A 62,041-nucleotide genomic window follows, 5' to 3' on the forward strand; every position below is an offset into this window, starting at 1 on the left:
ATGTGGTTGAAATTAATACTGATCCCTTCACAAGTGCCTTTCTCGTTGCCCCCCACGTTATTCGGTGATATCAAAATCAGCAAATAAACGAAATCGATCCGGTCTCGTTACACGAAGAGGCTACAACGAAGAACGCACTTCCAATGCATTTTAGGCTTGGTGCACATCGCTCGGCGCTGCAGATGATCCCACTGCTATGCTGAAATATTTTCTGCGTGCTTGCTGACTGAAGCGGGAAGCCCCACGGCTCTCACTTGTACTGTAATAATATCGTGGTGGCCGCACAGCATGATGTGCAAGAGCCGATGCCAGGAAGCACCACACCGAAAATTGACTGATTTGCACTTGGGTTTGCAAAAGTTTGCACTTTGGCCTAACACGAAAAAAGAAGAAAGAGGAAAAGAGAAAGGGAACAAGGCGGGGAGGATGTCTTGGAAGGGAAGGCGCGCCTCGACGAGTAAGAGTTGGAACCGGTATAAGAGTGCGGGTTCCCAGCCACGTGTCCAGGAAGACTCCATGGCCGCGCGATCGTCATAAGCCATCTACCAGTCGCATACACCACTCCTCGTAGCTCGACACCTTTACATGGATAATTTAGTGTTTTATTCGCACTGATTCATGTGCTTGACTATCCCACATAATATCTCTGGCTCTGTGGTTTTTTTGTTTCTTGGTAGTTGAAACTGCCCTCACGCTAACTACTGCTTCTCTGTACGGGGGCAGCCGATATTTTAGATGATGTACTAGAGAAAGCAGTCAACTCAAGCAGGCCATGAAATGCGTAGGGCACATAACCGCCAGTGTGTCGGTTATACGGCAGGGTAAACGGCAGTGTGAGTTATAGAATCTGTGCCAACAGAAGGGAAGCGCAGTCAAGGATGCCAAACAATTCGGGGGGTGTGATAAACGTACGGTATTCGCAATGCATGTCCTATGTCCTACATAGGACATGCATGCATAGGTCCTAGAGACCTATGTCCTGCAGTGGGCGTGAAATAAGCTGCATGATAACGACGATGAAACTTGTGCAGGCCTCAGTGATCTCTGCGAATATTCCAGCATCATTTGTAGATTGCGTCGGGAAATCCTTGCTGTTATTTTACACTGCTCTTGATTCATGCGTACAAACAGCTTGCTTAGATTGGTTAAAGTGCTTTCTAGCTCCAAGACGAAACAAGGCTGTCCTAAACTGAGGCCCCAACAAAACATAGGGGACCGTATACTCGAGAAGGTGAACCGAGAACGAGTACTCTCCTCCTCCGCTTTCATCCTCGCGCTCTCTTCTCAATCGCCGTCTTTCATCTGCCCGCTGCGCTCCGGGTTCGCTTTCACCCTTCGCTGTGTTCGTTCGTTCGGTTACAGGGGCCATCGCCGACGCTCGCAGCAGGAACGGGCGCCTAAGAGCTGTGCTCTAAAGCGCTTGCGCATGCGCATTCATGTTTGTCCGAGTCGCTGCCTGAAAATTTCCTGCCATTTATGCAGGCGAATCATAGAAGGCACATCAGTGAAAAATTTAGTTTGCCTTTCCTGAGATAGATTTGTAATAATACGAGTATATTGTCGGTTCTGCCTGATTGCCACTTTTGCGAACGAACTTTGCTATCGCATTTCTCAGTGCAATCTCAAGAGTTGTTTGGTGGTCGCCCATTTCAGTGCCAGATTTGAGTCACCGGTATCCTTCTATCTACCTACTCCCATTACCTTTTGCTTTGTTCAGAGAAAAAGTCGCTGCTAAATTTTTACAGCATTGGTATAACCTCCAGATTTTTCGTAAACTGAGCGGCCTGCGGTCTCGTCATGCTATAATTCGCTCACAGTGTAGCCAGGGACCTGTAATGGGAAGTGCCTGCTAATCCAGTTTTTCGTCTTTGTATATTTGTCTCCCCCCCCCCCCCCCCCACACACACACATAGACGCACTTTTTGCGAGCGCTGGCACGCGCTCTCCGGGGTATAGTTCAGATGGACCATTGCAGCTCTTTTTGGCGCGTACCTGCAACCGGCCATTATATGAGAGTTACTGTGATTGCGAATTTTCTGGGAAAGAGCGAACTCGATGTGGTATCTCTAAGCGGACGTTTGGTGCGCCTGTCCTTTCCGTATTCATGTGCACTAACTTCTGTAACACGTCGTCGTCATCATCAGTCTTTAATTTTACTTTTGCTTCCACGACCCTCAATCCGTGCTCTCCTCCCGCATGATACGGACCCCATTTTTACCAGCAGCTTTCTAATGCAATCTGTGCAAGACAGAGCCTTCTCGCTGCAGGACCACTCGCGCTTCCTCGAGTTGAGGATCGAGTGAGCACGTACCACCGAAGGTCTCTCCCGGCAAGACAAGACAACCTCTTCCGAGTTCTTTCACTGCCCGGCTGATGAGACCCTGGCCATCATTATTCTGGAATGCCTAGCTCACAGTGCCAAAAGGAGCCACGGGGTGTTTGCCTCTTTTCAGCTTCTGCTTATGTCGGGCCCACAGACACAACGCAGCGGAGTATTGCAGACCCTCCTGACTTCGCGGAAGGCAGCAGTCTTCCCGCCAGAGTCCAATACACATTCACCCTAGACCCACACTTAAAGTCAGGTGCGTACGAGTGTTCACTCTTCCTACCGATGCTTTGACCCAGCCATCGAACTAGGAAGCCTTGCTCGACTATTTCGCACACTTTATACTTCCTTTCGTTTCCTCCAGTCCCGTCCGGACACCGTGGCTGAGCTGTCCACTGTGTGGGACGATTGGTTCGTTGGCTATTTGTTCAGCGCAACGCACTCTGAGGGATCTGAGTCCGGAAATAGGGTTCCATAAAAATATAAGTAAGGGAAAAAGGTGATAGAAAATAACTAAACATTGGGAAATTAATACCTAACTGGGTGCGAAATGAAGGGCAGGAGCCACGTCTTCTTCTTTCTCCTACTCCTCCTTTCTTGCCCCAGCTCCGGCTAGCAGACATTTTTTGAGGCCACTGGTCTCTACTATGGGGCGCAGTGGTTCAGGCAGTACCTCTCAAGGAGCCCCTGACGACAATTACATGTATCCCCCAAAACTGAAAACGCTTGAAGCTAGTCATAAAGTCCTCTTGTTGAGGCAGGAATTTGTTTCAGGCTACCATAACTCAATAATTTTCCGAAACTTCCTAAAGACTAGCATGCATAAGGAGCCCGGTGAACTTCGCTGACTGCTAATTTTAGTCGCGTCTTGGCTCTAGAAAGTTACCTCGCGTATTCACCTTCTAGCTAGGTTTGGTGCCTAATGGTACGGCTCAACATGCTCCACAAAACCTTTACGTCGTCGTTCTCATTGTTGTTATAAGTGATGACGATGCTACTGCGGCTGATGATGATGATCATACGCAATGGCTTGTACCCACTAAGGGCGATAAGCCAAGAATCGGGTGGCAAGAACTAGCTCAAGATAATAACTGTTCACGGCACATACCCATATGTCTCTGCGTCTTATTTTTCTACTCGATGGCTTCTTCTTCGTCGATCTCTAAGAGGCGCACACTTACAAGTACGCTGTCGTCACTGCATTTCGAGGCGACCGCCCAACGGTTGCTCAGCAGGTTACAAAAAGAAAAAAAAACCTGTTGTCTCTTCGAAAACTCGTTACAGGTGACTCCACCACTGGGGGTGCAGGTTTAAATGCCCAGGTAGTCCGGCCGTTTTCGAAACCTGACCATCGCCGGCGCGAAACTAGACTGGGGCGACACTGCACGGCCAATCTGCGTTCCACCGACTTCCGGGAGGGAGCGGGGCCTTGCCGGTTGGCCCCGCTACCAGCAGCCAGGGTACGGCGACCTCGACTCGCGCCCCCTGAGCGGCTCGGACGAGCGGGCAGCAAGTACGGCCGACGGCGCACGTCTCCGGGCCGCGCCTCGCCGGGTAAGGTCCACGCCCGCCGCCTTTGGCTCTGCCCTCGCCGCCTCAGCGATGTGCCGCTACTACTGGTGAGCCAAAGGGCTGAGCCGCCGCAAGGCAACGTGCTCGCCGTGCTTCTCTTGGACTGACCGACACGCTAATCGCGCACCCCCGGGCAAGCACTGCCATCTGTAGGAAAATGTCGAGAATATGGTAACGGTGCATGAGTATAAATGAAACGTAGAGCGACACACAACAAAGAGACGAGTTGAAAGGAGGAAAAAAGGGCGCTTGGTTTTTGGTCTGTTTACGTTGTTAAGTGAATGATAACAACATTTTGGTGTTGCTATCATTCATGGTCGTGCTTCCCGACTTTTCTGCATCGCGAACACGAATCGAAGCTATTGGCAGGTAGTATATCTGTCGTGTGCAGAAGAAAGTTTTCATTTGTCGGTGCCAGTAAATAGTGAAGCGTAAAGCAACAATGTGTACGGATACACTACCAGAGAAGAAAAGCTATTTGTATTCCTTATATCTTCGTCCTTTTTGTGCTTGGCCACCAATGCACGCCATCGCTCTCTACGACGAGAGGCGTGGCTTTGAGGAGGAGGTTATCGAAAAATGACAACATTTCCTTAGAAGAGCCCTGTTAAGCAAGTCAATACCGCACAAATAAAGGGTGAAGTTCAGAACTGCCCAAGACGAGGGCAGGACTAGACAAGTGTCGATGTTATCCATTTACTTGCGATGATTAATAATAATATTTGGGGTTTTACGTGCCAAAACCACTTTCTGATTATGAGGCACGCCGTAGTGGAGGACTCCGGAAATTTTGACCACCTGGGGTTCTTTAACGTGCACCTAAATCTAAGCACACGGGTGTTTTCGCATTTCGCCCCCATCGAAATGCGGCCGCCGTGGCCGGGATTCGATCCCGCGACCTCGTGCTCAGCAGCCCAACACCATAGCCACTGAGCAACCACGGCGGGTGTGCGATGATTACAGAGCGGTCTGAAAGTATCCAGTGTCTTCCTGCAAGAGTAACATTTATTTCACTGAACCAGTGAAATAGATGTTACTCTTGCAGAAAGTTGGTGCTACCGGTTTCGTTTCTAGTGGCAACTCCCGAGAGCGCCTGAGAAGACTGTGAAACGTTGAAAAAGAATCAGTGGTATGCATCGGTATTTATTGCATGTGCCTAGAGGAACATGACGCTCACGTACGCTTACATTTGAAGCTGTTAATATTGCGGGCTGCGTGGTCGGTCCATGTTGTCGGCTCCTTTAGTCCAGTGCTTCTAAGCGGTGGCGTCTTCATCGCAGAACTCCGTGGTGCGCTTACTTTCCTCGAAGCTGGGGAAGAAAAGATCGCAGTAGAGAAGAGGTAGTCCCTTTAAAAAGTTTGTCCCTGTTATTTCTAGTTCCTCGCGCTTCTTCCTCTTGGAGGCCTTGGGTCATCCTACCGAACAAACTAATGTAAAAAAAAAAGAAAAGTTGAATTTGCAGCTTCAAGGCAGAGTATACTATAGTTTGGTTTCCCCTTACTCAAGCTTGTACTGCGCGTTTATTGCACTCACACGTGTATGAATGGCGAAGGATCGCCAATCCCTCACTGTGACGTGGTGGCAACAACAGTGCACCTGCTCTCATTTCTAAATGGCGAAACTTCGCCTGTTCTTCACAGAGAGTGACGCACGGTTTTTACGTTAGGCTTGCGCCGCACGTGTCTTTACGCCAACTGCCAAGCCGCAGTCGTGCTGCAGCGAACAAGGCCGCAGCATGCGCGCGCGTACGGAGACGGTGTGCAACGGCGGTTCCCTGCGCAGGCCCTGCTGGAGACGCAGCTCAAGGTCGTTGAGTCCAGTGCTGGCCAGGCGGAAGTGAAGCAAGCGCCGTCGAGTGCTGGGCCCTCCCGTAGCGCAGGCCCGGGCAGTCGGCGAATGACGGTAGCGTTCGCCGGCACTACTGGTGAGGCCTCTCGCGCTTGGCGAACTCTTTTCTTGGAAGACAGATTTGGTCCGAAACGAAGTCCTGCTTTGAGGAATGTTGACAGCATGCAGCCACAGCATACAGCATACAGCCTCTGTATTACAAATACATACTAAGACGATGAGAAAAACGAGAACAAGTTAAAAGCGAGGACCAATGTTTCGACAAGTGTACTCCAAAAGGACATCTTCTTGGGCAAGTTGCTTTATCCAAAGTATGTTATCATGACCATGTTGTTCTGTCGCACCTTGGCTCCCTGCGCATGAGCGGAAGTTGTCTTTTTTTTTTTCTATACGCTTGTTCAGGCTGTCATTAAACAGTATATAGTTTGGCGCTTCACTGTCTTTCTTTCTTCTGTCTCTCTTCAAGAAATGTATTTTGCGCCACGAAGTATACCTAGGAAATTCGACATGTGGAGTTGTCTTTTTCAAAGGCGACATATGCTTTCCCCGGCACAGTATACATATTGTTGGCTGTCATCAATGAAAAACATGTCAGGACGCTTAGGACGCTGGATAGTGCGTTTGCAGGAATATGAATTTACAATAACGTACAAGTCTGGAAGAAGTCATCACGATGCAGAGGCATTGTCTCGCTGCCCACTCTCGCTCTCTCCCGGTAACGCGCCGTCGTCTTCCGCACCACATCGTTCCGATGCTACGCCTGCCTCACACCAGCTCTCGATAACGCCCCTGGACCAGGTTACCACTTTATAATACCGGGACCGATCGAGTTGTCCAGCGCTGCTTATTCCCAAAAAGGCAACGCCCCACCTCATCCGCGAAGAAGTCGAAGAACAGGGAAGATGATGATGGCTATGTACAAATGAAAACGACGAAGTACACTCTCAGGCAAAGTTACACCCTTTGGCTTGCCCCTTCTGCCACACAACAATACTCGTTATCTGCCTTGATACGTTTCATTTCTTTAACGCTGTGAGCCCTGAACTTTCCAGTAATGAACGGCACGCGCGTTATCAGAAGGGGCACTCCAAAGGGTGTACACTTTTCTATGCTGATAACGCGCGTGCCGTTCGTTACTGGAAAGTACCGGGCTCGCAGCCTTAAAGAAAGGAAACACATCAAGGCAAATAACGATTGTTGTTGTGTGGCAGAAGGGGCAAGCCAAAGGGTGTAACTTTGCCTAAGAGTGTACGTTAATAGTGCTTACAATATATATAGGTAGGCAGGATTCTTCTAAAGGGGAGAAGCGGTAAGGTGGGTGGGCGAGGCAATGAACGAGGGTGTTTCAGTGGCGAGTGTTTGGAATAGAAAAGAAAGGTGTGCTATTCAACGTCGGTGGAGGAATGTGAGGAAGCGCCGTGTGTCAGCCGGCCGTGTGTTTTTTCGTGGAAGAGGCCTGGAAGACCCGGGACGTATCGGCTCTGCTCTAGGTCAGTGAACTATCGTCTCTGTGAAAGAAATAAAAGATGCGGTAGAAAATGGCGCCCGTGGAAAGAAAATTACTAAAATGGATTAAATATATAAATCAAAGAAAAAAAGAAGAAAGGGAGGAAAGAAAAAAGAAACACTAAGCAACCCAATGAAAGATAATTAAGTGCTGTTGCCTATAGCTTGAAACTTAGCATACTGAATAGATTCTAAGGCTCCCTTTGAAACGTTTATGCCTATTGGTTGCAATGTCTTGAACTCATGGATGAGGTATGATTCTCTGTATTTTCTGTCTCGCGCAGAACGGAAATTTGACTGTAGGATGTAGTGTTTAAGTTCATCAAAGTTATGGCCTGGTTGGTTGAAAGGCTCAGCGACGGCTCTGGGAAGCTTCTTAGCTGTGTCAGCGCGACGTCGGTTCAGCCTGGCGCTCATTGATTGTCCTATTTCACCGATACATTGTTTTCTACAGAAGGAACATTCAAGCATATAAATCGCATCGGAGCTAGTGCAAGTGGAGCTGCTTTTCACTTCGTGCGTACAACTACTTGCGGTGCTTTTAATTTCCATGTCACTTTCAAGGTGCAGGTTTTGCACCTGGGGCGACAACATGCTTTTATTATGGGGGAATCATGTTGGCTGACGTTTACATGCAGTAACATGTGTTTAAAGTTTCTGGTGCGGCGACAGGTCACCCTTGGTCCCCACCAGGAACGCTTTTCTCAGACGCTCGTTACTTGATAATATTGGGTGGTATTTTCGACGGATGCTGTTTATGTTTGGGAGGGCATTAGAATACTTTGTTATAAAGGCTGGTGGTCTCTCAGATTCTGGTGTAGGCTGTTTCTTAGCTAATTCCGACTGCCTCTCATTTCTTAACGCGACGTCATAAGCTCCGTCGAGAGGAATTTGTGGATAGTTTCTTTCGGCCAGCGCTGCTTTAAGGTCATTTAGGGGATGGTTATAATTGGTGTTCTCGCTGCAGATTCTTCTTATTCGTTTCGCTTGCCCGACAAGAATTCCTTGCTTGCATTGTCGCGGATGACGACTGTTGTGGTCTGAATGTTGCTGGGTATCCATAGGCTTCCGGTAAAGCGTCATCCTCAGCTTTCTATTTTCTATGTAGACCATCGTGTCGAGGAAGTTGATCTGACTAGCAGAGCGGTGAGCAGTAAAGTTAATCCAACTGCCCACTTATGTCGACTTGTCGAAACGTTGGCTACCGCTATTACCTTGTTCTCGTTTTGCTCATCGTCTTGAATTTCCGTCTCCCGCCTTCCCCGTGTTTTCCCCAATGCGTTCCAAGCAGTGGCGTAGCTAGGTCGTATGGCACCCGGGGCCCTTAGCTCTTCTGTCAACCCCCCCCCCCCCCCCCGGGTGTAGTCGAGGGAGGCGCGGATATCGACAATTTTCGGGTGTCTTCAGACGTATATGACACCCCCCCCCCCCCCCCCCCTGCTAGCCTCGTGCACCCGGGGCCCACGGCCCCCCGGCCCCCCCTGTTGCTACGCCAGTGGTTCCAAGTCTCACAATAATTTGGCACTGCATGGTGCCCAAGCTGCGAGACGCCCTGTGGCCCTTGCGAGGTCGCGTGCATTTGTATTCAGGCAGTTTGCTAAGGTCAATGGTAGCCCCAACTCTGGTGTCACGTTAGTGCGAAACAACATGTCCGTTCGAGTCATTCTGCACTTCGTGAACTAGTTCCCGCGCGTTCAGTGGCAGTTCTTGCTCGTGTGGAACCGGCACGGCGCCTGCTGCACGAACGCTGCACTACGGTTCTAGCGAGTGCAGGAAATGCTGTAAACTGCCGGCTGAGGTATTTAGGTTCGAGACAACTTCGAGTAAATGGTACCGTTTTAAAGTGAATGTACTTATGGAATACCCTTACTTACATGACGATCCCGTACCTGTTAAAACTGACGCCGTGAGGTAGCTAAAGGCACTGCTTGGTCATCCGTTGCATTTGCTGTAACAGTGCATATCACACTTCCTTTTGAGGTTGTATAATAACCACGGCTATTGGTGTTATTTGTTCGGCTTTTGAGAAGTTTGTGTGCCAAAGAAGGCGTAGTCTATGCGCGAATTTCGTTTAGATTAAACGGAGGAGGGAAGGGGAAGGTAGAGCTTAAGCGTTTATTTATTGCTGCGACTTGCATGCTCTATCATGTCCAGGAATTTTGGCCATTGTCCTTTCGGCATTCTGTGGAGCTTCACGGCAAAGCACCAGCGTAAACGAATAGACAAACTTTCAGGAAATTATATTTAAAAGAATATTGGCTCGCTGTCCCGGTCCTGAGAAAGTGAAGTCCACTACGCCACCGCTGGTCTTATTGCCGTTCCTTCTTCCCTTTGCCACTCCTCAGGAGCCCTAACTATGGCTTGCCCCAATAGCGATGCTGCAACAAGAATGTAATCAGTTGCTATTATGGTTATTTTATATATGAAAGGCTAGTGACGTCACTCTCCACGTCGCAAGCTGCCGTCGCCGTGGCAGCTTGCGCAACAGTAAGCTTTGCCGGGAACCGTATGCGGGGAGCGCTTTGCACTGTTATCAAGAAGTATCGTCAATGATGTGCTTTGGATGCTTGTTTCGCGCTTGTGCCTTATTGAAACGAATGCTGTGCTGTATCTTGTACGCACGACAGGCAAGGAATGTATGCAATTTTCGCTTCAATCGCTGAAGGCCTTTCTTTTTTCCGCGAGGACGCGCCTCGAAAAATCCCGACCAGCTAGAGGCTAACAGCTTCGCTGTTGAATTGAATTCAGCACGACTTGATTATGATTTCAACAAGGATTCAGTGCACTCGTGAGGGATTGAATCGACCTAGGAGTCGCACGATCGGGTGAAGGAGAGTCTTATGTTGGAAAAAGTGGATGAAATGGGGTAAAGTGCAGCGCAGTAACTGTCTCTCAGTAGAGGACAGTAGAGGTTAGTAGAGTAAGGTAGGTTTAGTAGTAGTAGTAGTAGTAGTAGTAGTAGTAGTAGTAGTAGTAGTAGTAGTGGTAGCAGTAGTAGTAGTAGTAGTAGTAGTAGTAGTAGTAGTAGTAGTAGTAGTAGTAGTAGTAGTAGTAGTAGTAGTAGTAGTAGTAGTAGGGTTGGTAGAGGACAGTATACAGGTTCGATGAGTATTCGTGCTTGTGGTCGAAGAGCGCTAGGGTTCGCTCGCTGACCCCGCGTGCCTGTGGCGCGCGCAGGTGCTTCTTCGGTAGTGGCTGCCGGTGCTTCGGCTCCCAGCTCTGCGCGCAGGGGATGTCCGGGGGGGCACCGCCGCCTGGCGGCTCTTCGTCGGGGCAGCCGGGGCCGTCGTCGAGCAAGCCCGCTGACAAAGCCAACGACAAGGCGCTCGAAAAGTCGACGGACAGGTCGACGGTCTCGCACCACAGCAGGAGGCTCAGCCGCGAAAAGTCGGTGACATCCCCCGACAAGTCATCGTCGTACAAGTCGCCGACCAGGGCCTCGCCGTCGACTAGCAAGGGGCGTCGCGACAACGTGCCCCTTGGAGCATCGGCGTCCACCGACCCCTACGATGGTCAGGCGCTGCTACTTCTTGCAACGAGCGTCGTCTTTGCTTAGCCCGTCTAGAGCGCAATGAAAGGTGGCGCTTCTTCCGCGCTTCACACCCACTCACTCGCTTCACCCATAAATTTAAGAAATTCTCCCAGCCAGGACCGTAGGGAACGTCCGCTTTCCACAAGCGCTGGGGTTCAAAGTTGTTAGCGCCAACCGGCCAGCTGTCGACATAAGCAAGATACGTTTACAGTGCTGGTGGAAAAACAGCAGGGACGAGATGTAGCCGGAGTTGTTACAGGCATAGGCAATTTTACAATACCGAGATGTAGTTTTTAATGAGAAGAAAGAGTATCGAATAGAGTTAGGCAAAATGCCATACTTCAAATAGATCTTGTAAAACCCGTTGAGCTCCAACAGGCTAGGTCACTATTTATAGCCACCACGTTTCAAAAGAGATGCCATTAGAAATAGTAATAATCGTTATTTCTTAGCAGACCTAAGCGGCTACGCAATATCGTTGGTCTAGGAACCTGCATTTTATTTGGGGCTTGAAGAGGTCCGCAACCTCACATGGCAGCAGACCACAGGCATAGAATCCCACAATAATTACGTAGTAACATGTGTGCACAGCGCAAAAGACGAGGACAGAAGGAAGAACACAACACAGGCGCTGCTTCAGTCCTCGTCTTTTGCGCTGTGCACGCATGTCGATCATCAACTCGCCCAAGCTTCCACCTTATCAAGTTACGTAGCAACACTTGAAGTGCAAAGATTAGCCCTAATTCATCGGTCAGAAAGAAAAAAAGAAAAAAAAAGAGAAAAGTTTGGATATATACATATTTTTTTGTAAATTATCGGCATGATTGAATGCGCGCGTTCGCACGGGAGTATATCTTAATCTAACAAGAAAGCACACCTACGACTATAGGTACACATTCGACAGCAGGGAAACCGTCGAAATTTCCCGTCAAAGAGGATGATGCCATCGTGTAAAGAGCCCTCGTGCAGGTTGATGATGATGGTGATTTACTGGCGTCCCCTTTTGAAGCGGGGCGGTGTGACAAGTAGTCATCCAGGCTGCTCGATTTAATCGGACATGTTACACATGCTACATTGCGCGCGCCCCACTGCGCTCTCTGGACGACATTATCGCGATATACAGTTATGCGGAAGCTCCAGGCGCCGTCACGGCCGTTGTCGTGCTGATCCCGCTGACTGCGCATGCGCCGATCCCGCGCGTAGAGTTAGAGCGTCTCCTGAGATGCGGAGTGCGCACCGTCAACGCTACACGCGCTCAATCGCCCCTGCGGTGGGGGTGACAGGGCAGCATTCTGCCTTCGGCTCCAGTGCAGGGTAGCAACCTGGGTATCTATGGTCCGGTTAACCTCCCAGCCTTTCTTATCTTTTTCATCTCTTTCTGCCTTCGGCTGCAGGGATGGGCGTTGTGCGCACTGTAAGCCCACTGTAACATTCTTGCTGAGCTGTATGCTCTGCATAGTCCGGGCAGGAAACGTCATCGAATATTTCACTGTGCGCCAGTACCGATAATTTGCCATCAATCTAATCTCGCGCACAATCGAGGTGCGACGTCCGAAACGCCAGTGGCACCGCTCGTCGAGCTAGTGTTGTGAGACGCCTGGCAGCTGCCAGGGCGCTGTTCCTCCTGCACAGGTAGTTTCTGTCCTGGACGTTGTCAAATTCCGCCATGTTGTGGAGTTTCGTAATGGCGGAGTTCTGACTGTCCGGGATAAGTAACCCAGCTGCCTTGCGCGGTGCGTCGCGCCATTGCGTCACACCCTCGTAGAGTTAAAAACACTGTCCGAGAAATTCGAGCGCGACGACAGGCATGAATAGCGCTGTCAATGCTTCGACTTTCTGGGCGAAGCATTCCAATTTTTGTTTTTCAGCGATTCGACGCTTTAGCACTCCCCTTTCATTCCAGCGCTGGTCCAGATGCTTCCACTTTTTTTGAACTCTGGTGTTTTTGGGGGTGCTGTGTGCGAGCTCGGTAGACTCACAACTCATAATGCCAGCACACAATGACTGATACATGTGTGGGTAGAGCAGTGACAGCGTGAGGTTTATTATTGGCATTGACGTTGACATTATTGACACCTTGCTTGTATAAACACAGGCTGGTAGGTAGGTAGGTAGGCAGGCTCTTGTCTCGACTTGTCTCGAGCTTATTTAATAACGACAAAATCACGTGTTCGGCGGGTAGATCGAACCGAGGTCCCCCAACAGGTTCTACATACCCATGCTTGCTTCTCGCGTGAAGACGCCAACGTTCCTGTAAACGTTTGAGGCGTATTCTGCAGCAGGACTTGTTGTTGGGTTGGTTAGTTTACATACCGTAGTACGATGGCACAATCGCAGAGAAGACACACAGACTAACGTCACAGGCGCTACTAGCAACACTAGTAGCTGTTAGTAGTTGTTAGTAGAGTCTGTGACGTTAGTATGCCTGTCGTCTTTGTGATTTTGCCTTCGTGCTACAATTTGTCATCAACTAAACTATCTTGAGGCGATTGGAGCGTGCGTCACATTAATAATAATAATATTTGAGGTTTTACGTGCCAAAACAACTTTCTGATTATGAGGCACGCCGTAGTGGAGGACTCCGGAAATTTTGACCACCTGGGGTTCTTTAACGTGCACCTAAATCTAAGCACACGGGTGTTTTCGCATTTCGCCCCCATCGAAATGCGGCCGCCGTGGCCGGGGTTCGATCCCGCGACCTCGTGCTCAGCAGCCCAACACCATAGCCACTGAGCAACCACGGCGGGTAAGTGCGTCACATTGCATATGAACAATGCGTTCGCGCCACAAGTGCAGGAATTGAACGCGTATCATTACTGTCCTTCGCGTCTGTCGCGCCGCATAGCAAAAAGTTGATTATAAAATCTAGAGCACGTTAGTTTCACCACATGTTGCATCAACTTATGGATCAGCTCAGGTCGTAATGCAACAGCTTGTTACGCTTCCACTCTCAACGGTGTACAATAAATCAGTTGTCACGTGAACATAGTCGCCGTCATATACTATCGTCGTCACCTTGATGCTGCTGTCGCACACGTAATTGGATGTACAGAACCCCAAACAATGCCGAATAGCCAGCTACATTTGCGAGGTGCTTCTCATAACAGCGAAGCCCACAGTGACAACAATCTGCATTGTTAATTTTTATTTTTTTCCAGTTGCTTATGAAGAGAACAATGAGGAGGATAGTAAGTACCATTTTTAAAAATGACGGCTGTCTTAATCGCTTCTGAAAGAGCGATATTCAGGAAATGTCGTGAGAGAACGGTTTCTTCGAGAATTTTTCACCTCAAGTGCCGCCTTTTATGAATAATTGATAACGCGCAGTTTGAAAACGAAATGACAGCGTTGGCTGCGAAAGGCTGGCTGTACAGAATAACTAGAAATGCAATGCATACAGAGGATAATTTATATCGTATAAAAGCATAATATATAGGCACGTAATTTGTACTCCGTATACAGATAGCTATAATTATAGTATAGATCGATACACGTTCGTAAATATTTTCCCAGCGACATCGTAAACACTGGGACGGTTTGCTTGCAAATTCGTCGAAAGGTGTTCATGACGCAACGTTCTCCTAGAATATGTTCTACAGGTAGTTTGGGGAAGGTAATAAGGTGAAGTTTACAGGTAATATGGTGAAGTTTTATTCTAGATCCAAAGTATCTCGTACTGAGAAACTTGGCAGTGCGGGTTGGCACTTCGATAACGCTTGCACTAAAACAGCCTTGAGATGCTTAGGCTATAGTTATAGTTTGCTGTCTAGCTTCATTATGTACTGTAGCGAGCAAAAGTAACGCACCTTTGTGAGCGCGTGCCGAAATAACACATGCGTAATTAAATACCCTTTTCCAAATCTTGTCATCGCGCCCCCTGTAGCACCTCGGCGCATGAGAAAGTGGTATATGATTGAAAAGCTGTGGCTCGAACCGAACGATCACGAAGTCCCCCACTCGTGCCTGTCGCAGTTGACTCAATGGAGGGCCAGAAGAGCGTGTTTTCGCACCTGTTGTCACAAGTCTACATTGGCATGGACCTTACCAAGGTCACCTTGCCCACTTTCATTCTGGAGAAGCGCTCCCTGCTCGAGATGTACGCCGACTTCTTCGCGCATCCAGAGCTGTTTGTCAGGTGAGGCATGAAAGATTAAACCCGCGGCAGAGAGAGAGAGAGAGAGAGAGAGATAAAACTTCATTATGTCCATGATGGGGTTCAGGGGTGGCGCTGGTCGGAAGACTAACCCCCAGTCCCCCCCTTGCTCAGACGGCGGCCAGTCTTTGCTTTCTGGCGGCGTCTTCGGCCATCCGGACGGCCCAGAGCTGCTCCTCTGGGTTCAAGCTGAGCAGCAATGTCTCCCACTGCTCGGCCGTAGTTATGATGCGTGTGTTAGTGCGGGAGATGTTGGTGGGTGAGGCTTTGGGGCATTGCCAGAGAGCCCCTTAGGGACAATGCCACTTCGGAAGTTTTTATTTCGTTTTGTTGTTGAGAAAGGCTTGTTTAATATTGCCACCTGTTTCTGCGTTAAATAGGCTCTGAAGAGGCACATGCGTTTGATAAGATATAGCTTGATGCTGCAATCGGGGGGATGTTTGCATGTGTATGCGTGTATTGGGGGTGGGGGTCGATCTCAAAATGACAGACCTGATGACATTACCGTGACGTATAGGTAATTTTGATGACGTAATGAAGCTATAATTCTATGCATATGATGTCCTTGCTAATAAGAAAAAAGAAAGTGCGGCGCGTGTTTATTCTGACTGCGTTCAAGTGTGGCCAGCCGCAGCGAACCATATATGTTGTTATAAAAATTGCTTGAGGTGGCGTTGCTATCGTACAGCTACCATGGTAACAACAGTTGGTAGATGGATTTGTCTAAACTTTACGCATGTGGATTCAGGCTTTCTTCTAGCTTCATTTATCGCTACGCTGTACCTACCTTTATTGGCAAAAATTTTGAAGAAGCAATCCAGATTTTCTAATCGTAGGTATGGCAATAAGATTCTGCGCGCATGCACAATCACTGCGAATTATTGCCTTTGCCACGCGCCATTTTGTTGAAAATGAACAATTTTGCAAAGTCACAAAGTCTTTCGAAGCCAGAGGGACGAAGCTTAGGCAAATCCATGCACTAACTGTCATTCTCATGTTAGCTAGGCGGCCGTGCTTGCAGCTCTTGTAGACACTGTAGCGCCAAAGATCCCTCTATATTTTGTGGCAAACTGTATGGCCGGAACGAAGTGAGCCAGCGTAAAATGACGTCACGACGCATTCACTTTCTGGTCATCATAACGGAAACTGGGCCCGTATTCACAAAACATTCTTATCCTAAACTTGTTCGCAAAATACAATTCTAGCCAATAGTGATCTTGAACATGCGAGCTGTCACGTTCAAAAGCGTTCGGTTTGTTCCTTGTACGTATTGGTAATACTATGTTACTGTATATTAGCGCACTTCTTACCCTGTATCTTTGTACATGCATTCACATATGTGGACTAGTTATTGTGTGTTATAATCTTTGATTGCATGTGCTCTCCCCCATTACACAATGCCTATAGGGGCCAGTAAGGTATCTTTAACTAAAAAAAAATGAAATAAATATTATTAGCGAGTGAGACCGGTCAGTGGCAAACAGAACTTACGGACGAAAAGCTTTGTGAATTCGGGCCCTGGTTCTTAGAAACAAGCATTATTGTAAATTATTTAGGGCGCTCTCATGCTTGCCAACATGTTTTTTTCGTGGTTCTAGAAAGCTCGGATCCTATTCTAACACGATAAATGAGATGAAAAATATGATGTTGATACTCCCGTAACATGTCCATTATACCGCGACATATATTGTCATCCACAGACTTCCAAACGTGTTTCTCTTCAGAAAGTTGACAATAGTCGACAGAAGTAAAACGCTGTTTACGAGACGTTCTCTTTATTATGTAGAAAAACATCGGCAGTCTTTGTACAGACTGTCTGATGAAATTTTGGTGAAGGCAAGCCCAGATTAGGCTAGTACCGCATACTTTCAAAGCTTTCGTTCTTGTTTTTCTGTTTTTTTTTAAATAGAAAAGGGTTGGCTATTAGCAGAGAAAGTCAAGCTCAACTTAGACCTTTTTTTTCCCCAGGCTGCTGTGCCGAAGGTGTTAATATGACACGACTCATTTTAGTGTACCTTAGTCCGGTTATGTCTTTTTCGTGGTTTAATTGGTTCTACGGCGTAGTATTGAACGACTAACAGAGTGAGCTGACGAGGACAAGAATGTGACACACACACTCACCGCCATATGTGTGTCATCTACTCGTCTCGTCCTGGTCAGTTCGCGCTGTTATTCGTTTGTTGTGGTACACTCTGGTTAGCTATTACACTTTGGGCCGTAGAATTTCCCCATACTTGGCCAGTTCCAGTCTGCATGTGCTTTCGAACGTGGTGCAATCCTTTCTTTATTGCTACACAATTGACTAGAGGCGAGGGGGCATAGTAAACACCCTAGACGACACGGGCAAATGATTCGCGGGAATTTCAAGGCTGCAACGTCGCCACTCCTTTCTGCGTTTCTGCGCCCTTTCTGTCACGAAAAGGCTTCGCTCGTCTTAAGACTGAGCTATGATATGGTTTAAAGAACACGTGTCATCCGCCGATCAAGCTTGGCACTTACTTTTGATGTTCCTTTATGTATAGTCCTAGAGAATACCACGATAATCTCGATACCAGTGCAGCGCTGGCGTGTTTTGTGTCCCGATATACTATGGCATGACGTGAGGAATAAAGCCAGGACATCGAAAACGCGTGGCAGCTAGATTTCGATTTCGGTACGCGCTCAGAACTACAATCATGGGATGCGACGCGGACACGGTCCTAGTGTTGAACAAGCTAGTAGATTGAATAGTCACTGCAAACTTATTTATACCCTTAAGGGTGCTTTCTGTCTGTAACTCCCACTTTCACAGCCCTTAGTGCGTAAGATTGTAAAAGTGCGAAAGCACCCTTAAGATCCCTTAAGGACGTAAACTGGTTTACAGTGTACGAGGCCAAATTAATCGACAAATTGAATGAAGCCCGGAAACCCTATATAACAAAAATAATATTGCCGAAGTCCGCAATGTGGAGAAAGCTGCACGAATGGGTAAAGAGTCATCCACGCGATAGCACCACGAAGCTGTAAAGTAATTCTACGCACGCGTTTCTCAGAAAGATAGTAGGTGCGTCGTTGTTAACACGAAAGTCACACGTCGTCTCATGGCCTGCCCTGCGCGCAGCATCGTGGACCGGGGCGGCGCCAAGGAACGCATGGTGGAGGTAGTGCGCTGGTACCTGTCCGCCTTCCACGCCGGACGGAAGGGCGCCATAGCCAAGAAGCCGTACAACCCGATCCTTGGGGAGATCTTCCGCTGCTACTGGAGGATCGGCGACAAGCCGGGCGTCAGTGTGCACGCACTCTGGCTCTCAATCTCTTGTCGCGTGGCCGTGTATCGCGTGCATAGGTGGTTTGTCAGACTCGAGCAGATTGGTGTGGTAGCGTGGCGCACTGTTTGCGTAGTAGTGGATAAACCAAGGAGGGCTCGCTTGAGTTGAAAGGCTTAAGCAAGAACTTCAGGACTCGACGCTGCGTGCAAAGGTGGATTTCATCATGCCACAGCAAGGCTATGTCCGTTTCACTGTTGTCCGCGGGGAGTTAGGAAGAAAGAAAATTACGGCATACAATAATAGCGTTGTAACGGGTGGCAATGCAGGTCAACATGGGGCAGCTGATGAATTCTTGAACTTTTGCAGTCGGCTGTGCGCATATGTCGGTTTGCAGCTAAAGTAAGAAAGAGCCTTCAAATGATCTTGAACCTTACGAAATTATTGTTGCTGGTAAATTATATGGTTAGAAGAAGGATTTTTGAGAAGTAAATTCAGATAAGACAAAGTAATCACACAAGTTATGGAATCACGGCAAAACACAGTGATCGCACCACGCACCCTGCATTTGCCTGCCGGACTGTCCGCTTCAAAGATAGCACTGTTTCCAACGTTCTGGTGTGGCCGTATAACGTGCGCACGATCAGGAAGTGTCTGTTGAATGACATACAGAAGAACATAGGGCCAGCAAACTAGTCCTTTTTTGTAATCTATGGCACGACATTTAATTCTCGTGTACTTTTCGTTAAGCAGTCTAGCGACACCAGATCGTGCAGGACAAAGTGTTGAACCTTGCGATATTGCATAGGTTCAATGATCACAGAAACAATTTATCGCTCTACGACTTCAGTTCATAGCGGATAATATCTGAGTGCAGAGCGGGCAACCAACGTTCCAGTTCTCGTGAGAGTTACGTAAATGCATGGTGGGGATCTTGATCAGATGCCCTGCGTGGCAACCGCAGGCACCCGTACCCGATGGCCCGGTGCCGTGGGCTACCACCAACGACTTGTGCTTCATCGCAGAGCAGGTGTCCCACCACCCACCTGGTATGCTGACCAAATTTTCGCAGAGTGATTACTTGCAGACTGATTCATTTACGTATTGATTGATTGGGTACAAATTATAATTGTTGTTGGGACTTCTCGTTGAGCCTTGGAGGACAAAGATGGCCACTTTCAGCGATTTCGTGAATTGACTTGACACCCAGATTTACGACCGTGCGATATTCTCCAAAGTTTAGACAGGGGTAACGGTTGTCTGAAATGAGGACTGTTTCATTTGATTCTGAGTTTTTTTTTAGCTATCTCGACATAATGTGTCATAACGACGAGGTTACAGAGGTAGGCCTACGTGAGGCTTATCGTAAAAAGCACGATGACAAAGGCGCCTGCCATGCAACTCACTCAGCAGTACTGAAGATACCACACAACCACAAAAACATTAGAACCTCCTGATCTCGATACTTTAGGAAAGATCAGCGTGGTTCACTGGCAGCCGCACTTTGTCCCGCCGAAACTTCAACTCTATCCCGGAAACCGCAACATTGTGAATTCACGGACTAAAAACACGTATACTATAATACGATAGCTCCAGTCAATGCTACGCCAACATCTCTATTCCATCCACCGTATAGAAAATCACTACAGTGGAGCCAGTGTAATAACCATCAAGACGTGCCTGGCGAACTTGACACCCAAAGCTTTGTACGCGGCGGTGTGCTTCGAGTTGACCAGAACGCATTGCAAACAGCGGGAAAAATATTTCCCTTTTATTATTGCTCCTTCCGGCTATCACCTTACTGCCACTGCACACTCGTGTAGGAGAACTATATAAGTACTCCAGTCTTGAGAACTATTATCAACGCACACAAGAAATGTCACGAGTTACACCGGAAAGCGCGGATGCATGAAGGAGGTAGGAGATTGATTATTGTCCCACCTGACCCAGCGCATCCAAACCTACATCCTCTTCCTCGACTTATACCGTGACAACCTCGTTAAGATCACACTACTACTGCCAACGAAGTTCAGTACTCAAGAACATGATATGCAGCGCAAATCGAAGCCATTAGAAATGCACTGGTTACAGGCGCAGAATGTAACTGCTGTATTCGACTCGCAAAACTCGACGTGGTATCACTGTATGGCAATAGCAGTATGACCATGCACCGAACTAAGGCCTGCTGGAACTGTCCAAAGTGCTATACACGCGGTCGGGGAGGTGCACCAGCAGCCATTCCAGGAGCTACTAAAGGCTGGAGAACATCTCCCAATTTATACCAACAGCAGAGAAGCAATCAAATGGCTCGACAACGGTGCCGCCAGAATGTGCACAATCACCCTAACACAAACGTTTAAAAAATACTATGGCTTGACGGTGAAGGTGTTTATTACTTGCCAGGGCGCGCCAGCAGCATCGGCATCGAAGATGCACGTACCCCGGCGAACGAGAGTTCAGACGACCGCTTCGGTACGGCATTCCAAGTTCTGCCAGAATCGGCCGACCCTGATCCCGCAAAGCAAATCACTGCCTCCAAGCGAGAACGACGCCTCGCCCTCGAGACGCAAGTTCCCAACGCGATTCTGGAGACTTAGTACAGAAAGTCTGGACAGGAGGCGCACTGGCAGAATACCCTCGCTAGCTTATATATGGTACGACACGTAAAAAGCAAACCTAACGCAGCCGGTAGTGAGGGCGGAAGTGCACTTGAAGCGGAAGCAACCGCATCCGTCGCATGCTGCACTTGCACGACGGGATCGCGTCGTACTGCCGGGCATGTCAGATTACCAGGATATCGACTCACCGAGACCTCCGGCAGAAATACCTGCAACAGATCGCCCGAGAACTGAGTCACCACCAGCAACGACAATCAGAGGCCCCTCGGCACTTTGATCTATAGTACCACTATACTCCTCAATGTATATATAGGTATAAATCTATACCTCTCAAGGAAATAAATTTGAATTTGAATTTGAAAATTTACGCTTCTAAGGCGGGCACCGGTCGTCGCATGTGATTCCATTCCTTGGACCGGCCCCCAATTATATGATGAGCGATCCCTTTTCTTAACGGATTGCATTAATTTAATATTCCTGCTGCTGCTGGCTGAGCGGCCAGTGGGATGCGAGAAAGGAAGGACAGTGAATAGTTGCCGGCGGTGACTGCAACTAGTTTTGCGAAACGTTGGACTTGATCTCCGAAATTTAGGCGTCCGCAGCTCACTGTCGGTCTGTGCAATGCTTATAACTTGCATATTTCGGGACCGAAACACACGCAGAAACAAGTTCCAAGCATTCACAATGCGTCTGCGATGGAGACTCGATCCCCTTTTCCACAAACTGCAATCGTTGTAGACGTCAGGCTCGTAACGCGCATATAGGCTTTCCGGGGTTCCACACGCGAACCTTCGACTCGATCACTTTTACCAAAGCCCTCTGTCGCCTGGCTCTGCAGTGTCGGCGTTCTACGCGGAGCACGTAGCCAAGGGCATCTGCTGCTGCGCGCACATCTGGACCAAATCCAAGTTCCTGGGAATGTCTATCGGCGTGCACAACGTTGGCCAGGGCACCATCTGGTTTATGCGTCACGACGAGGAGTACGTGGTCAACTTCCCCAGCGGCTACGGACGCTCCATCTTCACCGTGCCCTGGGTAGAGCTGGGAGGCACCGTCGACATCAAGTGCGAAAAGACCGGCTACAGCTGCACCATCGAATTCCACACCAAGGTGCGTAACGGCTCTGCCTACCACGCAGAACCGATGAGCTGGTAAAGGGCAACTCCGGCGTTTCTTCAACCATATTAGGATATTGCCATTTTCAAATGGCACTGACAGTCTTGTCACCTGTAGGGTGGCTCAATTTGCTTAGAAATTCATCAAAAATTTTAAATAACCAATAAACGAGATGCCAAAACCGATACGCGTAGCTGCTTCGCATGACCTCAACATGAGTCAATGACGTCAGATCCTACACTACCATAATGTAAACCCGCAGAACGCGTGCTGAACACGCAGGATACGTGGCGCGAACGCCACAGAAGTGAAGCTGATGATGTCTCCTGACGACACAGGGAGCTTTTACAGAGTTTCCGAACTAGACAGCCGCAATTTAAGCGATTGTTTCAGCGACAGTAGCGGTGTAGTCTCTGACGTCACAAACACAAGGTGGCCAGTAGAAAGTCATGAGTGGGGAACGCAACCAATCTTTAAAATTCATTTTCAGGAAAACTAAATGACTTACAGCCATACAGGTTGGCACATATAATGAGAGTGCAAAAGAGAACGTTTATTCAAAATTCTGTTGAGATCAGTGGACATAAAAAATTGCCGGAGTTGCCCTTTAAGGACCCTCTGACTCGGGAGTTCTCGTATAGGGAAAGTGCTCCGATTACTGTGAGTGCGTGCATGAAGGTAAACCGCTGGCAGCTATGGGGGGCAACCAACGGTGGACAGGAAACGCTACGGCAGGTTTATGGAGTCACTGTCCGGTAATAGGAAGGCTACGAAAATGGCTCGACACTTCGAGCGATAACAGACGCGCAACCTGTATCGGCGTTCGCGTTAGTCCCATGCGTCGGTGGCCACGTGGGTTGTGAGGAGGGCATGCGCTCCTGCGCTGTATATAGCAGGCCGTCTGCCCAGTCAGGTCAAAGCTGGACACATGTGGCCTCAGGATGAGCGGACAATTTGGTGACGCGAAATAGCAGCGTAAGTACAGAAAACTGCTTTCCGCACTCGCGCTGTAGGCTCTATGCTACGGCGCCTGCTGGTTGCCCGCAAAATATGGGCTTTCGTTGCCACATTGGCCAGTGCATCTACATTTTACAGGCTGCACCTCGGCCAGGAAGGCATGCGTAGCAGTATAGTTAATTGAAGAGTTGATGGACACGGAACCAATTAAGCCGGGGCTAAGGGGGGCTAATAAGGAAGCATTCTAAGCACCAAGCTGAGGGGACCGTTGTTAGGCGCCCTTACAACGAGAGCGGGAAAGGCTATGCAGTACAAAAATCTGTTATTGGAAGGATATTGCCATTTCACGGCACGCACATTTGACCTGGTATTTCTCGAAACAGGCGCTAAGCACGAAACGCTTCGCCCAACGTTAGCTTCGAGAACTTTGCCGGCTTAATTTCTGTAGTTACACGCATCCGCTAAAGCCGATAGTTAGCAATTGCACTGACAATTATCGTGAAAATATTAAGCGCCCGCCGTTGATATGAAATAGCTTGATCAGTAAATCATATGTATTGCATCTTCTGTTCTTAATACTCCGAGGCAGTCGTCACTGAAATATGCGGTATACGGCTACTGTAGCTCGACTGTGGGAACGTCACACCGAAAGCGGACAAACTTTGTTTTGATGTTGTAACAATATATTCATTTCTAGAAGAGCCACGCGGCAGTGAGTATATATGTAAAGTCGCCCGTATCCGCCTGTAATTGCTCTCCTGTACACACACACACACACACACACACACACACACACACACACACACACACACACACACACACACACACACACACACACACACACACACACACACACACACACGCACACGCACACGCACACGCACACGCACACACACACACGCACACACGCACACACGCACACACACACACGCACGCACGCACGCACGCACACACACACACACACACACACACACATATATATCCTCCCCGCCCTTCTTCCCTTGCATGCTTCTCGAACAGTCATGCACGGGGCGCAGCGAATTACTCTGTGGCTGTCCTCGTCGCAACGTTGTGTCGCATCAAGCGATGGCAGATAGGTCTTACAGGAACGAAGAAGCTGGTTTTGCTCTCTCCCTTCCAGCTCGTCACTGCGGTTTCTCTCAAATGTTTCTGATACATATACCTATACACAACCCGCACCATCCAGCGAACAGTTCGATGACATGTTCCGCTCGTGATGTGCAGCCGATGATCGGAGGCAAGAAGCACCAGCTGACGGCCGAGATATTCCCGCCCAACGACAAGCGACCTTTCCTCACGGTTTCTGGCGAGTGGAACGGTGTCATGACTGCCAAGAACATTCACGGGGTAAGAGACCGAATGCGATTTGCGTTTCGAAACTTTGGGATTTCATTGCTTTTTGAGCGCACGTTAGCAGGCGTGAAGCGGCAGCCCGAGCTAACTTCGTGTGTTCGCTAGACCCGAAGTCTCGTGTATCTTTAAATGATTCGTGTGAGGAGCTGAAAGGCGCTGCCCGAGTCGGCGGCAAACTTCCGTTTCGTGCGACGCAAAGGCGGCGGTAGATCGCGAGTGCATAAAGAAAGCGTCGAGATCGACGTGAATATTTTGGCTTCCACGGCACGCGGCAGCTTGCCGTATATAGCCTCTCGTATTGGGCGGGAAGCATTTGTTTTACTGAATCCTTCCAGGCTGGCACAATTATTTTTAATAATATGCTAATATAATAATTCATGAAAAAATGAAAAGAAAGAAGAAAACCTTAAGCATTCTTGGTTTTTTTTGCCGCACAAGATAAGGCTCGCAGAAACAATTACCTCGGCCACCTGAGACTGATTTCCTGGCAGCACTTAATATAGGCAGTAATCACAGCTTTAAGGACACACACACACTATAGGAGTGAGATATTTACGCGGTAATTAATAGGTGCTGACGGAATTTTGTTTCACTGTGGCACCGTATGCCAGAACTGCCAACATATAATAAAGTAGGAAGAACAAGGAGAATTGAGGGGCTTTTTTTGTTTGTTAGTTATAACTTCATGTAGCTAACAGACAATGAAACCCGGGATAACGCATGGTAAATAACGGTTTTTTTATTTGCAACACAGAAAGAAAAATACTTTTGCCACTCTTGGGAGCCCATGTGTGTCGCCTCTCATCGACGTCGTCTTCTCGTACAGGGTTTTATTTCGTAGTTCTTTATTATTTATACAGTGCAATTTAAATGCTTTCCTGGGCGCCATTGTCTGTTAGCTTTATGGTGTTGTAGCTAACAACGTACGAGCTTGTCATGAAAAATTGTGATGAGTGCCACTTTTTCACAGACCGAGGTCGCCTTCGTCGACACGACAACCATGCCGATCACAAGGAAGATCGTCCAGCCGATAAAAGAACAAATGGCTCACGAGTCGCGCAGGTGAGGCGGTGGTGGCCGAGAAGGAACGACCTAACTGTATTTGAGATTATAATTCGGGCCTTTCAGAGTGAATGAATGGCATTTTGGCTAAAGGGAATACTGTTTCCTTGTCCACCCTCAACATCCCTGTCTCATACATGCCAGGGCAGGTTGTGTCTGGCAGAGCACCAACCCCTATAGACAACAGAAGGACTGATCCCTTGCAGTCGTTACGTTACACGTTGAACCCAGAGTTTTCAATGAACGATGCGTTACATATATACGAAGGTGGTTGCGTATAGTTACTGATACCTTAATAAATAGCGCGGAAGAGGAACCGCCGTCTTTACCAGTTGGTTTTCTTCCCAATGATGGATGAATTACTCGTGAAGTTTAGCTCCCGCGATCAGTAGAAACGCGTGTATTGACCTCTTCTACAGCGGTGATCGTTAACAGCTACTGATTGGCCTAGATACACCAAAGAGTCATTTTCGTATTCGACGTCTCTCGTGACACGTTGGACAGGGTTTTCTTAAAATAAGGCCACTGCCACTTCCCAAGATAATCGCGTCATCGCACATATGGGTTTTAGTGTGCAGTACATCTTCACTCAAGCCTTAACGCCTTTTTGGCGTTTTGTCTACGAAAGTCGTTAACAGCTGTGCCTATGGGTTTTGCGCAGCAGGGGCCCTCCACGCGAAACACGTGACGGCGTCGCGTGAATGCAGGATGTTCCCCCACCCTAACTGTCCCACCGCACCGCATAACACGCTTGCTACTGCCGAAGTGAGAGCACAAGCAGGCATACCAGTCTATCCTCAGTTCCGCTTTTCGCACCCTGCCCTCACTGCCGGAAACATAGCCTGATAAAGTTCGATCAGCCGCTGTTACTGCCGTTTGGGTTTTATAAAAAGAAAAGTACATCGTGCTTGAAATGTGTCGCTATATGATAAGGGAGCATGGCGAAACCATCAGCCCTATGCGCCAAAAACATGTCGCCTCTTCGTCGTCCGGATAGGTTGTGGAAGGACGTGACGCTCAACCTGAAGCGCAAGGACGTGGACAAGGCCACGGAGGCCAAATCAGCGCTGGAAGACCAGCAACGGAAAGAGGCGGCGGCGCGCAAGGAGTCCAACGGCAAGTGGGAGACCAGGGTGAGTGATCGAGTGACACCGCGTGGTTGCGATGACAATGTGATAACGTCATTATTATTCGTTTTTTAATTCGCCAGAAACGATCTGGATGGGTGTCTAAGGTAAAATCTGCAATTAAGCAGCTTCGCGGAGGCCCACCCAGCCGTTATCTGGCATGGACGGCATTGCGTTTAGGGTGCGCTATATGCAGTAATGTACTCACGATGAGGTTTTAGGAGAGATAGAGCAAATAGAGTTACAGCAGAGGCCCATAAACGGTAATTACGAAGCACACATACGGAGTGCAGGTACACAAAGAAAGAACTTCGCTGCTGTAGTAGAGTAAAAAAAAACAATATATAGTGCAACAGACAAATACATACAACGAAATAAAATATTGAAAACATAGATTTCAATTGTCAATGTATTAAACACAGAAGGTTATTTCCCTTTGCTAAAAAAAAAGCCTTCTGTGAGCTTGCGTTGTCCACCGAACCAGCGCAGGCCGATTTCTAACAAAGGGATCTGTGGATCAGCCCGAGTTAATGTAATTCTTTGGTCTCCCTTTAGCGAAACTGCGATGCACATAATACGTTATCTGGCAAACGGCTAGCAATACCAGTAGGCCCGGCGCACTTTCTTTAGAGAAGAATGAAATCTCACGACGTGCTCCCGAGGAAAGTAGAGGCTCTTTAACGTAAAGCTATTTCAATATGTTTCTATACTCAATTTCTGTCATTTGCCATCCATGATTGATCAAAAACTTTCGGGCCATGCCCACTTCGCCTGTCTGTCACTCGACGTTATGAAAACCGCGAAAAATTCCCATCTGATTTGACGCATACACACTCATTATACGCATTTAACCCGACCAAAAAATTATTTCCGATCCTACGCCTTTATCATTATTAGCCCTCCGGCATTGGTCAAACAGTTTCGAGATGTTTCCACTTCGCCTGTCGGTCACGCGACGTCACAAAACGCGAAAACACGTCACGTCAAGGTGACATGTACGCACTAAAGATGCACTATATAACCCGCCGAAAAAAAGCGAAAATTTTTTTTTCGTAATAGCAGGAGACTTCCCTTTTCCGAGAGAAACACAAGGAGGCTGCCCGCCTATCGCTTTATCGCTGGCTACTCGGAGAATTGATTTTTTTGCGCATAATAAAAACATTTGCATGGCCGTATATGGTTTTCGAGCCCTTTTGGCATCTAAATGACATTGACCTGCCAACTCTTCTTCACTGAAGATCAGTCTTAGCGGCATCTTTAATCTTCCATTGCATGCCGCCACGATTTTCGACCAGCCACCACAAGCTAAGTCAGGGGAAGCGGACCAATCACAGTCGCTGGCACCGCTGTCCTCATCCGGTTATCACTGCAATGGCTGGTTACCACTTCAACCCTCTCCACTTCTGCGTGCCCCCTCTCCTCACGTCAGCCAATTAGATGAGAAAGACCTGGCAAGCTAGGCAATGCCACTCCCTTTGAATGCACATAAAAGTGACCTTCCAGAAGCGAGCCAAGCGTTTGATTGTGCTACCCAAACAATGCTGCGGGTCACCGCCCTATGCTTGCGCCGGCGGTTACGCAAAGTCGTCGTCGGGATATTGGGATAGAATCGGAATGAAACAATTTTACGTTATAGGGCCACTTGATGCTACTTAATGCCAACGGAAAGCTTTTCGCTGCCCAAAAATGTGGCAGTCTTCAATCCCAAGAAGTTCTTGTGGACAGACTCGAGCGCTTGTGCAACTCCTAAAAAGAATGGGTTCATTTTTATGGATTATGTGGCACATTTGTATTGCAGGCAATTAACAAAGCAGTTGGACCCACACGCGAGGTACTGTCTGACAGTGAGGCCTCAAGAATCCTTCGAATTTCCAAAGGAGTTATTCCCTACCATTTTGGGTCATGTTGGCCATTTCGGCAAGAGCACTGTTAAATGAGAAGTCGCTTTTCAGTGTATGAAGAACCAAATCCACAACCCAGTACGCCAGCATAGTTTTCAAAACGGCACTTTTTGTTTCCCAGTTCTTCGTTTTGTTTTATCCCCGCTACGACGCCGAAGGATAATGTGCTTTTAAGCTTGACCACACATTTTTCTTTTTTTTTCAGCATGCAGTATTTCTTGAAGGGTCCAAATTCGTTAGCAGTCGTGGACTTATTGCTTTTGTCCTCCGCGACAATGCTTTAAAGAGCACGTTGTGGTTAGCCCTCGCTTTTGAGGTAGAGTTGAGCAGAGGGAGAAAAAGCTGTGCAGGTTTGCTAGGCAACTGTCTTTGATCACTTCTAGAGCAGAGTTTCCTGAAGAACCTGTATGCTGTGCCAGTAACGCGCTTTCAATGGCAGTGGGTCAAGCCGGTAATAGTGACGAGTTCCCCATTATGGAAACATTACGTTCATTACGTCATCCGAGGAAAGCACGGAGTGGGCAAATTTCACCTTCTTATCATGTTTGGTTGAGTTGTGTTGCTGTTTGCGAACGCCACTGAAGTAATAAGGATGTCAAGAAGCTACCAAGAGTTTTGCGGGCCCGAATGCAAGTCTGTAAACGTCATGCTGTGGTCCCGCATGCAGTTGAGCGTCGCCGATACTTCTTTTTTGCACAGCACCCACGGGCGTTTTTGCATTTCGCCCCCATAGAATTGCGGCCACCGCGGCCCCCGAGATTTGATCCTGTGACATGATCCTGTGATCCTGTGGTGTGAGCTGTAACGCCATAGCCGTTAAGCCACCACGGCAGGTCATGGTTACGCCTGCTATGTTGATTCAAATATTTAATGCATATTTGCGTAAAGTTTTCCGAAAGCAGGATCTGGACACTTGAGGACAAAATAACACTGCAAGAGCACCTTCACCAGATAGTGTAAACTATAGTCATGTTGGCTGTTTTTCGCCATCAAGGCATGAAAGAAATCACACGTCTGCGATTCACTGCTGTAATGAGAATGGCTGAATTCTTGGGCACGTCTCAGCTGAACGTAATATTGCGCTTTGACTTGGCCAAATGCGTTCTTGGGCCTCCCGCCAGACGGGACAACCAAGCAGTACTTGAAATACAGTGGGATCATGGGGGCCGCCTTTACTCAGGGGCTCCGCAGAGTTTGTGTATTCATGGTCGTAGTTTCCAATGCATATGCGTGGTGGCCAGTTTCCTCTTCAGCGCTACGCGCACGAGAGTGCGCATCTTTTCTAAATCAGAGCTTGATTTTCCTACCACTCCGGAGTTTGGCATGTGTATACTTGTCGGCGAGCAGACGACAAAGCGGTCGCGAAGCAGACGAATTGGCTTATATAGACATTTGTACTGACCCTACAGAGGTGCCGGTGACATGCTGTTTTCTCCGCGGAATTGCGCAATTAAGCAACCAACGGTGCCCAGGTATTGCCACTGCAACAAATATCTACTTTCAACTGCCTAATTGTTTCGTTAAAGGAAAGCTTTCCTTTACTTTCTCCCCCTGGTTGGGTGTGTCTTCTGGGTCAGTTTATGGCCTAGTAAATTGAGCCGATCCGTGAGACAGTGTAGTAGTAAGTTTGGACGATCCACGAAACCGTAATCCGCGTTGGTGCACCTAGGTCTCTCGAGTCGTGTAGTGAATGTCGCGTGGTCGCGCGGTCGCGTGAACATTTTCGGTGGGAGAGTGTTGGTAAGGGTTATCGCATAAAAACCCGCATTTTGGATATAACCGCCCCGGGCACGCGTTGGTCCCCGGTTAGAATCCCTGACCTGAACGAATTTTTCCTCAACTTTAGAACGTTGTTCTTTCCGAGAAACCCGCACTGGCTTCCTTTGTACATTCGGGAGGATGGCATTTTCACCCCTTTCGCGTAATGCTTCCCGAACTTGTGGAATACTGCAGAAGTGTTTTTTCACAGTGGGTTTCTGCAGAATTTGCACCTGTGTATTGGGACCGAAGCGCGTTCCCACACCCGAGAAGAAGCATCCTATCGGGAAGGCACGTACTCGCTATGTTGCCAAACTCGGTGCAGAACACGAACGGTTATGTACGCGTTAACTCGAATAAAATAAAATAAAATAAAATAAAATAAAATAAAACAGTAAATCTGTGATTGGAGAAAGACGTGAACAGCTCATTGCGCCTAAGTGGAAATAAAATTGCCCACCTATGTGTGTCTGCGCATAGCTTTTAACTGAAACGTTTCCACAAAGCTTTGATTAGGGCAGTTTCCAACAAGCGCAGTGCATCTCGCCGCCTTTTTTTCCCTCAATACGCACGTTCGTCTGCGCTTCCTCGTGAGGAGACAAAATTGGAATTATTCTATACGCAACCATATATAGTGATTTTGCAACGCAGGCAGCATAGACTCGAGAAAGAGTCACGTCTGCGTTAGGGTGGCAGTTGATCGAGGCACTACTCCTCCTCCCAGGCCTAGCCGTTATTTTCAGTAGTGCGATTTCGTGTCCTGTGTCCGTTTATGAAAATCTCGGGACAGAGCCCAGAAAACACATGTCTATGCTAGTGGGAATCGAATTTACGACCGAAGGACGTGCCGAGCTTTATGACCGCTATGACGCTATGGCGTATACGACCCCACGAAATTTGTTTTGGTCTTCTTATTTCTTTGAATTTCGGGGACGCAGCTGTTCGAGCCGCAAGGCGATGGCTGGACGTACAAGCATCCGCTGAACAAACGTCTAGCGGCAGCGAAGAAAGGCGGTAAATAGACGACCAGCAGGACAACGACGAAATAAGCTCAGGGGCAGCGGAGATCGCGCATAGACACATCGAGGCTTTCCCATGGGTTCCCATCAGCACGCCATCACCAGGTGTCCAGCGGGCTCTGTGCAAAGGATGTGTCGCCGCTAGCTTCCCCGATGTCACCCGGGACTTTCTTTAGTGCCACTTACAAACTGGTGCGCCGATTTTGGTTGGCGATGTGCCCTTTTGGTTCAGACGGCGAGGTCTGGAGCAAGTTTACTTGCGACAACAAAGAAAGCTTTAGCGTCAAAACATGCTCAACGGCTTAAGGACTGTGATAATAAATTAGGCTCCTCGGGAGCCTTCGTTGTTCTCTTTTTGCATACTGCACTCGTCGCTCGTTCCTGAAAGCCAGCTCTGCGATTGGCGAAGCGATTGGGAGTTTGGTGATTGGCAGCACGTAAGTACCGGCTATACCATAAAACTCATAAAATAATAGACAGCACTGCGGCTGGCGCAGCAATCGCTAGGATATCGAAACATCGGAGCAAGTGTCGAAACACCGTGGAAGGAATGGGCAGTGCCGAACAGCGGATTTCTGATTTTTCTTTGTTTACTTTACCATGGGCTTTTCTGAGAACACGCTTCGTTGCTTCTTCCTCCCATATGCCCAGTTCTCTCGTTTGTTTGTATCGCAACTTGTTTGTGTCCGGCACGCATGCTGCATCAATTTATCACTAATTAAAATTTTATTTCGTACCTAAACCAATAGGTTTATGGGGCGATGTTTAGTCACTATCCCTCACCATTAGCCAGCAGTTGTGGATGTCACAAACGATTTGTTGGACGGGAACAATGGGATAGTCGAACTAGATATTGACGCGTGTACTTGTTTCTCTTTTTCGGATGGCCGCTTTTCGCCGTCTAACAAATGTTATCGCTCATCGCGCGACGGGTCGGTACGCATCGGAAGTTTCTCGAATGTTATCAATGTTTCCACCCGTTGTCTGTTGTCACCGAAGCTTGCGCAATCTGACTGCATATGCGACGCGAATCGTGTAGAATTTTCTGGAAGATGCACGGGAACCAGCGATTACTCTGGAACCTTCGATGGCCCATTTATAAAAGCCGACGCGCTTGGCCGGCGGATCAGATTTCGGCGATCGCCGACTATGTTCGCCGCTATCGTAGCGCTTTGAGTGTAGCCTGTTCTTGTGGGCACAGGCTTGCCCGATAAAACGTTAGTTTCGTCATTCACAGTATTGCTACTGTGTTCTGTACCATCACTACCACGTGACAGTATTGCTGTTGAAGCCACTTGTGCTGACAGTTAAGGTCCACGTGCAGTGGCGTCGGAAGTGCTTACGGGCTCGAAATGCGGCAAGTCCTAATACCTTCTCATGGCCCCCATAATTCACATTTAATGCGGTGGTGCTGACAGAAGCTATACCTAAGGGACAGTTGAACCGCGGAGCTACTGTGTCATGATGATCACCTGGACACTCGCTGCAGCTGCTAAACGGATAGCAATAGCAAAAATAAAAGGGTAGCAAATTGACACTGGCAACAGCAGCAGGAGGAAAATTAAAAAATAAAGTCACAGCATACCCAGTTGTGCCTGTTTTCACAGGTTTCAGTATTCTACAGTATCTTCAGGAGCCGATAAGCGTTGGCGTAGAAGACGCTAATTTTTACTTCCTCACTCAAGGCTACCACGTTACACCGAATTTGGACTCAGAGGATATACGTATACAGTTGAAGTAGCATATGTCGAACGGCCATATTGATCAAACTTCCTGACACTATTGCCAGATTTCAAGTGTGAGTGATATATTCGTAAAACTTTCAGACGTAGCAGCCTGCCACAATTGCACCAGAGTTACTGTAATGTTGACAAGCCTTCCGGAAAGCTTATTCGCAAGCCACACCCCGCGCTAGTACTTTCAGGCATCGAGGAACGTTGCCATTGCTTCGAACTAACCTGCTGCGGTTGTTGTCCAATAACTGTGCTTGTTGCGGAGCATGCAAAGGCAGGGAGATATGCAACGATTACTTGGAAAACTTGATAAGCTTGAGGGAAGTGCTGTGCAGTCTAGTTGGGCCACAACCTACCTGTAACAGACATCTCCCTTCCAAGAGGACTATCACGACGATCGCAAGTCCTTTTAAATAATGCAAGAGGAGGGCACGACATCACAGACGACATTATCGCCTTATGGTGGTGGCGATGGCAACGTAATGACCGTGACCGCTAGCTATCACTTCCTGAGAGGCTGAGCATGCGTAAGAAAGGTAACTGCAGACTTTCTCGCCTATTGCGCAATACGATGGACTGACGATGATTCCGAGAGAAGTACTGACCTAAGCAGGCGAATTCATTTGAGGACTCGGTCTGACTACGGGCTAACGTCAAAGAGACACCTTACTCACTATGTGGATCGTCATGTGCGCAGCTTCCATAGTGAGCCACCCTCAACTCCCTTCCCCCTTACCCACCGCCCTAAATAGGCCAAGAGTCATCATTTAAATATATTGTTCTCTCTTTCTTTATGTGCAACATATGTACGAGCCGGGTTTCATGCGTACATTGTAGCTACAAATGGCACTTGACTCTGGCTTTTCTTTAGCCTCATATAGCTGCAACTACAGCGGGATATTGCGAGAACATTGCTTGTACCGACAAAAGCCTATGCAGTGTTCTATTGGTGTGCAAACGGAAACTATTTAGAACGTATCTGTCAAGGCCTCGTGACATTTCACCTTGCATGGCGTGAACCATCTACAGCATTTCCTTTCTAGTAGGCAGAGGACATTTACTTACACTTTGGATGTCGGTTCGTGTAGCTCCCATATAAGGCAAGGTTACTGCGCAGTTTAATTTGTAATGTGAGGATTTTGATGTACCGCTGCCCTAATACATATACTCGCGTGCTTTGCCAAAGTCGGCGCAAAGTTCGAGTATCCGCAATTTCCATGCTTGCTCATTCGTATTTAGTCATGTTTCGTTGTTATACAGGATGATCTTATTCGAGCTGCACCAAATTAAAGAAAGAAGCTTGTCGCAGATAGCACAAAGCTCTTGAGCTAAATTACTCGATAGGGTGGCTACTTCTTATCGGAGAAATTAAAATGCTTAATTGAATGCCTAACGTGATTGTACTAATTATCTTTTTTTAATTAATTGATTTATAGCATATATATAAATTTACGAATTGTAGCCGGCGGGTTCATAATGCGTATCTTGGAACGATTTCTCATGACTACGCCTGTTTTGAGATATGAATTTTCAACGTGTTCTCAAAATGCATTTGCTTGCAATTATGTTTGTGCTTCAATGCACAAACCAGCGTTTCCTTAAAAGAAAGGTAAGTGAAAGAACAGTGCATTTTAAACACAAGTTTGACAAGCGCATATCCCGGAACCGGTGCCATTCAGTCGATGTGCATTGCATACTCACTAGCTACAATTCTAGACTGAAATATCTGCCGAAATGTAATGAATTAAATGTAAATAATATAATAGGCTAATTAGGCATTCTGAATTTCCGTAGAAACAGTGGGCCACCTCATCGGGTAAATTACACGAAGGATTATAATTATGCTACCTGCCACAATCAATTTTTGAAAGTTTGATCCGGCTAAGAAAGAACACACCGTATGTGTGCTAACGCGCGGTCGGGTCAGATCCAGCGAGGCTGTCTAAAAGTTCACTGCGGCACTTTGCATTCATCACAGTTCACTGCAGCTGTACCCGAGACGTCACGCGGAAGAAGTCCACAAGGGGTGAAACATTTAATTATGCTAGTTCAGAGGGTGCTGGTAACGTCATGGTGATAAAGGAGCTCCTCCTCGAGGCATTCTGCTCCAAGCCGTCATCGTCCGGGACATTCTGGAGAAGAGTGGATCCAGCCGTTCTGCAGAAGGACACAACAACAAACGCGCTTCATTTGCTTGTGCCCAATCAGAGTAAATGGACTGAAACACAGCACGGTACCGCGCACAATTACGGGTGATAAAGCATTTCCGGAAGGTCCTGCACCGGTACTTAAGGGAGGGGTGCTCCTTTGTAACGTGGCAGTGCATACGACACAGGTACAGAAAAAAACACGGAAGACACCACGATGCGCCACTTCCAACCCGATTTATTGCAGAAAATACGCGGCCTTCCACGCAGCCGAACGCCCTCATTAATACCCTATCTCACCCCCGCTTGCAAGAAGGCAATTTCATTAGGCGATAGGTTAACCGAAGCCCCACTGATGCATATATGTAACGAGTCCGTCCTTCTGATGAAGCTAGCGTAAATTAATTCATGCACCGTTTTGTCATTGTGGAAAGCGAGCTGAACGCAGTCGGCGTAACCCAATTCTTCGGTGCAGCTGAAATGCGCTATTTATGCCAAATTTATTATATTCGAGAGATGTGACGCGTTCTGTCGCTCATTTCCTGTACAGCCTGACTTAAGTCTCGACAGAGGCAGGCGTTCTTTAACGGGGTAAGTTCTACGAACCCATGCTCTCTCTTGCTCACATGAATTTGTTCTCGCTCACTTTGTTCGTCTGGCCCCCGAGGCATCTGTGCTCTGTAGGCACAAGCTGCTGGCGCATTCAATACTAGAGCCCCGACGGAGCGAACGAAGGCAAACCATGTTTAAGGCAATGTCCGCCTGCCCCCGACCACCGCCTCGCTTGACCTCATTGTTCCCTACTTTCTGTACGTGCACACTGGTTGACGAAGGCGTGGGATGTTGTAGGGATGGCACGAAAATTCTCAGACAAGGAATTAAATGTGGCACAGGCAGTCACCTTCGCTAATGGAATTGCAAGATGTCTCTCCGGTCTCCGAGTTTGCATACCGTACATTGTAATGCACGTGTGAGATAATAAAAGGCTTTCAATCCATGCGAGATCACTGAAAATGTTTTCGATGTATTCGACGGGAAATACTTGCTTTAATAGCACGCTCAGAACAACAACAGGCAAAGGACACCCATACCCTTTTTGAACGTTTTGGACCTTCTGTCATTCGGAAAAAAAAAAAAACGGCCAGGGTCACGACCGCATAGAGGTAGATGCCTCTGTCTCCACGACTACTAAATTGTTGCCATTTCTTGTTTTACTTCGTTGGAGTTATTGTTTCTTCTGTTATACGACAGTTGTTTATTCATTCCCTTTTCTCTAATCTCTCTCTCTCCTGATCTCCCCCGCTCTCCTTTTACGGTTTGTTTTTAACCCTGTTACGTTTTAGCGGTTCTCGTTGGCCCAACTCCCTATGTGATACGTGGCGTAAGTTTTCAAGGCTCTACTAACATTTGATAGGGCGTCAAAGTATTCACTTTAGGATATCCGCGTTGGGCAACTCGCGAAACACAGACCGGTCGCGTACCTGCGTATCCTGCGCGTCGCCAGCACAGCAAGCGCCGCTAGCAGGACGGCCGCTGCAGCAGCACTCGAGACCCAGGCCAAAATGCTCGCCAAGTGGGGCCCTGCAAAAAAAAAAAAAGATCCGAGGATTGGAACATGTGCTAGACTTCGTATTAAAGAAATTATTCAAGAGGGTCACTGAAAATGATAGCACCACCCCTCACGAGCAAGCATGAGAAAGGGGAAGTGGCCAACGGAAGAGGAAAACTGCGTTAACTGTCTCATTATTCGGTGCTGGACACCTTAAACGTGGTCTCGTGGAAAGGGAACGGAGAAAACGAAGACGAAAGAGTGAAGAAAACAAAGGCGCTCCACACGTTCGATAGGCAAACAACAGTAGCGACAAGATATCAGAGTGCAGCGCAGAGACAGTTCTGTCGTGGCGCGAGAGCGCCGTCGAGAGAGGAGTCTGTTTTGGGGGCTCACTAGACATTACCGTTTGGCGCTGAGCCGTGCCACAGCCTCACAGCTGTGCCCCCTCAAGGGTTGCAGAAAATAGCGCCTCTACTTTTCCCCAATCACTATTTCTCTTTCTCATACCCGCGAGGACCGGGGATTGGCCACACCGGACGGGATGAAAAGTGCACAGCAGTAAAATAAATGAAAAAAAATCACGAATCAAAAAGGAAACCTGTGAAGGACACAGTTTTGATAGAGAATGCTTGACAAGGAACAATAATTAACACGCACCATGAACGGTCAGCGCCTGTGGCAGCGTAAGCTTCCGGACGCTTCAATAAACTTGTGCAGACCTGCTATAATGGACCTCTGGCCGGTACCTCCAAGCACAGTCTTTCAGTGTGGGTCTATAGGCTTCACGTGGACCTAGACTGGGACTGAGAGATCGGCCTTCGTCCGCGAAGTCATAGAGGTCCTGGTATGCTTCGTGAGCAGTGACCATGGACCGGGGACAGGGGATGCTGGAAGAGCAGCTGGCTAAAGGACGAGGTTGAGGGCGATAACGGACTATTCAGTCCATCGCGTACTTTTTTTCGCATGTTAAAAAGTGAGAATCACACAGCAAGAAAAGACGAGGACAAAGACACGGGCCAGAGGTCACAGGTTCCGCTAAGCCATATTTTTCGCATATGTTTCAACAAGAATTTTCAAACAAACAAAAGTCAGAATCAAACGAGACCGGTCGGTGTAATAACAGCGCGAGCGGCTGCAGCTGGCTAGAATGAACGTTTATGGGAATTGGAATGAACCAGCTGCTCAGCACTGCAACACAATATGGCAGGCAACTCTGTTCCGGCGCTGCAGTGCTGTGCGAATGTTAGTGACCCGATTCGCAAAGCTTTTCGTTCGTAAAAGCTGTATTGGCACTGTAGCCGGCCGCATTCGCTAATAATATTCCCGGCATTATGATTGGTTATCATCTGCTTTTACAAACACATTTGACGCAGGAATTTGTTTTAGTGAAAACGCGTCTTGGTCTTTGTAATTTTAAGCCGCATACAGGGATGCATAACAGTCGGCATATACCTCTTGCATTTTAACGGGAATCTTCTTTTTTTTTAATTCCTGTATTTCAGTGAAGAACGCATTCTAGAAAAAAACATATCTACGTCGACTTCATTGTCAGATGTTTGAAACAATCAGTTTGAAACGATGACCATAACGAAGACAATAACTGTAGCAGTGCATGTTGAGACAACAGCAACAACAATAAACTAACACTAACACTAACTGACACTAACTTGGCTCCGGAACTTTCTTTCTAATCGCCGACAATTTACTATCGTTAACAACCTTTCTTCGCCCCTTTCCTATGTCACTTCCAGCGTGCCACAAGGTAGCGTTCTTGGGCCGCTACTATTCCTAATATACATTAACGATCTTCCTAATAACTTAACATCCCGAGTGCGAATATTCGCAGATGACTGCATTATTTACCACCCTATAACCAGCCCCGATGACCACCTCATTCTTCAAAACGACCTTCATCGCATATTCGATTGGTGTAACACTTGGTTAATGAATCTTAATTCGTCTAAATGCAAAGTAATGTCTTTCACCCGTAAACACTCAATCTCATCCTTCCAATATAACGTAAATAATAACCCAATTTCTGTAGCTACTTCCTACAAATACTTAGGCATTAATCTCGCACGAAACCTTTCCTGGGCCCATCACATTACTACTATATGTGCTAATGCTTCAAAATCACTGGGGTACTTACGCCGAAATCTACGTAATTCGCCCTCTGACATCCGTAAGCTAGCGTATCAGACGTTTGTTCGCCCCCAGCTCGAATTTGCCTCCCCAATCTGGTCACCCCATCATAACAACCTAATCAGCTTATTAGAATCAATTCAAAATAGGGCCGCCAGGTTTATCTCGCGTAACTACACTTACAATTCAAGCATCTCACAAATAAAACTTGATATTTCACTTCAACCACTAAGTACTCGACGCGATTTTGCACTCATATCATTATTTCACAAGTACGTTCATGCGGATAGGAAATCTTCTTTACGGCTTGAAGTCGCACCTTTCACATCTCACAGATTACATAATCACCTCAGCTTCACACGCATCTACGGGAACACGCATGCATTCAACTGGTCGTCGCTTCCTCGTGCCATTCGATTGTGGAACGCTCTTCCTGATTTCATCGTCTCCGAACCTAATCCCGATAAATTCCGCCAGCTCATCATTTCATATTCCACCGCGCAACTTCAATAAAGTGCACGATGCTTTTTTCCTTTTTTATTCCAGTTATGTTCTCTCTTGTTTATGAGCTCATTTCGCTTATTATTCTTGTATTTCTTTAGTATTGTTATTATTTGTACAAGAGTGGCAACATTATTTTTCATTGTTTATTAAAGAAACTGTATCGTTTGTTTTTTTCTAATATGTACACTCCAGACATTGTTATGTTGTACAATGATTTTAATACTTGTATAAGATAGGCACATAGTTTTTCACTGTCAATTAATAATGTATGTCTATTATGCTTTTATATGTTCTATATACTCTGTTAATCTTATTGTAACGCCCCCCTTACCCAATGCCTCATACGAGGCCTGTAAGGACATTGTTAAATAAATAAATAAATAAATAAATAAATAAATAAATAAATAAATAAATAAATAAATAAATAAACAATGTTGCAGTTTCTCTTCAAAATCAGTCGAGTTCCGAGTTAATTGGTGAAGCTTCTACGTTTTATTTTATCCATCGTATTTACTGTTCTGTTCCCTCGGCTTTGCTGCTCAATCACGCATTATCCTTTCTTTTGAGAAATCCAATTGCTGTTACCTTTTTTTTACAATTTCGTTTAACTATTTAGTTTATTGATTGTACTAGTGGGTACTCTCTAAGAACAGTTTACACCCTTTGGCGTGCCCCTTCTGCCACACAACGATAATCGTCATCTGCCTTGATGCGTTTCCTTTCTTTAACGCTGCGAGCCCGGAACTTTCCAGTAACGAACGGCACGCGCGTTATCAGAAGCGGCACTCCAAAGGGTGTAAACTGCTCTATGCTGATAACGCGCGTGCCGTTCGTTACTGGAAAGTTCCGGGCTCTCAGCGTTAAAGAAAGGAAACGCATCAAGGCAGATGACGATTATCGTTGTGTGGCAGAAGGGGCACGCCAAAGTGTGTAAACTGTTCTTAGATAGTACATGCCGGTAACTGAAGTAAAAGGATAGCAGCACGTATGAAAAAAATGTATATTTTGTAGTATCCTTGGGTTAGGCCGACGCGAGAGGTTTGAACACTCACCGCTCAGGGAACACGAACGAGCAGTGCGGTACACTGTTAAATGGAACTCTCTAATGTGCAATTCTCGCTTTGCTGACGCTCTATCTACACGTGTCGGCTGAAGCTATGTCATTGCACTGCACAGGTGTGTAGAAGGTACCACAGCCATCAATCACAGGTCACCTGCTGTACTGCTAGGTGGTTGTACACTTGCAAGAAGCAAACAGAGAAATCGTACGTGTTATTTGAGAGTAGATCCGCAGAGTGCGATCGACATGTCATACGTGATTTCGTCCATGTTGTCGAAACGAAAGAAATACCGGTTCGGTTCGGTTGGGTGTGGGTTCCGGTTCAGCGCGCACTGATTTCTTTGCGGTTCAGTTCTGGTTTGGAAAAATAAAAATTTATAACGAGATGGCACAGTAAACTTTATTCTGCCCTATGGCGACATGGCTACGCACTGCTAGCGACATGCTTCAATGGCTTATGCCAAGAGTTGTCAGGAAGTGGAAGAAATGAGTTCTGTTGGATTTCTGTTGGAGGCAGAAATCAGGTTTTTAGATTAAAATAATTATTCTGGGGTTTTACATGACAAAACACAACATAATTATGAGACACGCCGTAATCTTTGTGTGTGTGATACGGGGTGGGGGGGGAGGGGGTGTCCGTATTATTTTTGACCACGCTCACGATGCACCGGTGCTTCAGCATTTCGTCCTCATCGAAATACGACCACCACGGCCGGGATTTGACCCCACTCCCTCGGGCTTAGCTGCACTACACCAAAGCCACTAGGCCACTACGGCGGGTAACATTTTTACGTAAGTATGAAGGAACTTCAATGTTGTACAGCTACAGCAGCCACAAACATAAAAACGATTAAGCAGTGTCGTCGCTAGAGTATGCGACACGCGATACGGGAACTCGACTCGTCCATCTCTGCACTCCCTCTTTCCCGTGGTTTCCTCAATTTTCCTCCATACTTAGTGCGGGGAAAACCGCAGAAATTTGCTGGGGTGTCCGAGCAGTACAGTTTTCTAAGCGAATCGAATACGATTAAGGACAGGATGCTTCACAGATGCAGAAGGAGTACCATTCATCATACACATTACGAAAAGCGTAGGTCATCTACTGTAGCTGCTTAGTGGCTTTGACGTTGCGCTCCTAAGCATGAGGTCGTGGGATCGAATCCCGGCCGTGGCGGCCACATATCGATGGGAGCAAAATGCAAAAAATGCTCGTGCATTGGGTGCGCGTTAAAGAAACCCAGGTGATCGAAATTTATCTGGAGTCCCCCGCTGCGGCATGTCTCAGAATAAAAAGGTCGCCTTGGCGCGTAAACGCACAGAATCGAATTTTGATTTAGAAGCGTAGCTATACGCAGCATGGCTAAGGCACAGCCGTGACATTGAGACAAAAGCAAGAGAAGCGACGCTCTGTCAAGGCAGAACGAGTATTACTGAGAAGCAGCTTTTCTTAGGTTCAGGTTCAGCCCAGTTTCAATCACATTCTAAGAATATTGCTTCGGCTTCGGGTTAAGTTCCCGCTAGAATTTCGGTTCGGGCATGGTTTTAGGTTAATGTTCGGGTAGCGTTTGACACTCTAATTTAGACAGCAATACGGGACGTGATAATTGTCCATTTGCCTCGTTTTCTCTTTGACTCGTAACGCACTGAGTTTTAATCATGCATGAAAAACACCACACGACAAGGCAATAACAGCTGCTTAAAAAGCTGTAAAAAGGTGCCTCTTACAAAGACGAACCATAGCACCAAACTAGCACAACGCCACAATATAGGGTGTTTGCGAGTGACTTGTAAGCTTGCGCTCTCGTGGCGAGGCCTTATCACTTTTTTTTAATGCCTTTTTGCTTTGCTCTGTCAATTTTCACCATGCTCATACGAACCAGTAACCACGCCCAAGGTGTTTCACTCACCGCTGTAAAGTTCTGGGCACGACCCTTCTGTCGAGATTGAACCGTCGGGACAGCGGCAGGAATCTTTGCCGTCGCACACTTCGCCCTTGTTCGAGCATTGCGCCTCGGAGCCACACTGACTGTCTTTAGGGCCGGTTCCGTTAGATGCCTTGGCTGCACCAATAACATAAAGTACAGTAAACACAAATAATCAAGCATGCCAGATGTTGCGAACCTGTTCGCCAGCACATTTTCTTGCTTTCAGTGACGAGTGTAAAGCACACAAAAAAAAAGTGTACGCAGAAACGTGTTGGGTTAAATTAGGTTGCGCGCTTTAGCATTGCAAACGTGATTATTATTAAAAGAAAAAGACATGTCACAAAAGGGCAGAATGGTTTATTAGGGACGCCGCAGTGAATGGCCGATTAACTTTGACCACCCAAAAGTTTTTTAACGTCCACACAAAGCAGAACACACGAGCGTTCTTGCGCTCCACCTCCATGAGAATGCGGCCGCATCGGCCGGGAGACGAACACACGACCTCGTTTTCAGGAGCACAACGCCAAAGACATTGAGTCACATCGTTGTGCCGAGTGTTCATCTGTGCCCATGTCATTGCGCGTGACACGAATGAACTAAAAATGAGTCTTGCGGAAACACTCAATTTAGAGGTAGATCTACGAAAGCCTGCCCAATCGTAATTCATGCTAACAGGCTATAGGACAAACTCACATACGTTTTCGTCAAAAAAAGAGAGCTTGGCCACCTGAAGGAAAATCTTATCTTGTCTGGGGATCGAAACCGGCATGAACACTACTCCGGATCTGTCAGAACCAAATGAAGCCTCAGCTGGGCGAACACGAGGGCGAATGATTCAATAGAAAGCCCGGGAAGACGCAGGGACGCACGTTCGTTTTCGTTGGATATTCGCGATACAGAGAGATGGATGCCAGTTTTGTCACTAGTTTTACGCTACCACTAGCACAGCAGGCGGAACCAGCGTAGGTCTCACGCGGAGCTAATGCTGACCCTACATATATATATATATGTCGCACTTGTGCTACTAAGACAGTTTGTGGCAACTTTGTGACAGCGATAATCATTCGTGCTATGGCGTTATTTGCGACAGGAGCTCAAAAGTCCGATTGCGGACATTAAAAAAAACAATACACGTTTATTTAAGCTAGTGGAAACTATAATATCGCTGGGCTGGAATCAGCCTCGCTCGGTTTCATCAAATTCCCATTGACATGAAACCTAGTGAACTCGGGTGCATTCACATAAAGCTACTTGTCAGTCCTTCCCAGAGCGTGTCTCTTCTTTCGGTAGGCACACAATGAAAGGCAGTCCAAATGGTGCGCCACGGGTCACACGACACGCGACAGAGATGATCACCTTTTTCCTTTTGGTTGCGAGAGTAAGCGATATTTGGCAGCGGCATCACACGATGTCGCTGGACGAGACGCTGCGCTCGCTCGCTCGCTCGCTCACTCACTCACTCACTCACTCACTCACTCACTCACTCACTCACTCACTCACTCACTCACTCACTCACTCACTCACTCACTCACTCACTCACTCACTCACTCACACTCACTCACTCACTCACTCACTCACTCACTCACTCACTCACTCACTCACTCACTCACTCACTCACTCACTCACTCACTCACTCACTCACTCACTCACTCACTCACTCACTCACTCACTCACTCACTCACTCACTCACTCACTCACTCACTCACTCACTCACTCACTCACTCACTCACTCACTCACTCACTCACTCACTCACTCACTCACTTCGACAGTGCTGAAACATTTCGGTTCACGCGGTGAGCATGCGGGTTCTGTCCCAAAAGTTAGTGCAGTATGTTAAAAAAATAATTTCACAAACTTTCAGTTATACCAATGTGGGTTACCTTAAAAGTGCTTTCCATAGACACAAATACAGTGGTTTCATTTCTTCTTCCATTGCTGGAAGCACGCTTTGAAAACCTCTTCGGTCAAGTGCTTCAGCAGCGATGTAATTTTTTAAAATCGTTGTCCTATCCTCGATATGCCGCCCCTGGAGCACATTTGCCTTTGGGGGAGAAAAAAAGAGAAGTCGCAGGGGGTAAATCTGGGAGAGTAGGGAGGTAGTTCCGAAGAGTGATGGAAATGCGTGCCAAGAACTCACGCGGTATTAATGCAGAGTGAACATGGGCGTTATCGTGGTGCAGAATCCAGCGTCCCTATACGACAAATTTGGCCGCGCGCGACGCCTACGATTTTTGAGACGCATCATGTACCTACATGTGAAAAAAAACCAACTACATTGGCAATGTGACCTTCAGGTAATTCGTGGTGTGCAATTCCGTGGCAGTAAAAAAAAAGAAAAGAAAACACGATCAACACGACGTTAATTTTTGCTTTGTCCTTACACGCTTTCTTTTTTGCCTTGTCTCCTCCTTTTATTTCCACTAATTGCTCTGCGACTTTAGTTCGATGTCGTGTTCGTAAACCCAAGTTTCGTCGACGGTGAGGACCCTTTGCAAGAATTCATCACTGTGGTCGGAAGCTTTTCAATAAATGCAACATCATTTCCGTCGCAATCTTTGTTCAAGAGTCAGCAGTTTCGGGACCATCTCGGAGCTGATCTTTTCGACTTCTAAATTTTAGTGAAATTCAGGGAACGGGCAACTTTATCCAACCAAGCGCTTCTGTTATCATTCTATCAAGTGCTTCTGCTACCTGTCGTGGGTACAAAGTCCATGACCGCTGGGGGCTGATGGCTTCGTGCGCGCTGTGTTCTTGCCGCTTAGTTAGCGTTGAAGCGAGACCCAGCACGGAGGGCAATTCGCCCGCTGCTGCTGCCGCTCTTCCTCACGCTAGTGCTTTTACAGGTGTCCTCGGTCGTCGAGTCAGATGTGCTGGAGCCGGAAAAAGCGACCACGTTAACTACACTCGATTGTACTTCCAGTGAACTTTACACGCTTCCGCCTAACACCCACAGTGCACATGTTTGCCTGCGCGTGTGTGGCACCATGCTTGTTAGTTTCGTTGGTTAACGAATGTTTACAAGCTTATAAGGCTGATAAAGCTACTATCTTTATTTCGTATAGTTGCCTAATGATTTGCTATCGCAATCTATGCTTCGCATTTCGAGCGAAACTGTGTCATTTTTCTCCCCCCCCCCCCCTTTTTTTTTTCCTAGCTCAAATGCATGGGACATACCTCGTAATGCAAAGAATAACGGTTCAGGTCGACTAAACGAAGATGATGAGTCGACTCGCTACCCGTAGCTAAATACGTAGAGGTTTACTCCCAATCTGAACTGCTTTCTGACTGCTGCCTGGGATATGAACCAGCTCTGATTGCGAAGCACGGAAGAGTTAACATCCACCAGGTTCGCGTCCTTCGTCGAGGCTTCACTGCCATTCACCCTTGTCACCGCTAATATGTTGCAACGAACTAATTCTTTGGAAACATTTTTCAAACGTAATATAAGTAAGGGTAGGAATTGCAACACGCGTTACTAACAAAGCTAATGGTATCTCGGGTCCAGCAGGAAGCGTATCAAACGACAAACCTAAAGCGCGAAAAAAAAGATGATGGAAAAGTGTTGTTCGGTCTCACGCATGATTATTATGTCTGATCGCCGAAGGACAAATGCAGTGCTGAGATTGTGAACGGGCACAAGTCTGCTGCATTATGCAGTGAATTATTGAGGAGAGGCGCACGGTTTATAACGACCGAGTTAGGGATATAGCGGATGCTGACTGTTTCTCGTCGTGCTTCCGCCTGATCGTTTCCACCACGCACGTCCTGTTGCAGCGTTTCCTATAGCTGTATTACAATGTAACGCCGTAATGACGCAACATGACCGTGCCTTCGTGCAGTCGAAGCCTCTCGACAGAGGAGGCAGACTGAAGCCGACAGACTGCTCACGAGCACCGCTAAACAGTTTAGGCGCGCAAAACGTCGTCTAAAGGCTCCATTTTGATTCATTTTACTCTAACTGGTTCATTATCAGTGGAGAGAACCAAACCCTGCACATCCTTCTTAATAAGTTTTGTGCCAAAGCCTAAGCACCGGTACGGAAATGTGCCTTCACGCATTTCGAGGTTTCTTCTTTTGTAATTTGAGCCGTTTTGGCACGAGAAAGAAAAAGAAAATGTTCTCGGAATTTCGCTTGCTTTCGCTGTAAAAATCCACGGCGTCCGACGATCTTGAGCAGGAACATCGGGAGAACGTCGAAACCCGTCTTTTCTTTTCGTGAAGGCCTTTTCTAGCTTACCAAGCTTCCTCTCACGGCTGAAGTGGCGGCTTTACTATTGCCGCAACATAACCTTTTAAATAAAGCATAGCTTAATACTGCCTTTCGTGTCAATGTTGCATGTGTATACTTTTCTTCTTTACATGTGCTGTGTTCTTTCCCATTGTTGTGGCGCGGTTGTGCCTGAGTATACTGTTTCGTGCGCCGGACGCGGTGGTTGTGTTCTAGTGTTTCGCGTGGCGTTTGGTTTCTTGCCGCTAGGAGCTGCTCCCGCGGGCTCGGACAGACGCTCTACGAGGGGCATCGTGAGCATACCTAATGAACGAAACGGTTCAACGAAATCTGCGTCTGCGTCCCTCGATATGTAACGATGCAACAGCCGTCACCATCACCAGTCCTTTTCATCACCATCCCCGGCACGATTGGCACCGCCGTGCTAACCCAGACCTCACGGCAATTTCTCAAGTCTTGGCGAGCGAATTCAGCCGCTGTGGATACGGTGTGCAAACGCGGGCACGTTGTCGTTACCTCGTGCGCGCGTACGGTGTACCGTATGTACCGCTATATAGCGTGCATACATATAAGACCACTCACGCTGGACGACGAGACGGCTGCTGCGTGCCAGCGTGCCCAGGCCGTCGCTGAAGTGGCAGGCGTACACGCCCGAATGATTGGCCGACACGTTGGTCAGCCGAAGCCGGCTGCGCGTCAGCGTCGCCCCGGACTCGGGACTGAGGGGCGCGTGCCACACGCGCAGGGAGGCCTTGGTGCGCGAAGAGTTTCCCTCGTCGACCGCGGCGGGCTGGTGCCGGACGAGGCTGCCGTTATGTCGCCACTCGACGCGCATCGGCTCGTGGCTGGCCGCCGCGCAGGTGAACGAGGCGACGTCGCCCTCCTTGACGTGCCTCACGTCCTGGGGCTCGGTGCTGCGGTAAGGAATCACCGTTCAGGTACAGCTGAAGTATGGAGCGACATTAATGTGCGCAAAGTGCAAGTGCGAAGAGACCATCAGTCATCTTCTGTGCCACTGTTCTCGCTTTGATAATCAACGTCGGACTCTCCAGTGTGCCTTGAATAGACTGGATGACAGGCCATTTACAGAAGCAAAGATCTTGGGTGCCTGGCCTCACAGTTCATTAGCCCAGAAAGCAGTTCGAGTGCTTTTTCACTACCTGAAGGCAACAGATTTGAGTGCCCGACTATAGTCATCCTATACCTAACTTAGTGCATGTGAAAGTGTGGTATAGATTCATGTTTTCTCTCTCTCTCTCTCTCGCTCACTTCCCATTCCCCTCCCCACGTGTAGGGTAGCAAACTGGACTCAATCTGGTTAACCTCCCTGCCTTTAATTCTTCCCTTCTCTCTCTCTCTTTCTGGAGTGACAATAAAGAGACACTAAAGGCCCATAATAAGTAAAGCTAAAGAGATAGATTAGTGCTTGGGAATCTCTAAGGCGTAAATAATATCGCGATCAGGTCCTTCGTAATCGAGAAACTGGGGTAAATGTAGGACATGATTAGAGACTCCCCTGGGACATTCAAGAACTTGGCCGATGACGAAAGCACTCCCCAGTTAAATTCTGGCACTAGTACTCAACCACTCGTTGCAAGAAACATCATTGTATTGTATTAGAAGACGAAATAGAATGCTACTTATCCAGTTCTATATCATTTTTAGGAAAAAGAACTAATAGAAATTAACCTTGACAACGACGCGGTCGGTCGAAATGTTTCGTTTTCGCTCGACTCAGTGCCGCCCACGCTTTCGCGTTTCGGTACTTTCCTGATCGCGTAGTGCGTCGCTGGTTTTGCTGCCTCGCGAAATTTGCACAAACTGCAAGTGGGAGAGAATTCAACTTCCATATCATGCCGCGGGATGCCCGAACGGTCTACGCCACTTGACCACAAAGCAGCTGCAGCGGCGAATCGCTCTGTCTTGGCTTAGTGCCGCCATCTGTCGGGCGCCGTTTTACTCACCGATGGCAGCAAAGGGCGGTGATGGCGTATGCAACGTCACCATTACCCCGGTTGGGTGGCGGGACATTTCAATTTAGAAAAAGGTATTCGGACCTTTCAGATGCAATTTCATCGTAAACTAAGTCCTTTCTTGGCCCGAAACCAGCGTTGCGAGGTTTCTGGAACGGTATTTAAACAGTCCACGTTGACTTCTTATTTGCCTTTAGTGTCCCTTTAAACGAAAGTCAACTTTAGAGAGAGAGAGAGAGAGAGAGAGAGAGAGAGAGAGAGAGAGATTTATTTACAGAAAGGCAGAGAGGTCGGCCTGAGCTATAACTTGCTCTGGCCTGCTACTCTACACTGGGGAAAAGGGACGGGGAGGGACGGGGAGGCTGATGAATGATGATGGTATAAGGAAGAGATGCGTATATACAAATTCACAGAGTTGTGGCATCTCTAAAGCCGTGCGTCCAACCCAGTAGCTTGGAGAAAAGCTATAGCGGCTACTTATCTTATCCACTTTATAACTTTATAGAGGGAGCGTAAAGCAACAGGGAGAAAGACATAGGGAGGTCAAATGGACTAAAATCCAGTTTTCTATATATGCTTGCACGGGTGAAGGAGGACAACGTATAGCGTAAAGGAAACAAACTGAACGTGACACGCACACGAGATGAACTTAACCGCGCGACTAGGGACGGACCACAGAAAGTACAGACAACATTTTCGAAATGGCGAATATGCCATGTCTGTCGAGAAGTGGCGTCTTGTGTGCCAGAGAACGAAGCAAAATGGAAAATGCGGACGCAACCCGTGCGACGTCATACCCATGGCTTGTGGCCTTGGCTGGTAAAAAAATGACGTTGTTTATACTACATGGTGCGCCATAAATGCCGTCACAAGGTTTATGCCTTTTATTTCCGTTGAGAATAAAAACATATCTGAAGAAATGTTTTGTAGCGCACTTGCCCGACATATTAGAAATGCAACACAGAACGTTTTATTCAATGTCTCCACTGTTGACCTTGATCGCGGTCATTAAATGTTCTGGGTACGCTTCAAGCAAAACCCGGAAGTTATCCCAAAGGTAATTTTTCTCCATCCTCACCCCAGCGATGCTTTGAGGGCCACCATGCTGATATACTCATGGGCCCGGGCGTCTTTTTCAAGAATAGTCGACGCACAGAATTCCACTTGGTTTTTTCAGGCCAGTTCACCGGCCACTCTTCAGCTGGAAGGAAGCCGGGTGTGACAGCGCGACACCACTGCCGTGGTGTTGATCTGCTTTCCGATTGTCGCGCTGGGGCGCCTTCATGCTGTGAAGTCCAAGCCTGCTCACCGATGTGGAGCTGAAACCAGGACAACGAATGAGGTTCCAGAATAGATTTAACGTGTGTGTGAGTGTCCAACATTGCGTCTTTTGTCACAAAAACAGGATGACTGAGGCCGGTGTGGATTGCCCCAGCTCTAACCATGTCAGGCGCCACATGGGAGTTTCGAAAAACTGTCCAACTAGCTGCGCCAGCAAGCTTTGACGTCGGAGCAAACACACGAGAGTTCTGAGTGCTGTGATGGGCCCCCTACCATGAAAATTTTCTCAACGGTCAAGACAGTGGTCAGCTGTTCCCCTTTCGCGGCCTGTGCCAACAGCAACCGGCATTTTCCCCATATTCCTTTTCTCGGCACCTCCGTCAATTCATGTCTTCTCTGGAACATGTAGGGCAATACCTTTAGGTCGCTTCGCACGCCTCTTCTGATTGTTGTCGCCATCGTATTCAGCTCCGAGGCCAGCCTCCTGATGCTTCTTTGTGGCTGGCGTTGGATTCTCTTCCTCACAATTTTTTAAAGGTGAGAAGTGGCCACAGAGACAGGACGACCACTGCGGGTTCGTTATTCAAGAGGAAGCTTGAGCTCGGGCCCAACTCCGACGTGGCCTATTCAAATACATGTAAAACGCAGAAACACTTTTATGAGATAACCCCTGGACCGAATTTAATTAAATTTGTTTCATTTGAGAGATAAAGTTAAGTTCTAGTTAATGGTGGAAGCGGATTTTCTATTTAGTGCCTAAATTTTATTGAAAGAATTTTAAAGAATTAGAAAGTTCGGAAAAGTATAGAAGCACGAACTTTACAAATTAATATCTCTGCATAAAGAACGGATATCGTGGTTCTGTAAATGGCAACCTTTAGGTAATTCAAATCGGGCAAATTCAGTACGTCAATTTATATTTTAAGTGAATTGGTTACGTTGTACGCAAGGGCTCTGCAAAAGCTGTATTTACATATTACTAAATTTTTCGAAATTCGTGTGTAACATAACAATTTTGTCCGCTTTAGATGTACTATTACATGAAATTCACATAATTAGTATATCACCTATAATTGCTTAGTTACAAAGTTGCGAACATTGTAGTTATCTTTTCTGAAAATTTTTTATTTTCGCCAACTTTTAATAAAATATTGACCACCTAAATCAAAAAGTCGGAACGAAAAGTCACTAGATTGTAATTTGTTCTTTTAAATGCAACAAACCTCGTCAAATTTGGTGCAGTGGTTGCCGAGAAAAACGAATTCTCCTTTAACATCTATTTAGATAGGAGCACTTTAGCTAGAACTTCCTCTAAGTGTGTTATGTTCGGGAGCGCAGTGGACAATTTTGCTCTTAATATTTAGATTTTTGGCGACCCAGGAAGGAAAGTGTCCGGCCTCTCTCAGTGAAGAAACTGCAGGCCGATGTGATCCAGGGCATGTAATTTTCGACAACAACAATAATAAAAGAAACAACATGAAAGACAATCGAAATACAGAAAAGAAAGATTGGGGAAATGCTTGAAGAAGCGACGTGTATTACTGTTCAATAATCAGACGCACAATTATCGATCAAAGTGCGGGATGGCAGTTATGGCGCGCCCTGCACAGTCTGCTTGAAAGTAGAGAGAGAGAAGTAGAGCTCTCATCAAATGTTAACTCCTTCAGTCACGAGTTATGATCGACTGTCAAAAGATGTGTGAATCATAGGTGGTGCTTGAGACTCCACCGAAAGCAAATCAAGGTGGTAGAATGACTCTTCGAGCATTTTATGATGGGTCTTAATAGTTAGAGTAATTAAATATTTGGATTTTGTAAAGTCAGTCATGCTACGTTTCTTCATAAAAGGGATTAAATCCCATGCTCGAATTACACGCACAAATTATTCATTGGCCTCAAACATTTCAAGAAAAAAAAATCATATATTTCAAGGTTGCTAACGACATGTTTCGTGTCAAACGTCACGTTAAACACGGTAATGCCTCCACCAAAGTGGTACTCTGTGACGGTACATATCACTCAGAAGCAAGATGGAAGTAATTTATGTTATCAGAGTGTTCAGTTTGCCCTAAGCTTAATGTTTTGGATCTACCCCTTGCTACCATTGCACAGAAATGGCAAACGTAGGTTGCGTCCACAAATGTGGACGCCGGGACTGAAGGGGTCAAACTGAACATGGCAAGTTTTGTAAGCTCTTGTTTAATGGTCAGCTACATTTGCTGCACCACCTACACCATGCATCGAAGATAGATTACGAGACTTCACGTCTCAAAACTGCACACTGGGCTACGAAGGACACCTCAATACGAGAATCAGGAGTAATTTGACCACCTGGAGTTCTTTATGACATGCGTCCAATGCAGGGTACATGTGAGTTTCTACATTCTGTCTACGTCAGATTGTGGCCAGTGGGCCCGGGAATCCAACCCGCGACTTCGTGCTCAGCAGAAGAACGCCACAGCCAATGAGCTGCCGGGGCAAACGTGCATGTAGGATTTATAGCTGTAGATACCTGCATAAAACGTAAGCGAAATCTGCGGTATCCTGCAGTTGCGCGATCGGGGATGTGGTTTTGGCAACGACTGAAAATTATAGAGAGGGATGGTCGGTGCTTCGTCGGCCGTTTTCTCGGCTTATAAATCACATTTTCCCGCACAAGGAACGCCGAAAGCCCCTCAAAGTAATAGTGTGTCAGTCTACCTTGATTTAGTGCTTTGCGCTTGTCGTATAAACATGCAGTCGACTTCCATTAACTGGACCCTGGTGTGACCGTCGAAGTGATCGATTTAGCCGGCGGGTCGAATTAAACAAACTGGAGACAAAACGGCAGAACAAGCCGTCGATTCATTTGGCAGTATTTTCCCGGTCCTAATACACCTCCTGAGTCAAATGCGCGCCCACCTTCTATTTGCATAAAGTGGAACAGCTCCTAAACAGAGTATAAATATAATGCGCAACCCATTTTTTTTTTTTGCAAGAAAGAAAGGCAAGGGTCTGGCATAAATTGCCCTATGGTGGTCGGTTTCTTAAAGTCGGCTTCGCCGCAATGCACAAGTGTTATGCGATCGATTATACAGCTTTGTTAGCCATGGTTTTCGTTTCAATTTTCCTCAAAACAAAATATGCGCGTTAAAATCGGGTAGGTACCGTATCAGACATAGCAAGCTAAGGGGCTCTAGAAATCGGAAACGAGAGATTGTTTGACCGCTGGATAACGTAGGTTTCTGACAGCCTGCGCATATATATATATATATATATATATATATATATATATATAAAGATATATATTCATGAGTCACAGCCCAAACTAAATCAGTTGGATTTGCCGCCCATGTTGTCTTCTATGTGTCTTCCTTTTGTGTGTGTTTTACCTCATGGCACAAAACATGTTTTTCGAAAGACATGTTTGAAAGACATAATGGTAGCTGATCGGCTACCATTATCTCTTAAAAAATCTTCCTAGCGCAGGTAAAAAAAAGCATTTTCGACAGGAGATGACATTTGTTCAATACATTTTCTGTCCCTTAAGCTCGGCCTAGACATGCTGATCGCTAGTGGCTCACCACAGGTGTCAGGCGTGTGCATGTTGACTGGTCAAGTTGGAATTATCCGGCAAACGACAATTTCAGGACTGAAACAACAAAAGTTTGGGCCCATGGAAATACACGAATGCTGCTCAGGACCTTCGATCAGGATCGTATTATCCGAAAAATTGATTTAACCGGGCAGAATTAACGGATCCCTATTTATTCCATAAGAGCAAAGCGCAATTTCCAACTACGCACCACACAAATGTAACTCTATCTTTTATCGTCAACATTGTTCTACTAAGCTTATTCCGTTTGGAAAGGCACGCGTTCAGCGTGAGAACGTGAAATAGTAGCGCCATTCCTCGTGGGATAATATAGAACTTCACTTTGTTACCATATCTGCTGCTCAGTCTCAAACGCTGTTGTTGGCAGTTCTGCAGTTCACTGTCTCGTTCGAGGAGGAGGCATTTCGACATGCTTCTTGGGCCAACATGAACTGACAGAGGCACCCCATTTTCTGACTCGCCAAAGACTGCGTCCAAGGCAATGCAGCCGAGAGACCTACCTTTCCAGTTGCGTGCGCGTCGTCGCCGTAGCGTCTCTTCTGCGTCGCAGCAGTGGGAACTGCTCTCGTGCCATGACTCCCACAATCAGGGACAGAAGCACAGCATTGCAAGCAGTTCTCATCACTCTCCACAGCTCGCCTGCGAAGAGCGTCGGGGAAGATGCGACCGCTGACAAAGGATGTGTGGTCGAGCAGAACAAAGCATTATCGGCCCTCAGTCATTCAAAGTGGAATTCTCGAATCTCGAGTTGCATCAAGTACTGTGCGATGGTGTCAGTGATCCATCGATTTCCTTATGTGTTTCGAGCCTACACTGAAGGCGATTCCGTACTTCGCGCTTACCGCAAAACGTCTTCGTAGAGCGAAGCTTACTATGTTTTGTTGTGACAGTGCACCAGCGCAGCGTTGGACAAGGACAAGCACTGGCATAGCGTCTCGAGCGCAGCACCAACTCGTCGCCAAAACTGCCACCTTGTTGAACTGTGTGTCAAGTTTGCATTGAAAAGGACGCCCTACTATTGCGTTAGAGTGAAATTTTAGTGAAGTAAATACAGCATTAAATTTTTTTTTTCATGCAGTAGATCATTTGAAGATCACTTACTGAAATATTCACACACAGAACACGGTGTTTTTGTGTGTAGCCGATGGCAAACAACGGCATATAAATGAGGGTTTGAGGAAGAGATCTTCTGTGTGCTGAGCCTTTTCATCGCTTCTTCTGCCAGTCTTTCTTGCTCATCCACCCCAAGCCATATAACTTGGAGCGTGATGTGCCCGGGAACTATTATCATTATCTTGCGAGAAAAATAACCCAGCAACAGTACCCGTGAAATAAAAAACAACATGAGCTTGTGTTGTTTTGTGTTTCGTTGGTCCTATTGCTACACTGTTTTTCTCAAAATGTTGCTCAACAAACTAGCCTAACTTCGCACTCTTGTATCCTTTCTTGTGCCACTTAACGGCGACGATCAGAGCATCTTGTCTGGGGCATGTGTCGATGGTGTCGTAATAATATATAGAACGAAAATAAGTTTTCTCGACTACTGCCCTGTGTCCATACGCAGCATCGATGAACAACAACAACAACAACAACAACAACAACAACAACAACAACAACAACAACAACAACAACAACAACAACAACAACAACAACAACAACAACAACAACAACAACAACAACAACAAAATGCTTGTTGTTTGGCTTCGATGATGCTGATGTCTGCGGTTTAGTGGCGCAAGGCCAGGTTTGGCCAAAGATCACCATCTTGCGTTGCTCGGATTTCACGCAAACGAAATTGCAGTTTTATGTCACCTTCAAACGTGTCGGTGCATTACACAAATGATTTTCGTCGTACTGCAAGATTAGCTGAAAATAATTAATCCAGGCACATTTAAGAGTAAGTTGGAGTAGTTATTACGTTTGTTTCCGAGATACGCTCGTTATTAGGTAATTAGAAAATATTTCTCGTACTGCTCGGTGAAAGGAAACTAGAGCGGTAATATTCTAAATGGTGACATATGACGGACGTGAATGCCTGATTAGCACGGATATAGTGAATAGTGACATCCATCATCTTCTTATGTGCCATGTAAGGAAATGAAGAGAAGGAAGTCTACGAACCGGCACATACCGAAACAATTAGTAGTGCCTACGGTGTAAATAATGCTAGTCACTTATTTAGGAGACATTAAGCGGGGATATAGAGTTAATGCCTTGATGCCCGATTTATCTTAAACTCGAGAAAAAATTTCGGACTTGGTGGTTTATTTGGCTTTTGCCCCTATGTGAACAAAACTACAGTGAAAACTTTTACTATGCTTCATCAAGTTGCCCCACCATCTCGCAAGGACGTCATGAATCATGACAGTTTGTTCTCTACTTTGAATGTTACACTGACGTTTCCATGATTAAACTCCGGTGCGAAATTCAATGAAGCAAAGTCTGGTCCTTGCTTTATTCAGTAATAAACGAGCCTCTTCCGTGAAATGAATGAATTAAGGTTAAGGAAGAAATGCTTTACAAGTGCGAGATGACTTGGCGATGCTCTTGAGTGCGCCTTTAGAAAACCTTATTCCAGTTTTGTCAAACGATCCTTGACTCGAAGCGCCTACTAGACTAGACCGATTTGAACCCAGCGCACCACCCATTGGCTGGAGAAGATGCAACACTTACAAATAGTTTCTGTGGAGTGTCAGTGAAGAGCAGCGACCATCATGTTTTTTTAGAGGCGGCGCTATCATTTACTTTCTTAGGTTCGAGCAGATAGTCGAATTTAGGAACGTTCTAGAATACGGGGGCGTTAGGCGTATTGAGCAAGTGTTACTAGAAGCTACGAACAGTGGGCATCACTGCCGTTTCCTTTCCTATTGGACAGAAAAGTTTTCACTCATTTATCAGAAACAATGAATTAATTCATTCATACGTCGTCCTCTGCGAGCTTTATGCAAGCTTTATGCAATGGGAAGGGTTATTGTTTCGCGTCCATAGTGCATTTCTTTGATTGTTCATTTGCTGAAGCATGCACTGAATCATCCCTCCACCCTAGTTCTGCAGCTCGACACTTTCGCGCAGTCGCAAGGGCCATTGGCCCGCGCGTGCAGACAGTCATGACAAAAAAAGAAAAAAAAGAAAAAGAAAGACGTGCACACGCAGTTTACACTGCGGCATTCACAAGTCAGCATAGAACAAAAATTTGTGTGCAGGTGGTCACTTATCAGTCGTTCCATGTGGCTGCGCTCGCACCGGCTCTGTGTTGGCGTTTTGTGGCCACGCTACAACGGTAACAAGCTCCCCTCAGTGGTCTGAAAGAGAGTGCGGAGCAAGCAAGTGCTTTTCCCTTCGTCATTACTTCCAGGAACGAACTGGGCACTGGCCACTCCCATGACACGTTCCGCAGAAGTCGATGGCGATCAATCTCCTTTCGGTAGCACAGAGATGGATTGAAAGAAAAAGAAAGTTTTGAAGAGGGCTAATAATCTTCGATTTGTTCTCTGGTTTTCTGTTTCATTTGTTTTAGTTATTAGTGAGGCATATGTCAAAACTTCATAACGAAGGCAAAAGAGTGTGGCTGGCAAATTTCACAAGAATGGAGTGCTCCGCAAAGAAAAGGTGATCAGGAATAAGTAACTAAGAAAAATAAAGTGATGATGCGTTTTAAGAGTTGTCAACAGCCGTGACGAGGCATGGGACTACAGAAAGAAGTCCCGGTTACAACATTGACAAGTGTCATCTTATTGGCAGGCTAGACAGAATATTTCCTTTCAACAATATTGCTCCGCAGGAAACGAACCAAAAACATGGTTTGGACACGAAAGCCTCATGGGCCAATATATGCTGCAGGTGCCTCTAACTGAAACAAAATTTAATTTGCAATGCTTTCTTGTGTCCCTTATTTTCTTTGGAAGGCATGTATTCACTGCTGGAAGAATAAGTTCTGGTCAAATTAACTAACAACTCCAACTAAAGGCATGCCAGTTCATGCAATGACCGGTAATTTCGCTTCACACCGAGAACACTCTAAGTTTTGTTGTCACTTGCAAATAAGCTCTTCTAAGCAATCGATAGGTAAAGCCTGAGCGTGACGCTATCCAAGCAACGGTAAGGAATGTTTTCCCCCAATGGCCAACTTCCCGAGGGCCTTGCACTTATTCACACGAATACCGCGCAATCGCACATATCACCCTACTACGCGGAAATTCGGTCGGCGGTTTTTACCCCACTGCACGACGATGGATCAATACACTCCCAAAGGCACTTACGCTGCCCACCGCGCTTCTCTCGATACCCGAGCCGCGCCGGGAAGTCGGGCGTTTTGTTACGGCTCGCAAGAATCGTGGTTTTGGCTCACCTCAGCAGTTCGAGTGTTCGTAACCTACGTGCCGGCCGTTCGCAAAATAAAGAAGAAGCCGTGCACGGAGCTGGCAGGAGGACGGACCGCACGAACTGTGCACGCTTCCCCGCGCGTCGCGACGGAGACGCGAAGCAGCAGACGACGCTGGGTGCAGCTCGGCTTCGGTGTCACGACGAGCGCCGCCGCGGCCGCTATGTAGTAACGAGAGAAACCCGCGCATACGTCGACGTCACCCACCGCGCGACATCCGCCATGAGATGGGAAACGCGACACGCCAGCCGGCTTCGACTACCTCGTCCCCCGCCCCACCCATCTGCCGCACCGGCTGCGCTACGCCCGGATAGCGTACATCGAGCGGCACTCGCCTCGGCATTCGGTGTGCGCGCGCGTGTGTGTGTTTGTAGCTGTCTGTGCGTGCGCCTTCGAAACGGCGCGTGTCCGGCTTCCTCTTTCGTGCGCACGCCGCCACAAACTCAAAGCACTATGGGCGAAGGTACTTCCTCCACACCCTCACGCTCGCTCGGGCTCGTCAGTGCACCTGTTTCAAGGTTGCTTGGTGTGACCGACGTGTGGCGGCGGACGCATTCGCCGTCACTGCCACTGCCGCTGATCGATGGAGAATACGTTGTAAGCATTGTGGAAAGCGGCCGGATGGAGAGAAAAGAAAGACGACATCACTCAAACGCGCCGTCTTTCTGATGCATGCATGCGCGGGTGACCGCGACTTTTTCTTCGCGGTCCATGCAAGCTGAAGGCTTCCACACACAACGGCTCACGCGGCCTGGACGTGAAAAGAAGGTAGATTGCGTTGCGTGGACTTACGGAGACCCCTTGTGGGCTGGTTTTAGCATAGGCATATCGAAATCACCTGGTGCCAGGGTGAATGCGAATGTAAACGCATCCACTCATGCACGTTCGACGCTGCACTTGGCGGTGCTGGGTTATAAGTGAAAGGTGTCGGTGAATTGCTACGAACGACTTCTGCCATAGTTTATCGGACAAACTTAATGGTGGCTAACCGGTACTCAACTTCGGCCTGCCCTTCTCAGGTACAGGTACAAGAAATCTTAACTCCAATAATATGTGCTGTTACCTTTGATAACAAAGTAATTTCATTTTGGCTTTTGGTGCAATATTGCCTAACTGTAGCAGGCCTCAAGTGCTATTTAACTTAATCGCGGTTAAGAGGAAGCTTTACCTCTCAGCCAACTCCAATTTACCCATTCAATAGAATGTAAAACTGGACGAGGTGGATGATCGTCTTAGTAAAAGCAGCACAGAAGGAACGGCAACACAAGACAGAGAAGTACATAGGGCCCGTGCTGAAATAACAACTTAGTGGTTTATTGAAGACAGGAAAGAATACTTACACACAGTCCGTCTGCACGCGCACCCTCACGCTACTGTTATTGGCCACATCTTTCGAGAAAACTGATTTCACAATCGTGCATGTTGACAGATGAATTATTTTGATGTGGGAGCATTATATGCCCCATTACGCGAAAATACGTATAGGCGTCGGCTTGGCCGAAAGACGGTACCAAAGTGGCGCCGCCGGCGCAAAGAGCAAAATCACGTCGAAAAACGCTAGGATTGACGTCAAATTTCTCAGGGAGGTTCCTGTAAACAAAGTAAATTAATGGATTCGAAACAAGAATTCGGCAAATTTCGGTCTGGGTATTCTGGATGACTGAGGGTGTGGCCTAGTGCTTGCTTCATTGGGCACGTGACAGAGCAGCCAATGAGGAGGGGGTGGTGCCACGTCATGAGTGCATAAAATCAGCGCGTTCATGACGTTCCGATGTCCGCAAACGGCATAATGCTTTCGTACTCCCACACGTACGCAGTCCTAAGTGCCTCTGCCGAATTTTTCGTTTATGTGGAGAGCTTCATTGTTTTAGCGTGCTTTTTGATCATAGTGGAAGGCTACAGCGCGGGGACCGACAGAGACAGAGGAGGCACACAAAGTACACAGATGCCGCAGTAAAACACGTTGTGGGGCTAGTTTGTGCATAGCTCTCAATAGGTGAAGCGCCAATAGTTAAGCACACAAGAAGAAATGGAGACAGCACAAGGCGCTTCCTGTCTCTATTTCGCCTTGTCTCTATCTGTCTCTATTTCGCCTCTAAGCGCCTTGTCCTGTCTCTATTTCTTCTTGTGTGCTGTCACTATTGGCGCTTCACCTATTGAAAACAGATGCCGCACCTTTGTGTGCCCCCTTTGCCTCCGTCGGTCCCCCCGCTGTAGCTTTCTACCATGTTCAACCAACAAGCGATTCTGGTTTCTCTGATTTTTTGTTCACGTTCCTGAATATGGCATTGGTTCTTTAAAAAATATGATTTACAGCTACGTGAACGACGATGTGCCTGAAAAAAGACAAGTCCACTGGTTGAAACGTTGGCTCCCGCTTTTACCTTGTTCTCGTTTCGCTCATCGTGTGCCCACAGATGTGATGAAGGCACGCCCTTTAAATTGTTGTTGTGCTGGCGGCGTAACCTTTCGTTAAGAAGGCGCCAGTCTGTCAAATATACATTCTTCCCCACGATAGCGGGAAATTGCAAAGAACACCACATCCACAGGTAACAATTCGATTAGGTTGGTTAACAGAGCACAGGTTCTTCCGTGATTCACGTCTTCGTTACCTATGGACTTCGGCACAGGCTCTTCTTGGTCTTTCCAGGGCTGAAAAAAAAACAACAGCACACGTTTACGTCAAAACCCTTGGCAATCATTTTAAGCCGACGTGAAAGCTCAGGAAAGCCCACTTGTGCGTGGGTCAAGTCGAGATGCGGACAATTTCAATGATTTGAGCAGCCTAAAAGAAACGCACGATAAATTGGAAACCGGGATGCCGGCGTCCTTTAAACTAGCTAATTGCTCCCGAAAACTGTGCTGCATTTTGTGGTAGAAAAAATTACTTAAGGCAGCATTGAGAGAGTTGTAAACAAAACCATTCTTAACTACCTTGGAATGCCTTGAATCGCGGAGAAATACATCAGCAGACATGTTCTGGATCAGAAAACAAGTCCAAGAAACGCACAGAAACATCCTAAAGCAATTCACACTTGAATGACAAACCTAGAGGCATTTTTCAAAATATCTTCATCAGGTCGCATGATGAGAACAAAAATTACTAGAGAAGATAAGGAAATCATCAACGTAGCGAAAACTAATTTTCCCCAAACCTTGCACTTCACGTTCTATAGCGCGATCTACGGCAGACAGGAATATATCACATAGGACAGGCACCTCCTAGGAACCGATTCAGATGCCTGAATATTAAATATGTAGGGCATCGTCCATGCAACAAACTTATCTTTGTGGTAGAAACATAAACGTTCCAAGAAAGCCTCCACTGTGACAACCACACTTGTTCCTAAGTGCAAGTTCATCGTTACATTCAGTTATACAATGTTTCACGGACATCATAAGCTTGTCATGAGGTAGAGAATAAAAGAGTTCCTCGAAGTCAGAGCTTACCACATAACAAGAGCCGAGGTTCTGAGAAAACAGGTAATCAGTTGCGTGGTTAGAACTAGGGATACGAAAGATATATTCTATGCGTAGTAAGGGAAGGTGCTTTTGGTGGTAACCGGAAACTACATATGTTGTCCGTTATGGAGTTCAGTAACAATGCAGCGAAAGGGATGTTCAATTTGGGCGCTTTCGCAGCAAAGAAAATGCTTAGTCTATCATGTCTGGCCTTTTTAACGATTGAGACGAGACGCTCAAAGCCAACCTCTGGCAGGAGGGTTCAGGACTGTCTTTTTAACACAAGCAGTATTGATTGAAACTGGGTTTGACTTCCTTTACCAGCACTCGCAACTTTTTCAGCGACCTCGCGTTAGACAAGAAGACGAAGAAACCTTACTTGTCAAACTGTAAGAGTCCAAGATTGTTCTGCACAAGATAGTCCACCAGAGGGCTCAAACTACTGGACGACCGTGGCGTGGCCTACGACGCTGGTTCAATGCTGAAACAAATGTGTTTTGGCATGAAGGGCGCTTCTGGTCGGGGATTCTGTGCGAGATGTTGCAAGACAGGGCCAGCTTGTCGAGCACTGAAAGCTGGGGCTGTTTACAGTAGGTGTTGTTTAAACATCCCATTATCGTGGGGAAGAATGCATATTGGACAGGCTGGCGCTTGCCTTAACGAAAGGTTACGATAGCACAATAACAATTTAAAGGGCGCGCCTTCATCACATCTGTCAGCACATTGTCGTTCATGCAGCAGTTGTTGTCCTGAGTGGGTCTGCCTAGAGATGTAAGTTGTTGAAAAAAAAAAAAACATTGAACATTTCGGGAGAAAATGGTTTCGTTTTTTTTTTACCAGGTTACAAATTAAAAAAAAGAGAAAAAAGAGAACAGAGCTTCCCCGCTGAATTATTCTGTTGCTACGAGACTCCTGTCGACGTATGTAAAAGTTTGGCCAAAAG

At 47.1% G+C, this 62,041-nt stretch overlaps 2 protein-coding genes across 2 annotated transcripts; one reads left to right on the forward strand and one right to left on the reverse strand.

Annotated features, from left to right (window-relative positions):
* The first annotated feature begins 3,707 nt into the window (after positions 1 to 3,707).
* Positions 3,708 to 31,482, forward strand: LOC135914961 (oxysterol-binding protein-related protein 9-like). The gene is made up of 12 exons (XM_065447900.1): positions 3,708 to 3,945; positions 5,682 to 5,823; positions 10,431 to 10,765; positions 13,944 to 13,973; positions 14,758 to 14,920; positions 18,039 to 18,201; positions 19,148 to 19,232; positions 21,640 to 21,911; positions 24,120 to 24,242; positions 25,219 to 25,310; positions 26,308 to 26,443; positions 31,035 to 31,482. Exons 3-12 carry the CDS (start codon positions 10,486 to 10,488, stop codon positions 31,116 to 31,118), a joined length of 1,428 nt encoding a protein of 475 aa, XP_065303972.1. The 5' UTR covers positions 3,708 to 3,945; positions 5,682 to 5,823; positions 10,431 to 10,485; the 3' UTR covers positions 31,119 to 31,482.
* Positions 31,483 to 34,864: 3,382 nt separating this feature from the next.
* LOC135914967 (uncharacterized) lies at positions 34,865 to 57,890 on the reverse strand. The gene is made up of 6 exons (XM_065447911.1): positions 57,604 to 57,890; positions 53,756 to 53,894; positions 46,990 to 47,321; positions 42,161 to 42,313; positions 36,477 to 36,576; positions 34,865 to 35,005 (listed from the first exon to the last, which is right to left on the reverse strand). The coding sequence occupies exons 2-6, from the start codon at positions 53,875 to 53,877 to the stop codon at positions 34,888 to 34,890; spliced, it is 825 nt and encodes a 274-aa protein (XP_065303983.1). The 5' UTR covers positions 53,878 to 53,894; positions 57,604 to 57,890; the 3' UTR covers positions 34,865 to 34,887.
* Between the last annotated feature and the right edge of the window lie 4,151 nt (positions 57,891 to 62,041).

Source organism: Dermacentor albipictus, chromosome 1 (genome assembly GCF_038994185.2).
Source record: "Dermacentor albipictus isolate Rhodes 1998 colony chromosome 1, USDA_Dalb.pri_finalv2, whole genome shotgun sequence".
Taxonomy (NCBI): domain Eukaryota; kingdom Metazoa; phylum Arthropoda; class Arachnida; order Ixodida; family Ixodidae; genus Dermacentor; species Dermacentor albipictus.

What these genes read in the sequence shown, in the direction of transcription:
- LOC135914961 (XM_065447900.1), top strand. Translation starts at nt 10,486, where the DNA reads ATGTCCGGGGGGGCACCGCCGCCTGGCGGCTCTTCGTCGGGGCAGCCG. An exon ending in CCATCGAATTCCACACCAAG is followed by an intron (nt 21,912 to 24,119) that starts GTGCGTAACGGC and finishes CGTGATGTGCAG; the next exon opens with CCGATGATCGGAGGCAAGAA. An exon ending in ATGGCTCACGAGTCGCGCAG is followed by an intron (nt 25,311 to 26,307) that starts GTGAGGCGGTGG and finishes TCGTCCGGATAG; the next exon opens with GTTGTGGAAGGACGTGACGC.
- LOC135914967 (XM_065447911.1), bottom strand. Translation starts at nt 53,877, where the DNA reads ATGAGAACTGCTTGCAATGCTGTGCTTCTGTCCCTGATTGTGGGAGTC. An exon ending in ACGCGCACGCAACTGGAAAG is followed by an intron (nt 47,322 to 53,755) that starts GTAGGTCTCTCG and finishes TCCTTACCGCAG; the next exon opens with CACCGAGCCCCAGGACGTGA. An exon ending in GTGCCCAGAACTTTACAGCG is followed by an intron (nt 36,577 to 42,160) that starts GTGAGTGAAACA and finishes TTTTTTTTGCAG; the next exon opens with GGCCCCACTTGGCGAGCATT.